Here is a 72089-nt window from a genome sequence, read left to right on the forward strand (position 1 = left end):
TGTAGAATCAGTTATTTGAAGTGTTATTTACATTATAAAATTGAATTGAATAGATTTGGGCCATTTGGAGTCGAATACTCGTGGCAAGAACGTGATTTCGGATTGATTTGGAGCCGGTTCAAGGTAAGTGGCTTGTCTAACCTTGTGTGGGGGAAACTCCCCTTAGGATTTGATATTATTGATGTTTGAAATGCCTTGTACGTAAGGTGACCAGTGTATACTTGTGCTAATTGTTGAAAAATCCGGTTTCCATTAAGTACTTAGAATTGTGTTTTTCCTTTCCGTTTATACTACTAGCAAGTTAAGCCTATTGTTAGCTTAGGGAAGCATGTCTAGTTGATTTAACTGCTTATTTTTTCTACTGCCCTATCTGAATTATGTGCATCATGCTAGGTTAGAAATACCTGCTTTACCTCGGTGTAAAATTTGATTGAATTGAGTATTCTTCTTGTTGCTGCTGTGTATTTACTTTGGGACTACGGGACGGTATCCCGGGAGATCCCCCCTGTATGTTTACTTTGGGACTACGAATTTGTATTCCGGGAGATCCCCCTGCACTTTTACATTGGAACTACAGGATTGCACCCGGTAGATTCCCCCGGTATTGAGTTTTTATATTTGGGACTACGGATGTGGTATTCCGGTAGATCCCCGCGCATTTATGAGTTGGACTACGGGACTGCACCCGGGAGATCCACTAGATATTTATATTTGGGGACTGTATCCTGGGAGATCCCCCGGTTGTTATCTCTGCGTTGAGCTGTATTTATTTTTCCGTGATTACTTTGTTTCTGTTAAAGTTGTTGTTGTTCTTCCATCCTGTGTTACTTTTTACTGTTGCACTCAAGTATACTGTCTTATTCTACACTATTATTATATCTTGTATTTCCCTTTAACCTTAGTAGGGCCCTGACCTTCCTCATCACTACCTGACCGAGGTTAGGCTTGGCACTTACTGAGTACCGCTGTGGTGTACTCATGCCCTTCTTGCACATGTTTTTCATGTGCAGATCCAGGTTCTTCGACTCAGTCCTACCATCCTTGAGGCAGAGTGATCTATCAGAGACTTCGAGGTACGTCTACCGCTTTCGCAGACCAAGGAGTCCCATTCCATTTTGGCTCATAGTATTAGGCCTTCTGTATTTACTTTTGTTTAGACACTCTGGAGTTAGAACACTGTAGTTATTCCATAGCTTGTGATTTCATGAGATTCTGGGTTTTGGGAAAATGTAGTTCATTGTAAGAGTTTGATTTGTATTATTTCTACAGTTTGGATAGTTTATTTCTGTTATTTCTTTTTCCGCAAATTGTTAGGCTTACCTAGTCGTAGAGACTAGGTGCCGTCACGACAATTCACGGAGGGCGAACTTGGGTCGTGACACATTTTCTCTCCAGATAGCAAGTGAAAAATACCTCTTTATGCCCATATGTCAATATATGTGAGAAGTCATGAATGACGTGATACCGTACGCCATGAGAAAAATGCATCTCTATGCCTGTATGTCATGTGCATGTCAAATACGATGCGACTCAGTAATAAAACCATATGCATACTCTCAGCGTATCAATTCAGTCAGTCCTCCCAATCACTCAGTCCTTACAGTCACTCAGTCCTCATAGACACTCAGTCCTAACAGTCACTCAATCCTCCCAATCACTCGGCACTCGCACTCAGTAGGCACCTGCGCTCACTGGGGGTGTGTATAGACTCCGGAGGGGCTCCTTTAGCCGAAGCTCTATAACAAGCCAATCCTGGAATAAATCAGTAAAACATGCTACGGCGTGCAACCCGATCCCATATACATATCTTCACCATCAGGTCCTCGGTCTCACTCAGTCATCAATCTCTCCAGCCTCTCGGGCTCTCAATGTCATGTAATATCAAACCAAAAGTAATGATGTGTTTTGTTTGTATCAATAAATAGTAACAGAGACTAAGATGTGATATGCATATGAATGCGTATGACTGAGTATATAATGCAATGAAAGCAGATAGCTCAACAGCAAAAATGACCTCAGTGGGTCCCAGTAGGATAAGCATGTAGCCTAGACATGGTTTCTAGCATGGATCACGGCTCAATAGCTCAAGTACTTAGAAATTTCATGGTTACAGGTAAGATCAGGTAACTATACAGTACTATAGAAACAATAGAGTCACAATTCACACAGTGCACGCCCACACACCCGTCACCTAGCATGTGCATCACCTCAACACCGATCACATAGCACATAATTCAGGGTTTGCTACCCTCAGCACTAAGTTTAGAAGACTTACTTACCTCGAGCAAGCTAATTCCAATACCGAGCAAGCCAAGCGGTGCTCTACAAATACCATCCGACGCGTTCCGACCTTCAAACGGCTCGAAACCCAATCCATATGGTGAAATTCACCACCAAAAATTGTCCAAATCTGAGCTCCCCAACTCAAAATATGACCAAATGAACAAATCTTCGATATTAAGTACTTTTGCCCAGCTGTTCTACCTCGTTTTACGTGCCAAACAATCCCAAAACTTGCTTTTGATGCCTCTAATGGATTCCTTGTGAAATTTCAGTCAAGATAGGCTTTTGTATCATTCCATTTGACCTTATAATGAAGGAGATATGTTGGTCTCAATATTTGGAGATAGTGCAGATTTTTAAATACGAAGTCAGTGGCAATTTCGTAATTAATCTGAAAAATCTAGCAGCCCAATTCTTAGTAAAATTACCATAAAATCCTCATATGATGTCCAAATTCGACGATTTTTTTTGCTACGGATCAGTAATTACGATGCGGATCTAATGGTTCAACCAAAATAGAAATCAGAGTTCGTTTATTCAATATGGTACCATTTATGCTTGAAGAACGACGTCGAAACATAAGAAAAACGAGCGCAACTCAACCCAATTCTATCCAAAACTCACCCGAGTCCCTCCGGACCCCGTACGCACATAACAACAAGTCCCATAACATAACACAAACTTACTCGAGGCCTCAAATCACGCATAACAACATTGAATCGATGAAACACGCCTCAAACCAAACTTAATGAACTTTCGACTTCCAAAAACTCGAGCCGAAACATATCAAATCAACTCGGAATGAACTCAAATTTTGCACACATGTCCTAATACATCATACGGAGCTACTCGTGCTCCCAAACTACCCAGCGAAGTGCAAATGCTTAAAACGACCGCTTGGGTCATTACAACTCGTCCTCGAGTCAACCAACAATTCACACTACCTTGAACACTTTATATTTACACAAATCGAGGTACACTACACCAATGACCATGGTCGGTAGCAACAATTCAACTTTAGCATTTGCAATCACATACACTTCCCTTCTCTTATGTCATACTTCACAAATATTGACAAGAAAGGCAACATCCTCATAATAACCCTAGCCTCAAAAATTAACTCAAAAGTCACAATGCTCTCATGGCTTGAACACCCAACATCATAGATAGAAGTCTAATAACGTCACCTATCCCTCGCGAAATCGTGTGCCCTTATAACCAGAATAAATGAGTAAGTTGAATCCACACATTCGAATCAAATGCTCAAATATATTTTAAGGACTCATATATATCAAAGAAAATCTCTCACTCTCACATCACATGCCTGCAATTGGCACCATAGACTTGCCCTTAATGTAAATCTGGCTCACTCGATCTAAAATCGATTAGGACTTTTCATGGTTGTAATGTGGGCTAAGGGACGGGAAGGATTTATTTAGGAATAGTGGCTAACCCTCATAAGCACTTTAACACATCACATAATCACTGTAAGCGCAAGTTCTTCAATCGCAATTTTAATTTCACAACTAAAATCATCCCAACAATGTTCCCTCTTTCTTTAAGCACTACTTTAACTCATATCCACTAGCAATAACAAGACAACAATTTATTTATCTATATATATTTTTTCTCTTTTGCAATTTCCACTAGTGGTGTATTCTTTTACAAAATAAGTGTATCTTTCTTCTTTTCATTGGTTCCACTCAAAAGTCACCCCACACTTAGTCCCTTCTTACTCATTTTTTAGCGCTCATCTCACAATTAAAGTGCTTTAAGAGGTAAAAGGATCAAAACAATATCAATTAAGAACAAAAAGGGTATAGGCTTGTAATGTGGGTGCCAAATAAAAGTCTATAGGCTCAAAAGGGTTAATTAGGGATAAATTTTATTCATGGTAAATAAGAAGCTATAAAAGATCAAAGAAAGCCTAAAATTCTTTTTCAAATCGAGCATCACCTAAAATTTCTTCGACTCACATACCGGGCAAGTTCTAGACTCAATCACAATGATATGGACTACACAAAAACTCACTTCACACGCGGCACATGACTCACTAAGGATGACCTCATTCGAACTTCAAGCAATGCAAGTATTCACGAAGCTACAAGATATTAAGCATTAAGCACAAAGTGAATAATCGTCAAGAGGATGAAACATAGGTGTCACAAAACATGCTATCCAATATATAAAGGCATCAAGATCAACTTCAAAATTTAGGGAAGATACTACACATGCCAAAGCCTAAATATGTTACTATCAAACAGGTCAAGGCGCCTAGGAATCTCATCTTTCTTCCTCCATTTATTTCCTAAATTCTAATCTACTCAAAAAATAAAAAAAAAAGTAAAAGGAAAAACTACTACCCAGTTCAAACTACATCCCATGGAAAAGAACCGAGGCACAAAGAAAAATCACGGTGAATTATTACTACCTAAAGGAAACTAAAAGACATATTTTTGGATCTTTGTTTAGACGTTAATCCCTCAAGAAAATTGTCTAGGATATCCGTCGTCAGGAAAAGTCCAATCTTTTTTTTTCTAAAATTTTTTTATTCACACAGTTAAAATAGCGTAGAAAGTCAACCAGGCAATCTCCTCACCCCACAGTTAAAATTGTGAATTGTCCCCAATGAACACCATAACTAATAAGAGGGTAAAAGAAACTCCCTGGTAGGCCAAAGGCCGAAGCACTAGTAGCTCATGGGGTACTCAGACTTCTTCTTGGCATGGTCTTCGTGCGGGTACCTCACACTTAGTTCCAACCATCTGGTTTGCTGTTGCATCCTTCCAATAGCTTTGTTTCCTATACTTATAATCCTACAAAATAAACTAACACTACAAAAATAATTAAAATAATAAAATAAACAAAAATAAAAGAAAGTTGGGTTGCCTCCCAACAAGCCCTTGATTTAACATTGCGGCACGACGTGAATCACTTTCTGCCTCCACTTCGAACTTATGAATTGGACCCCAAGTTTTGATTGTGCTCTATGATCATGCTCTTGGGCCGATAAAAATTGTTGCGAGCCAAAAATTAAATGATTCTTCATGCACTTTTTGGCTTTCAACCGAGGAGTGTCACCTTGCCTAGACGGCCTTGAAAATTTTAGAATATAGGACTCATCCACCTCTTCCTTTGACTCTTGCATTGGCTCATGCAGATCATTTTCTATACCTCCTTCCGAACACAATATCGAAAAATGATTGGAGTGAGGACCAATGCGCTCAAACTGAAAATTCTACTTGTTATCGACCTCCTCTTCTTGCCACAAACTCGAATCAATTAAAATAGTATATGTAAGGTCCTTAGTTGACTCCAGTACCACTTCTTCAACATCGACATCATCAAATTCTAGTTGGTTAGTTTGGTCATATTCTACTCTCAACTCCTCCATTATAATAGCAATTTCTGCAATCAATTCATACTCTTCTTGGCTACTATCCATAATGTAAGCTTGTTGCGCTTTACAAGGTTCAATTTGTTTGTTCACTTGATCCTCCAATTTGTGAATAGTTGCCTCTTGCCTTTGTATCTGCAGTGGTTTCTCATCATATTGTTCCACAAGGCACTTAACTTATCTTTGATCTCCTCCATGTCAGCTTCTCCAGGTTCTTTGTTCCTATTAACTTCACATGAAAATGTAGAACCATCACAATAAAGAGATGGGGGAGGATACGTAATACAAGCACAATCATAAAAGTGACCATCTTGACCGCCACAAACATCACATACATTCCACATATAAGATTGAGTTGGTGCATATAACTCGCACTCGGAAATATTTTGATAATATTGCCACGAGTGATTTCTTTCACAATATATATGAGGATCAACAGTAGAATTACCAACACCTAAACTCTCATAATTCCAAGATGTCATATTTCTCAAATCAACAAGTAGAATAAAATAAAATAAAAAAAACAACACAAAACAAAATAAAATAAAAGTTCAAACTTGAAACTTAGCAATATGTACACCTACTGCTACACCGTTAGTTTCCCAGCATCGGCACCAAAATCTATTCACGCCCAACTATGCCTTATAAAAAGGACTAAGCGGTTGTTGCAAATATAATCCGATTTACAAGTCCGGAGTCGAATCCCACAGAGAACTAAGGGTTAGCTACAGTCGTTCAATATTGCTAAGAATCACAAGTCCAAACAATTTCCTAATTATAGAAATTATAATATTTATTTCTAACTAATTAACTAACAACTATTAAAAAGCAGTAAAATTATCAACTAACAAAGATGAAATTTGAGACAAGACTAAGGAGGTCTAGAGTTATGACTTTCCCAATTGTCGGAATCCTTCCGGCTATGCCTTCTATAATTTTGCCTAAGTATTCTCTGCCGATCGTGAGTACTTCGGGTGTCATAATTCTCTTCCAAGAAACTACCACAATTTGCTAGACATATTTTTTCGAACCAAGCTAGCTGGTACTAGTTTACCGCTCACTAAGATTGCACCAAGGTTTCGTTATTCCTAATTCCACCTTTAAATCCTTCGTATTGATTCCTCACATACGTCAGGAGTAATTTTGTTCAATAACTACCTAAATATGTACCATTTTCCAAGCAATACATACTAAATAGGCACAGTCAATTGATGGCTATTCAATCAACAACAATAAACACGTAGTTGATCAAGTAGATAACTCCAACGGCTCAATTATATAAAAACATAACAAGAATTTTTCCTACAAAAGGTTCTATCCAAACTCTAGATAACAAATTAGCTATTCATAATAGTATGCATAACTATAATACTATAATTCATAACCAATAATGGAAATAGGAAGAATGAAGTGAAAAACTCGTAGAAGAATTCTCCGACTTGCTCCTAGTGTGTCCATGCCTCCTTAGGTCGAATCCCCTCCTTAGGTCGAATCTGCTCTAAAAATAACTCTCTCCTCTAAAAATGGTGTTTAATGACTACTTATATGTGTATGGAAAAGACCGGAACAGGCGAAGCATCTCGCTCTAGACTGCGCCTGGCGAGCTCAAACGCGCGAAACAATCTCGCGTTAGCCCTCGCGACGCGAGCTTAAACGCGAGAAAGTTGCCTCGCGTCGCCTGACTTCTCCAATTCGTTGCCTAACTTTTGCTTCAGCTTTCATTCTTGTTTCTCATCTTTCTCTTTCTCAATTCAGTAATCACCTTATCATTATATAATAATAAGCACATTGTTTTTGCGCATGAATTATACTTTAAATATTTACTTTGCTCCAATTTCATTTCCAATGTATCTACACGTCAAATAAACTCAATTAAGCATAAATATAGTATAGTTTAGCATTAAAGCACCAAAATGTAAGATAAATAATGCACTAAAAATATGTAATTATAGCCAAACATCACAGCCTTAACAAAATCAAATTCTTCCTTTGGTAATGAATGCATGATCGTATTCCTTGTCGAGCCTTATTAGCACATATTAGCATTAATATTGATGCAACCTACACGATCTGTAAGGAGAATGTGGAAGATATCCATCATATCTTTCTACACTGCCCAGCTACTAAGCGCTTTTGGAACAATACGCGCATTCCGACTCAAACGATTGATAATCACCCATTGGCTTATGAGTTTAAAAGAGATTTTCATTCAGAATACTAACCGTTCAACAGGTTGGGAGACCATATTCCCATTTTTCATCTAGAACATTTGGAAAAATAGGAATAACAACAATTTCAACAATCTTGATCTTGACCTTGAGGCCCAAAAAGTTATTCACCAAGCCTTGGAATTTAATTTCTTTACGGAAAAAAACCCTTTCAAAATTTATAAGATCAAGACTGAGATTAAGTGGGATAAACCACCAACTGGTACGGTTAAATTTAACATAGATGGTGCTTATTTAAAAAACACTATGGCAGCTGGTCTAGGTAGAGTTTTTAGAAATAGCAATGGAGACTGGACCGTTGGATTTCATAAATCAAGCCATGCAACATCTTCCACGCATGCTGAATTAATGGCTTTACAAGAAGGTTTGAAGATTGCAAGAGAGATGAATTTCCTCAAAATGAAAATTGAAACAGACTCTACGAAAATTATCAAGCTCATATATGAAGACAATCATTATCTTTCTAACATTACTCTTGAATACAGGTTGTTAATGCACCAGCTGAAGCTCCCAACTCTGAGACATAATTTCAGAGAAGGAAATGAAGTAGCACACCTACTAGCCAAGGAAGCTGTTAAAAACTTCTCCCCTACTAAGTATTGTTACCATGCTTGTCCACCCCTTTTTGTTGAGCCTGAAGTAAACAAGAACAAGCATGGAATATGTAATAGTACTAAGTTTCTTCCAACTACAGTTTGTAATTGTCTAGCCACTCTAGACAACAGTGATGTCGTGAGGGACTATGTTATGTCTATGTAACCTTTTGTTTATTAATATAATCACCGTTTTTGCGTTAAAAAAAAAACTTTTCTACAGCATACGTGGATAAATTTTTATGAATTCTCTATTATGCCAAAACTTATATCTCGTAGATCTTACTATTTAATTTGTTGTTATATGTTATAACGCCAATATTGTCACAGAAACTTAAAATAACCTTAAAAATGAGTTGTCTTTTAATCCGGGAAGAATCCCTTGCATGGCCAAGGAGAGAAGAATTGCAAGTGATCTTAATAATACTCCATCAATTATCATCTACTCTTATATTGATTTTAACATAGGTGATCCATGTAATATGAGAGGAAAAAATATTGATAACCTTTATCCTATCGGAGGAACAAGAATTTTTATTAAGAGGGGTTAAAATATAATGATGTAAATTTACAATGAAGCGAAGACGTGTCAATATCTACCACATATACATAATAAAATATTTTTTTACGTAGTTATAATAAATGGGTGTCAATGACACCACTTCCCCTGCAACTTATATTTAGGATTGATTCCAGTGTTGAAACATAGTCAGTAATTTTTTTCTTGTTTTACTTAATACAAACACAATTGATTAAGCTTTATTAACTCATTGTCCCATAATGTTTGCTCATAACATCATTTGGAAGTAACATCTACAGATATAATTAATGTCCCTTTGCAATTGGTCATTCATATCTTTTTTCAACACAAAATGCGCTAGGAAAGATAAGTATCTTTGGGAATATACATTAGCCAAGTTGATTTTATTATCACATAACAAAATACCATTTGCACATGATGTTCAAAGCATGTTTTAAGAAATACACCACTATTTAATAATAAATACACCACTCCTTAATAATAATAAGAGCTATAAATTTCTTCTTTTTAGTGAATAACCAGATCAAATGAGTGAAGGCGAAGTTAACTTTGAAGAAATATTAAAATAAAGGATTACTGTGGAATAAGGGACTCTTTGGTTCGAAAGATGATTATTTGGGATTAATAATTCGAGTATTATTATCTCATATTTAATATGAGTAAGTTAATCAGGGGATTGGCTCAGCTCAGCTCCAGTAATGTTAGCTCCAGTATATGTCAATAGCCCTTATGATGAATGCCATGTGGACAAGAAACTTTTAAAGGCTACATTCATTTAGTACCTATATTTTATTCATTTATTTATTAGCTGGGTATTATCTTTTTAATAAAAAAAGTAGGGTAATTCTATTTCCATACCTGCTTCACTCTTCTCCATTGTCAGCAGGTCATGTTGATAATTGTTGGTAATGTATCAAAAAACTTTTTATATGTGGTATTGGTCTAGAAGATTGTGTGACAAATGGCTCTATTAAGCCAAGCGGCTATGAATACCTACTATGTGGCATTTTGCATGAAGATATGTAGCCAAATGGCTAAGACATAAACAAGTGGCAATCATCTTTCATGCAATCAAACATTTGGCAATTTAAGAAGACCCCAAGTACCTCTATAAATAGCCTTCTTCTCCTCTGTATGACATCAACGAAAATTGGTCTTCGTTACACTTTCTTAGCAATCATTGCTTTCTTCTTTAGCTAATCATTTCTGTAATTATTATTCCCACTATTGACCAAATCATTACCTCTTGTTATTATTTCTTCTCTCTAGTTTATTCTAACTTGTTGGATTTATTATTTAATTTTGCTGATTCCCGTATTCTCTAAATAAATAGAGATGAGCTTGTTTAATCTAGAGAAACATTTCACATTGCTGAAATAGTAGCACGACTCAAGCCAATTTGTGTGTATGCTTACAAATAATATTATTGCAGTATTATCATCGTTATTTTCTGGTGTCATTTCCCTGCAGGTCACCCAACACTTGGTTTGTTTTTCTTCAACAATATAGTATATACACACTGATCTTCAAAATCCCAAAATAGAAAAGAAAAGAAAGAGCTTCACTATCGCTCTGTTTCAATCAAGAACAATCAAAATCACGTTTTCTTTTTATCCACATTACTAATTTTTCTAGCTAGTTTTCACCTAAAATTCAAGAAATTTTAATTTACTGAAGCTTAAAGAATACACCCATTTGTTTTTCCTTAGATCTAATGAGATGTTCTTTTCTTTGTTTAAAATATATTAATTGGTGTCGTTTAGTATTCTATGGAGAAAGTGTAATGTTTGTTTGCAATAAAAATGTAGCAGAGACGAGAGAGACGGAAAAATAAAAAATGAAAGCGGGGGCAGTAAACATTTCTTTGTTTTATTACCTTTTGGTTAAAAAATTATCACTTAATTAATGAACAAGCAAATCTAACCTTTAAAGTTTTTTTGTCCACGTGGCATTTATCAAGAGGACTATTGCCGGAGCTAGCCTTATTGGAGCAGAGCCTATCCATCATTATTTTGATATATAATTTGTACCCTGCCAGTTAATCTTCACGCCAAATATGAAATAAGTATAGAGCCCGTTTGGATGGGCTTATTCTAAGTAGCTTTTAAGTTAAAATAGCTTTTAAATTATAAGTTAGAATTTTTAATTTTTGGCTTTTAGCTTGTTTTTGTCATTTTAGCTTAAAAACAAGTGCTAAAAGCACTTTCTTTTTTTACTTTATTCAAATACTACAAAATAGATTAAAATCTATTTCGACTTAAAAACACTTAAATAAACCAATCCAAACGGGCTAATAATTTCAAATCCATATCGGGAATATAGTATTAAGCTAGTAACTAAACGATCCAAGTGACCTAATGCTTGAGTTACCAAGGCCCCGTTTGGCCATACATTTTAGCACCATTTTTTCAAATTTTTTTTGAAAACATTGTTTGTTCATAGATTAATGATCTATTTTTGAAAAATTTCTGAAATTATTTTTCAAGTTCCCAAAATCTAGTTCGTGAAACTTGTTCTCCCACTTACAAAACTTCAAAATTTTTCAAATAAAATGCATGTCCAAATATAATTTTAACTTATTTTTGAAAACTACTTAAAAAATTATTTTTTCAAATTTCAACTAAATCTATGTCTAAAACGCTAGCCAAATGTTACTCTTTTTTAAACAAAAAGAAAATGTTGTCAAACAAAAAATTGGATGATCTCAGCAGATTATTGGCCTTTCGTTCTTAAATACGGGCACCCAAATGGAGCGAAAGGACACAGTTCATTTTCCTGTCCCCTTCTCGCACACTCAAAAACCTTGGGTCCACTCTACTCTGTTTCTCGTTGCAACTCAATTGGGATTGTACCCGTACATTCTTTTCCCTTTACTTGAGCTCAACTGTGGTATCTGTTTCCAAGATTTTTCTCTGTTGTTCTTCTGCTTCCTGATTTCCCCATTCATTCTTGAAGCTGGGCTGGAATATAAGGTAGAATTCATGAATTTTAACTATTGATTGATAGATGATTTTCTTATTTATTTGTTTCGGAGCTGTAGGTGTTTTCTTGGTGGGGTTGTCCGATTGATATCTGTAAATTATTATGATTCATCTGAACCCTTTATGCATGGGAACTCAATTTATTGTAGATGTTACTCTCTATTTTAGGGTTAGTTGTTTAAGTAAAGTGGCTTTTGATAGTGGGTCGATGAATATGAAATTGGTGGGGTGAAATGAAAACAAGATTTAATCTTGGTTATGTATTTCGAATACTGAAAAAATAAAGTACCTAAAATGGTAATAGTTAGTGAAATAATAAGAGTTAGACAAATGGTTGAAGTAATTACATATCTAACAGTTCAATAGTGGAAGTCTTTGTAATACTTTGAACCATTCATGAACATTAAGGTTTACTCCTTTGCAACTTAGTAATTGGAACCTGGAAGGGACTATGGGGCAGGAGTTAGGTAGAATGTATATCAATACCAAGGAAATGCTGATTAAGTTTGAGTTGTTTGACATGTAGGTTTCCCTAAAAAAAAAAAAAAAGAGTTGTCAGAACCTTATGCTGAGAGAAATGCAGTCGTGATACTTAGCATCAAATTAGAACGCATGTTTGTGTAACAAGTGGCTATGAAAACTGTTGGAAAGCAAGTCTGGCTGATAGATGGAAAAAATAATTAATAAGATAAAATAAATAAATTTCACAAGATAAGACAAGGTAAGATTTACGTGGTTTGACAATTTTTGTCTACTCCACAATCACATAGGGAACAGTTTTTTTTGCTGAAGAGAAAAGAAGAGATTGTGATGAGATGATTTGCAAATGAGGGTCAGAGACCTATATATAGGTTTCAGAATATGCCGCTGATATAATCGATACACTAATAGGAATTATATTCAAAGATGAATTCTCTCGCCTGACAAGCTATTTCATATTTTTTCTTCTTCTTTGTAGACAATGCAAAGTTATCACTTGCCTAACTTTTCCACTTTTTTCTCTTTGTCCTTTTCATTTTTTCTTTTCTTTCTTTGTACATGGTTTGTTCCTATCAATTTCTCTCTCAAACCCATGTATCAAAGAAAAAAAATACAATTCTCTAGTGTGACACGCTTATATTATTAGTCCTAAAGCCAATTGAGACAATATATAACTTTAACTTATTAACACCAACTACTTTGGTCAGCATGTTGGCAGGGTTCTTCGATTCTTTGTACGTTCCTTCGCTTATCAACTCCCGGATAGGATGATACCTTAGCTAGATGTGCATCGATCTTGCATGAAGCACTGGATTCTCGGAACGATGAATTGCACTTTGACTATCACTGAGTTCATAGTAGTCCTGTTCTTTACCCAATATGTTAGGAAGTTCTTGAGCCAAATCATCTCTTTCCCAACTTTTGTGATTACGATACATACAAAAGGTGCTTAGCAGGTTCAATCATGACGGGAACACCAAAAATACCCCGCTAGGAAGTACCTTAATCTGCCTGAGGAGCTATAACTAAAGATAGATGAAGAAAGAAAGTACATGTCTAAAGTACTATATGCTTCAGCAGTAGGAAGTTTGATGTATGTTATGGTATTTACTAGGCTTGACATATAGCCCATGCAGTTGGAGTTATCAATAGATATATGTCAGGTCCAGAAAAAGAGCATTGGGAAGGTGTAAAATGGATTTTTGCGATACCTTAAAGGCATCTCAAGTAATGCACTTTGTTTTAAAACGACCAATATTATCTTACAAGAATTTTCTGATGCAAACTTAGGGGATGATCTGGAAAGGGAACAAAGACAAGTGTTTCTCAGTCAAGGGGGCTTACGAGCTTCTATGCAATCCTGGACAACAACAATGCTTCTATGCTTCTGGCCTTGGAGACTTTATTAGAGTTGTTAGAGTCCTTGTAAGAAGAATCTTGGACAGATGTAAATTGGTCTCTTCCTTTATTTGTAATTGTGATTTCCAACACAAGCTTTGTGTTGATGAATATACTGTTACCTTTATTAAACAAAAACTTAGGGGGTGATCTGGATAGGCAGAAAAGTACTACAGGCTATGCTTTCACCTTGGGTGGTACTGCTGGTAGTCCAGACTTCAAAAAGGTATTGTTCTATCTACCACTTAAGTAGAATACATGGCAATCTTAGAAGAAGAAAAAGAGATCATTTGACTCAAGAACTTTCTGAAATAGTTGGAAAAGAATAGGACGACTGTGAACTCTTCAGTAATAGTTAAAGTGCAATTCGTCTTGCCAAGAATTTAATATTTCACGCAAGATCAGAACACTTCCACCTGAGGATCATCATATCCTATAGTTGATAAGTGAAGGAACTCTTTCCCGCAGAGGTACAAGGATAAAATACTCCCGCCGACATGTTGACCAAAGTAGTCACTGTTGATAAGCTGAAGTTATGTATTGTCTCAATTGCCCTTCAAGACTAATATTGTGAAGGTATCACATTAGAGAATAGTAATTCTTTTTCTTTAATGTACATGTGATTGAAGGGCACAAATCCTGTACAAATTTAAAAGTAAGAAAAGAAAGAAAGAAATTGAAAAGAGAAAAAGGGCAAATACAATAGGCAAATGATGACTTTGCAATGTCTGCAAAGAAGAAAAAATAATATGAAGTAGTTTGTCAGGTGAGACTTTATCTCTAAATGTCATTCCTATGACATATGCGATAACATCAACGAGTATTCTAGAACCTATAAATATGTCTATGCCCCTCATTTACAGATCATCTCATCACAATTTATTCTTTTCTCTTCAATAATAAAACCTATTCTCTGTGTGGTCGCAGAGTAGGCAAAAATTGCCGAACCACGTAAGTCTTGTCCTGTTTTGTGGAATTTATTAATTTTCTCTTTTAATAATTTTTCTTCTATTAGCCTGACACGCTTCTCTTTGTAATAGTCTAAACCATTCATGAACATTACAATGAACATGGCTAAAACATTTACTAATATATAATTAAGTATATGTATAGGAGCTACCAAGCCGGATTTAGGTAGAATGTAGTGTACTGATTACGAACAAGAAGCAATACCAAGGAAATGGTGATTAAGTTTGAGTTCTTTGACATGGGCCTCCGTGAGAGTTGTTAGAACCTTATGGTCAATGTTATCAACGGCAAAAAGGGTTTGGGGCTTTAAGCGGCCATATATAGCGTGAACTTTAATGAAGAAAGGCTCAAATGGAGAAAATTACAAAAATGTGTGGGTAGTCCAACGGTAATAATAGTACACATGAATAACAAATATATGGTCAAATAAATTGAATAAAATTACGATAAAGTGAAATATCAATTGTATAGTATCGCCTCTTCAGGATTCGTTCATTGGCAAGGAAAAGTATGTCTTAGAGCCTTGATGACAACACTGAAGGGCATGCTAAGCGAAACGAAGCAGAGCGCTCAACATGTTTTGCCTCGCTTATGCACTTTAAGCATGCATTTGACAACACTGCTTATGCTGTGAGAAGATGAGTGTGATACGTAGCATCAAATTAAAACTCATGTTTGTGTAACAAGTGGTTTTCAAAACAAGAGAGAAAATGGAGGAATTGGCATATCTTGACTACAAGTAAAGAGGACAGTACGTTGCTGTACACTATGAAGAGGGTTAATTCTATGATGGTTGGGGTCCAAGGGTAATCATGTTGCAAAGAATTGTCTCCGGAATGTGCAAAAGAAACAGACTCTGTATCTTAGGCCTTTTGATTTTTTAAAAGCACCAGATAATGGGTGGTGCCAGAATTACCATACTGCCATGATGGTTTGACTTTTTCTCATGAAACTTCTTGGAATTTTTTTTTTTACAGGGGTAGGGGGGCTTAAGTTACTTGTCAAGCAAATGCACTAGTTGTTTTATACACTATAAGGGACCTTATCGATCAATATATATGTCTATAAATATGATGGATCGCTATTTTACATGATGAAAATTCCAAGTTCTGTGTGAATTTCTGTTGTATCATGTCCTTACATATTGCTACCTTTGCGTTATTTGAGGGCTCCAAGAAGTCTTTAGTCTCGGTTCCCCTACACCTGATCATTTTCGGATTATGAAGGATTTAATAACCATTCCCCAAAGGATTTAATAACCAAATTCTCGTATTTGATCCTTGATCTATGCATTAACTGTAAATGTAGGATATTGAACCTCTTAGTAAGCTAGTTTTGGAGGATTAGTTCGGTAAGTTCTCATCCTCATGGTATAATATGGAGCAGCTCCTACTAGTATAAATAACAGAGAGATGGTTATGTTTATGGGATCCACCACTGAGGATTTTAGCTTTGCGATCTTATGTTCGCTAGGAAATTAGTTAGTGTGACAGATTCTAATATTGGTGTCTAGAGTTATATTTTCACATTTGTCCATTTATTCATTTTGTTATTATCATTACTACCGTTGTTTTTGTCGTCATCGTCGTTGTTATTTAGATTTGCCTCATTAATGATAAGATCGATTAACTATTTGTCACGCTATGCTTTATGGTGCAGGGATGCTAGGAAAATCATTTGTTTCTCCTTTGCTGACCTTTAACTCCGCATCATGCTTCTCCTCTCCTGGTGTAAGTATAACTTCTGCCTTACATTTTTCTTTTCTTTTGCATTTTGGTAGAAACCATTGAGTGGTTAGTTTCGTTTCAAGGGTTAGAAATTGTGGTATTTAATCTCAATATCCCTGATGCTGGGGCTACTAGACTCCAAATATCTCCTTTGTGATTTTTATTTTTTATTTTTTATTTCTGTTTTATTTTATGTGACGATGCTTAATAGATACAGAGTATGAGATGTTACAATATCAGTTGAAAAGTGGATAGAGAAAACATCACACGAATTCTGAAAGTTGTATAGAGTAATAGTATGAATGGAACAATCAATGGTGTGGTCAATAAAGTGGATGAAAATTAGCGGGTAACCAGTGTTCAAATTCTAGCGAAGACAGAAAATGCTTGAGCTGATTGGAGGTAGCAGATATCCACGGGAATAATTGAGGTGCCCGGACACCACTGTTACAAAAGAAAAAGTATTAATGAAATGGTGTCAAATTATTTGAAACAATCAAATGGAAAAGGCGTCATATAAGTTAGAAAAGAGAATATTTTACTGTCGAACCTCTCTATAACGTCCTTATATAACAACCATTCACTATAAAAGCCAAGTTATTCTCAGAACCGATTTTTTAAGTTATATTTTACTTCTCTATAACAACTTTTTACCAATAACAACAACATCCATATTTATAGCAGAACGCTCTTTGTAAAATTACCCCTCTATAACAACCATATAGAATCTTTGAGATTACTAATAATAATGCTAAAAATATGCACACAATCTTTTCCATTTAACAAAGTTTCTATCTTGCATAAGATTTGAAGATTTGCACATGATATCTTTTCCATTGGACAAATTCCAATAAATATTTAGATAGAAAATTTATCCGTTAAGCTCTTAGATTGTCTTCAAGAGAAAGCTACTGGATACTTTTTTGCTGAAATTTGATACGAATCTTCGTCAATTCAAGCATTATATCGCTAATAATAGAATGAAATCTACGAAAAAGCTACAAGCCTACAATTACAAAATTCTTCCATTAATCTTGAAAAAATTTATTTTTTTAGGTAGCTTTAAAATGTCCTCCTTAGAGTTTAAATCTGTATGCTTTTAGTTATGAATTTATTAATAATATATTAGCTTTTTTCAATATTTAACTAGTGAATTATGCATATCTTTTGAGATTATAAATTTGAATAATTTTATTATCTTTTATATGTAATATTAAAAAAGGAAAAATACTTAATTTTTGGATAACTTTTATCTATGACAACCAAAAAATATTTAAACGCCAAATGTTGTTATAAGTTTATAACAATCATTCACTATAAAAGCCAATAAATATCGGAACAAATGAGGATGTCATAGAGAGGGTTGACTGTATTTCATTTTTTATGTATTGGTTAATAACTAATTTTATCTTTGTTATTCTCTTGGTACTTGTGTATCTGAGGACTCTATAAAATTGCGATGTTAAAAAATCTTCAGCTAGTCTATGATGGTGGAATGCCTATATCATCTCTGATGTTACAAAATCTAGGGGAAGGAAAGAGCAGTTCTCTGACATGCTTTTAGGTTCGGAAAAGGGTCAAACAAAGAAGAGTAGATATAGGACTTTCATATAGTTGACCCCCAACTAGTTTAAGAATGAGATATAATTGATTGATGGATCAATTGATGCTTTTAGTTTTGAAATCTCGGAGCTGCATACTCTTAAGTTGAAAGAATTCATAATCTTGCATTTTGAAACAAGTGTGCAGAGGCGGAGTCAGGATTTCAAGCTTGTGGGTTCGTAATTCTAATCGTTTTAAGTTATTGGGTTTTAAATTAAAAATTTATACATATTCAATAGATTTTTTAAGAGAAATACAGGGTTCGAACCAAAGTTACTGGGTTCGGCGGAACCCGTTGGCTACACTCTAGCTCCGCCCCTGCAAGTGTGTATCAGATTCTGCCTAAGCAAGATCCGTAGAAAGATGGTGAGGGTTAATTTAACTCCTGTGAGATGATGATTTTCCGAAGAATGGTTATTTGAGGATATTGATATAGCTGACCCAACTAGTTTGGGATTGAGGAATGGTTGTTTCATTTTTGTTTTTGATAGACAAAATCATTCATTTCTTCCGTGATGTTCAGTCTTCAATATCAGCCCAATACACTCTGGTGAAAGTAGCTTATAATACCTTTTTCTTACTTAACAGTGTGATTCCGGCTCGACAGCACCAAACAATATAGTAGGATATGTAAATTGCTCGAATAACATTACATCAAATGTCACCAAAGGATCTTGGACATCTGATTATTATTTCTCCAAGAAATGGAAGTTGCATTCAACAGCTACTGACAATATAGAATTAACTGAAGAAGAGAAGAAAACATGGAATGATAGCAGAGAAGCTCTGTCTGCATTCAAATTTAGCCCCGAGGAGGAAGACAAAATCTTAGGAAAAGCATTTGGCCAGATACATTCACCTTACTGGTATGAAGAACGGAAGAAAGAGGTTCCAAGACTCGAAGTTGTGAATGAGATATTGAATTATTTAAGGAGCTTAAGCCTTACTGATGATGATCTCACTAAACTTCTTAAGAAATTCCCAGAAGTTCTTGGATGTAGCCTTGAAGATGAAATGAAAAACAATGTGGAAATCTTGGCGAAACAATGGGGAATTGAAGGTAAAACTCTGACAAAAGTGCTTCTTCGAAATCCAAAAGTTTTAGGTTACAACGTCGATTGCAAAGGTGATTGTGTGGCTAAATGCACTCGTTGTTGGGCTCGCTTCTAACTGTATTCTTGTTGTTTCTTTCTCGTCCTTTTTACTTTATGTATAATGAATGTCTCACACAGAATCATTCTTCAAACCTTGTATCTAATTATAGATGATGAGGATAATGATTCAGCGGCAAAGCTGTTATCCCGCATCATAGGGTTCTAAGATTCGATTTTCACCAAATCTTTATGTTGTCGTAAACTTAAAAATATTAATTAAATATAATGAGCAATACACCATCCCCCGTTCCCCTGAAAAAGGGAAAAGGAAGAACTTCTAATTAAGTGCAGATGGATCTTTCTTGGCTACAAGGAACAAGTTTGTTAATTACTGTAGTCAGCTACTAGTATTCATTTCTGGTGATGTGGTTTCCAATTAACTATGGAGACAAAGTCTTTATGTCTCCACCAGGGGATCTTCATTACAATTGAGCTTTAAAGATACACTCAAGCACATATATTCCGTTCTAGCACTACTACGGGAATCATTAATTTTGTTTTGGTTACTAAGATGTTTAAGTTCGCTATTTATATTCTAAATAAATGCTTGTAGGTAGGGGTATTCATGTATCGGTTTTGATTGGTTTTTCACTAAAAAGAAACCAAATCAAGTAAGATGGTTTTTCAATCATTGGAACCAAATCAAACCAATTAAGTCGGGTTTTTATCGATTCGATTTATGTCGGTTTTTCGGATTTTTGGGATTTTTATCTGTCTACAAAACACATATCCGGCGATTACATTTTCAACATAACACTATCAAACCAATCGCTCTTTGAGAAATCTATCATTTATCAAGATACATTGATAATAATTGAATCAAATAGTGATGAATAATTTAAGGACTCAATTAAAAATAGATTATTTTTAACATGAAACAGATTCTCGTACTTAGCAAAAGAAAACTACAACTAGAATGTAAAGGCAAAAAATAGATTATTATAATAGCAAAAAACTAGACTAAAAGTGTAAACGATTAACATGTACCATAAAATTTTAGAAGCTTTGTATAAGAATATACATGTATATAGGTGTAATAACAAATTTAAATAGCTACTTCTATCGTCGGTTTGGATCGATTTCTTCGGTTATGTTTTGATTAAAACCAAAATTATACAAAATTTCTTTGGTTTTTAAAATTCAAAACCAAAACCAGACAAAAAAAGTATCAATTTTTTTGGCCGGTTTGGTTTGAGTTTTCGGGTTTTTATGAACACCCCTACTTGTAGGGGAAGTGCACAGTTAGCCACCAATTAGAGCTGTATGCACTCTTTAGCCACTGTTTAAAATGTATTTACTCTTTAGCTAGTGCTTTAATAAAATTTTACCCCTCCCAGACAACAATACCCCTCTGCTAGACATGATGTCCTTAACTTCATGAGTGTTGTGTAAATATTAAGCACAAAGTGTCATGAATTAGCACCTTCTGTTTTAAGCTTTAGGACATCTTATCCTTAACTTCATATGTGCAGTGTAAATGTTAAAGACATGGTGTCCTTAACTCATGAGTTTTGTATAAATATTAAGAAAACGGTATCTTTAGCTTCACGAGTGTTGTGTAAATATTAAGGACCAAGTGTCCTGTATTTGCACCTTCGGTTGTTAAACTTTAGTACATCATGTCCTTGACTTCATCAGTGCAGTGTAAATGTTAAGGACATGGTGTCCTTAACTTCACGCGTGTAATGTAAATGTTAAAGACATAATGTCCTTAACTTCATGAGTGTTGTGTAAATATTAAGGACATGGTGTCCTTAACTTCATGAGTATTTGTGTAAATATTAAGGACAAAGTGTCCTGTATTTGCACCCTCTGTTGTTAAGCTTTAGGACATCATGTCCTTAACTTCATGAGTGTTGTGTAAATATTAAGGGCAAAATGTCCTTAATATTTACACAACACTCATGAAGTAAAGGGCACTATGTCCTTAATATTTACACAGCATAATGAAGAAATGGTAAAACCGTCTTTTCGTATTAATTTTAATAGAGTAGTGGCTATTTTTGCTCAGCATTAAAAATGGTGGATAAAAATTAAATACCACATTAAAAAGTGGCTACCCCACGCCATTTAGGGTGTCAAATGGATTGGCTAATTTTGGCAAGTCAAAATGGATTGATTCCATAAATGGGCTGTTTGGTCTGATTTTGGGTAGGTCAAAATGGACTGAGTCAATAAATGGGCGGGTCGGACCCATAAATGGGCGGATTGGACTAATTAGGGCACAAAAGTTACTTGGGCTGAGATGAATTGGGCCAAGATGACCTAAAATTGTAAAAATTGTGTGGGGTAGCCACTATTTAAAGTGGTATTTACTTTTTATCCACCATTTTTAATGCTGAGCAAAACTAGCCACTAGCCTATTAAAATTAATATGAAAAGACTGAGTTACCCTTTCCTTCCCAAACAGAATTACAGTGGATTGTAAAGACTGGGTTGGCGGAGCTAGACTTGTTAATAATCAGGGAATTATTAACAAGATCATTTTCTAATCTGAGGAAATCTCTTTTCGAGAAGCTTGAAAAGGTCATAGGTATTCTTTCTAGGTTGCTATGTTGTCCAGTTCTTAGTCATAGTTTGTGGTTTAGGTATGCTTTTTTCTATGTAGGTTGCAGATGTAGTTGGTTGTGTAGTTTTAGATTATGGTGTTAAGACTCCACTCTCAATTACTGTCTGTTTCATTTAAAGGGAAGTCAATCTCAGTCATATGGTGGAAGTATATGTTCTTAACTGCCTCCTTGCATAAATTTGTGTAAACTGATGTTCTATGTGCTAATTATGCTTTGACCGCATGATTTGGTTTCAGTAAATTGATGTGCTAATCATGATTTTGCTTCAAAGCATAATATAACTTGCATACTACCTTGTGTGTGTGTGTGTTTTTTTTTTCTTTTCTTCTTCTTCTTCTTCTTCTTCAGTTTTACCATATTTTCTGAGGAGCCATTTTTATGTTTGGTTGCAGGAGAAGATTGTTCAATATGATAAACGCCTTTTGGTTAGGCATCATAAAAAAAAATTATAAAGAAGAAGGAAATCAAAAGTTAAGGATACTCGGTCCTGAACTTAGTATTACAAGTTCAAAAGTTAAGGACACTTGGTCCTGAACTTAAACTAACAAGCTCAAAAGTTAAGGACAATATGTCCTGAACTTACAGTTACAAGTTCAAAAGTTAAGGACAATAGGTCCTGAAGTCCTGAACTTAGACTAACAATCTCAAAAGTTAAGGACAATAGGTCCTGAACTTAGGCTAAGAAGCCCAAAAGTTAAGGACAATAGGTCCTGAACTTAGACTAACAAGCTCAAAAGTTAAGAACAATAGGTTCTGAACTTAGGCTAAGAAGCCCAAAAGTTAAGGACAATAGGTCCTGAACTTAGACTAACAAGCTCAAAAGTTAAGGACACTTGGTCCTGAACTTACAGTTACAAGTTCAAAAGTTAAGGACAATAGGTCCTGAACTTAGACTAACAAGCTCAAAAGTTAAGGACACTTGGTCTTGAACTTACAGTTACAAGTTCAAAAGTTAAGGACAATAGGTCCTTAACTTTGATTTCCAAGTTCAAAAGTTAAGGACAGACAGTCCTTAACTTACAATTACACGTTCAAAAGTTAAGGACAAGCAGTCCTTAACTTACAGTTACAAGTTCAAAAGTTAAGGACAATAGGTCCTTAACTTTGATTTCCAAGTTCAAAAGTTAAGGACGACCAGTTCTTAACTTACAGTTACATGTTCAAAATTTAAGCACAAGCAGTGCTTAACTTACAGTTACAAGTTCAAAAGTTAAGGACAATAGGTCCCTAACTTTGACTTACAAGTTCAAAAGTTAAGGACGCTTGGTCTTGAAGTTTGAGTTCCAAGTTCAAAAGTTAAGGACATGTAGCCTTGAAGTGCTGAACTTAGAGTTCCAAGTTCAAAAGTTAAGGACATGTAGTCCTGAAGTCCTGAACTTAGAGTTACAGGTTAAAAAGTTAAAGACATGTAGTCTTGAAGTTCTGAACTTAGAGTTTCAAGTTCAAAAGTTAAGGACATGTAGTTTTGAAGTCCTGAAGTTAAGGACATAAGCAGAAGGGTATTTTCGTCCGGGCAGTTAAAGTTCATTAAACCAGTGGCTAAAGACTAAAGACATTTAAAATACTGGCTTTATAATAAAGACAGGAGCCTCTAACTCTTATCAAACTTTAATTTATGTGTGTTATTTTCTTATAAATTGTTTAATTATCAAATAGTAACTTTTTTTTTGTTGTTGTTATAGTCTTATATAAAATATCAAACAAAGTTACTCGTGGATTAATGTGGTCTAAAAATCACCCCAACTTTAGATGGGCTTGTTAAAATGGGATGAGTCCAACAAATGAGCCGATCAATGACTGGCCCTTTGGAATTTGGATAGATTGAGCGAGTTAAACGGGTTTGGGCTCAAAGTACCGCCTAAATGCTTGATTTAGGGGTGGGGTAATTTTTAAAAATAGTCAGATTTATAACTGATCGTTCAAAAATAGCCCAATTTCAAAAGTAATCGAAATTTAGCCACTTTTTACGTAAAGATAAATCTGAGCGAAAACACTGTTCAAAACCCGAAAAATACTCCAGTATATTATGCTGAAGTTCCAGCATAAGTATACTTGAACTTCAGCATATTATACTGGAGTTCCAGGATAGTATGCTGGAACTCCAGCATAATATGATGGAGTTCCGGCATAAATACACTAGAACTCCAGCATAATATACTGGAGTTCCAGCAAGTATAATGGTCCAGTATAATATACTGGAGTTTGGAGTACCAGTGCTCCAGTCTCCAGTATATTATACTGGAGCCAGCAAAGTATACCGGTCCAGCATAATATGCTGGAGTTCATACACAAGTGCAACGAACTCCAGTATATTATGCTGGACCGGTCTCTATTGCAACAAAACGGTGGCTATTTTTCATTGACTTGGTAAGCGCTGACTATTTTTGATTGACCAGTCCGATAACTGGCTATACCGTGAAATTTGGTGCTAATGCTCGTTTAGTGACTCGCGATGTATCTTTCATCCTTTTGGAGCCTCCCAGTTAGGGTGGATATGATTGGTTCTGCACAAGTTGCAAAAAAGGTGCAGAGCTAAGTTTTGCTTTCTTATTTTTACCCAGGTGAAAAAACTATTATGGATTACAACATAAACATAATGGTTACGGTATGCTAATAATAAATACAATAACAATAGATCCGGTAGTTTCAGACAGTATTAACGAAAAACCGAGAAATCCTTCAAAATCATATCTCAATACCACCCAGAAGTTGTCACCTTACGGTTTTCAAGGGTCTATTTAGCTACTATTTCCACAAAAAAATAAATAAATCCAACATAATATTTCCCTTAAATTAAACATCAAACTACTAGTACAAGATTCAAAACATCGGAAACGAAAATAGAAAAGTTGTGGCACCGAAGGATATCTTGTACTATTCCCTAATATTTACCCGTAGAACGGTACTGTTAAATTTATTGCGTGGTTTATAGACAAGCCTACTGATTTGTTCCCAAAATGACAAAAAATTAAATGAAAAAAAGACTTAGCGTTGAAATCGAAGGAAACGGCAAGCCTGGTTCCGGGAGCAATGCTTTCGGAGACAGCGATAAGAACAGTACTAGACAAAAGTTGTATTATTTAGCTTGAGAATAGCATGTAGCATAAGTTTTGCCCGAGATTTCGTGTGTTACAATGGTTGTTGAAGCCACTATTTATAGCTATACCTAGGGAACAAGATACTAGGATCAAGTCCCTCTTAAATGACAATAAAAGGGACCATTGGTGAATATGTAACGGCAGGCCATGAATGCCAAAATTCTCTAAAACGGATACATATTTAATACTGAGGAATATTATTCATTAAATGCCATCTGGTGACAAACATTCAATTGCTTCCTTTGATCGCGTTCCCTTCGTGATCTACTCGGTACCAACCGAAGTTGTTGTCCTCGGTCTTGGTTTCCACTCGATTTATCTTCCGTCTGCCTCCAGTTCCACATGCCACGCAATCATTCGAACATTTAATATAAACCAATTTTACCCTATACAGATAGTCAACTACTTTTCAGTGGTACATCTTTGTGTTATTGGGAAGTTGGTGAAGATTCTTTTCTTGGCGAAAAATTTTCTGAACCCTTCTGAACAGTTTCAGCGCACGTCTCCTCGCATTTAGTATCCCGAATACGTGTTACCCCACGATTTAGCAATATTTTTGCCGGTTCTCGAGGTAATCATGACCACGATTTTAGCCGTCTATACCTTTACTTATACGCTTCATTCTTCTTCTTTCACTTCTAACAACTCATAAGCTTTCTTAACCTCTTTGTACTTAACTTTTCTTTTGCTTTTATATCTCCGTGATCTTCTTCAAAAAGCTCTATCATCTCCTTATTATTATGGCTTCCCCCTACTAAATCTTCAAAAAGCTCTAGTTTTCTCTTCGGTGGGGGCCTGAAGAAGAGCAAAGATAAGGAAGTTAATGCTGATACTGATCCCACGGTGAGCACCATTATACCTAAACATCTGAACACTTCCTACGCGACTTCCAAGAGAAGTTCCCCATTTCAAACCCTCGAACTTGGGCTGTTGAAAAATATCCTTCTTCTATTCTTTCTTCCAGTATTCCTGCTGTGCAGGAGGATTGTGACTGCCATGCGCTGAATATCATTGCTCCCGACCTGCTGGAGCGGGTGACCTTAACTAAGAAGGGTTTTACGTACGTTTATACGTACCCCTTCACTTTGGGCCCATTCTCATTGAGCGGCGGACTTGATCCCGTGATATTGGAATTCTGCCACCGGTATCAGGTCTGCTTGACACAAGTAGGCCCTTCCATGTGGCGAATAGTGGCTAGTTTGCACCGGCTGTGCTTGAAAACGGGGGAGACCCTCACCCTAGCTAGCACATATGATGAACATCTACTCTCCCAAAATCTTTCTTAGGGAGTAACAAATTTCAGCAAGCGTAACCATCATGCTTTGCTTACCAGTATGGATGATGACAATGACTGTGGATGGATGGAGCGGTTTATCGTCATTACTACCAAGGATATCATCTCGGCCACAACTACATCTTTCCCCTAATCCTTGAATCGTTCACGTAAGTACAAAGACTACCCCTTTCTACGAAAAAGGCCGTTCCATATCATTGTTAACCCTTTTCTTTTGTTATTTTAGCTACTCATTGGACACCACCTAGGGTTGAAGGCCTGGACCGACATGTTTAGAAGATTCTGGACATTATTACACCAGATACCCGTCTGTGGAAGGAGTTGGCCCCCAGATACGGTGGAAGGTCAAGAACCACGGTAAATCGACTCTTCCTTCATTCCGCCTTATTTGTACATAAGAAAAACTGCTAACCCTACCTTTTTGTTTGATTCAGGGCCCGCAGGGTTCTGTTTCCTGCCCTGACGAGGATGTTTTGGTCGATCCCGCAGAAACTGCGAGGTGGTTGCAGGAGGTTCTCACTCGGACCGGTGCCCTCGGGTCTGCTTCCAGTGCAGGTGCTTCCTCTCGGAGTACCACGTGTCATGCAATCATTCGAGCATTTAATATAGGGAAAAAGGCCATTATTGCCCCTGTACTATTGGCATTTAAGCACGTTTCTCCCTCGTTATACTATACGTTCAATCCTCACCCTACCGTTAACAAAGTAAGCAAAAATACCCCTAACCCTAGCGCCTCATCGATGTGGCAGCTGACCCCCTATCTTTTTTCCAAGTCAGCTGCCAACTCAGACTTCCACTAACCTTTAATCCCAAACCCAACGACCAAATCAGATAATCCTTAAATTTATCTTGTGTTATTTTTTATTTTTAAGATAAAGGGAATTTTGTGGGTCCCACTTAATTTTAAACTTTTTAACTCTTTCTCTTTCTTCTTCTTTTCTCCTCTGTTTCCGGCGTTATCATCTTCTCTGTCGAATTCAAAATTCAACCAATCAACTTTGATTTCTATAGCAAATTCAGATCCTTTTGTTTTTATCATGTCTATAAAGGTGAGGGGAAAATGTGGGTATATCTAGAATTAATCATTATTTTTTGCTGTGAAGCTAAATTGACAAAGAATCTGAAAGAAAAAAATCAAGTTTACTTAGACATCGAGTTTCTCGGCGTTTTCACTATGTCAACTTCGAAATCTGAGCTTCATAGAATATTTGAAGGTTTTCTGTGTGATTTGAAGCTAGAATTGAGGGGCTAAGTTGTTCCTAATGCTTGGTTGCTGTTGGGAAACGAATCGGAGCAAGAAAAAACCACCATTATTGAGCAGCTTTTAAGTATTGAAGTGGGTTTGAATTGAACTCCAATTTTTGTATTTGAAATCAGCTGTGTGTTGTTAAGTATACTTGGTATTGAGTAGAAGAACTTATTTTTGAAGTTTGAGAGCATTTGGACTGGTTTGGTTCAGATTGAATCGAGTTGTGGAGCTGAAAATTGAGGAGAAGTGAGGGGTCTTTAAAATTAGGGTGGATAATTCGCCCAGTTGGCGTTAAAGAAGCAGAAGAACTGATGTTGAAAAAAGAAGAAAGAGAAAAGTAAAAGAAAAAAGGAAAAAGGAATTAAAATAATTTTTTGGGTAGTGAATTTACAAAAATGCTGACATGTACTATTACGTGGCAATTTATTTGAGGGTCCTAGGTGCCACAGTGTCAAAACGTTAGGGTTAGGGGTATTTTTGCTTACTTTGTTAACGGTAGGGTGAGGATTGAACGTATAGTATAACGAGGGAGAAACGTGCTTAAATGCCAATAGTACAGGGGCAATAATGGCCTTTTTCCCTTTAATATAAACCAATTTTACCCTATACACCTAATTTATATGACACATTTTTCTTATTGGTCGGTTAAAAAAAATATTTATATATTTGGAAACAACTTAAATGCTAAACTTTTTATTTGACTCATTTTACCCTTATTGAGAAGCTTTTACAGTCACACACATGTCATGATCCGACAAAGTTTTTATGCCTTAAGCTTTTAAGATCACAAGTTTTAAAATTTTCTCTTATTTCTTAAACTTTATGTCGAGTTAACTACCTCGTATAAATTGATGCATAGAAGTAATAAGTTCATAGTGGTTTATACACTCGTAATTCTTGTTCTTTCTATGTCGAACACATTTGGATAAGGATATCAAGAAAGGAACAAAAGATAGAAATCGGGATATAAAGGGAAATGAATCAAACAAAGCAAAAAAGCATCAATAAACTTTATTCCCAAAATACATATATATATATATATATATGTATGTATGTTATCGACCTCACAACAAAAGAGTCAATAAACAAATACAAAAGCATGCATACTCATGCAGCAATATATCTCTCATCATTTTATTCCCTCTGACCCAAATATTAAAGGATAAAACATAAGCATATATGTTTAAGAAAATGCACTCTTTAATTCTCACACAAATTATTAGTGTCTAATTGATTAAGGGCATTTAGGCCTGTTGCCATGAGTCTTAAGTCTAGCATAGCAGGGGCAAGCTTCCTTGTTACCATAAGTGCCAGGTGGAACACAATGACATCTTGCACAACACGACTTGCATGCCCTTTTGCACACATTCTTCCTTGATGACTTCTTGCATCTCCTTGCACATGCATACCCACAATCTGTTTAATTTCATCAATTACAAAGTAATATTAATTAGTTTAACAAATATAGGTACAAAGGCGGATTCAACATCTAAATTTAATAAGTCAATATATTGGGAAGTATTATATCTTTTGGTTTAATCATCTGGTATCTAGAACTTACTTGTCCGACTAATTCGGATTAGCATTGTCCCACTAAGGGGTAAAGTATGCTCCCTATCAAGAATGTGAACCCAGACCTCTAGTTGAGGTGAAGGGATCCCAACCATCTCACTATGCCTCTTGAGCCAAAGGCGGACCCAGAATTGTAACGCGACGGGGGCACCGGTATTCTGCTCAACCAGTATCCCTTAAAGGCTTTTAGTGTTCAGGGTGCCAAGTAATTTATATATGTGTGTACATATATATATATTTATATATATATATATATATATATATATATATATATATATATATACACAAGATCTCTGCCGAAGTTTACGGGGTCCTGTGACCCCTCAAGTTTATACCTAAGTCCGCCTCTATCTTGAGTTGAGGGTGCATATGAAGAATTGTATTATTGCAACAATTGGACACGGAATTTTCGAACATATGCGACTATAGGGCCTAACGTACATGGCTCACTCATTCGCTATATCATATCTATGTAATTGATGAGTGACCAGAGAACTTTTTAAAAGTTCATGTAAGAAAATTTTGTAGAGAGATTTTGTAGTTCTTACTGATCTTCCTGATTGAGTGATGATGAATTTTCTTGAAAAGAGCCCCTTCATTTCCTGCTTTCTCTATCTGCATAATAAAAATTGTTACTTACTTATCAACGTTTGCATATGCTATATAATACATTTCCTTTTTTAAAAAAAAGCAACTTGGTGCACAAAGTATCCCGCATTCACACAGGGTCCGGAAAAGAATAGATGAATCTATTTTCTAATAATGATAGATGAATCTATACAAATTTATGTATGCAGTAACGTAATCATAATCTCAAGAAGTTTTGCTACCGTTTTACGTGCATGAAAAAATCAATTCGTAGAAAAAGAAAAAACCCACCGTATTGGACTTTTGTGGTAGAAACACTACAGCCCACACTAGCTTAGATTTGTCTTTGATCCAAAGTTGCTTACACCGAAGAGATCAACTGAATTCGTATCTCGCAAGTGATATACGAAATAAAAGAGGATCCTACTTCAATTCCGGTAGAAATGCAGGGTAAGACTGCGTAAATAGACCCTTGTGGTCCGGCCCTTCCCTGAACCCCGCGCATAGCCAAGAGTTTAGTGTACCGGGTTGCCTTTTTATGAGGTGCAGCAAAATGTTACTTAAATTACAAGTATATGCTATCAAAAGCGTTTTTACATGATCAATGTACTTTTTTTGGGACATAACAGGTCAGGTACATATTTTAATTTGCAGGTTAGCAAGGAATGTTTTCTTCATTTGAAGGAAGGACAACTTTTATAATCGGGGTTCTGAAGAAAATTGTCATAAATTTACTACATTTATACCTGTGCAGCAGTATCTTTGCCATTGTTAAAGGAAACAGCCTCAGCGAAAACCTAAAATTAAAATACAAGTTTAGGTTAGGCTAGTTCGAAACATAGAAATTGCATCACAACTAAACAAAAGTGCATATGTTATATACATCAAACTAAAAATTACCTGTAAGAGGAGTATGACAATGAAAACTAATGTGAAAGTCTTCATGTTTTTCTTGAGAAGAATATATATGCCAGATGCTTTCTTGGTTTAGAATTATATGATTGAAATGAAGAAGCTGGCCTTTTTATAGACATTCAAGTGCAATTTGGCAAGACATTTATTGAGCCTTTTGAAAGTTGATCACATGAAGATATGGTTAAAACAAAATCACAGGCATTGAGTTGAGTGCTTTTTCTTGGAAAACTTTTTTGATGATCAGATTTTCAACTCTTGTTTGGAAGTTTTCTCTCACTTTAGGTATAGCTTTTAGCTTTAGTGTGAGTTACACAGCTGTGGATTCCTTTGCTGGATAGAAAATAAATGGTCCCCTTAATAAAAGGGCAAGCTAGATCATAATACTTGATGACCCCATGTTGTGAATAAGGAAGCTGCAGGCTAGCTGGGAAAGAGAAATTGTACAGTTTGCCAGTTAGCATATTGCTATATCTTCTCAAGAAAAGAACATGAATAATTTAATGTGCATGCATGACTCTTTGTTGTTTAGTACCACTTGCAAGGCTGGCCATTTTGTCATATACTCCCCCTTCGTTTCAATTTATGCAACGTAGTTTGACTTGACATAAAATTTAAGCTTTTATTTGGTCATAAAATTTTCGGAGCATTTTTTTTTCAAGTTTTGTTTGATTACTTTTCTCAAATTATTTTTTGACAGATTTTGAAAACAAAAATTTCAAATCGAAAAAACAACTCTCGAGTAGTTTTTGAAGTTTTCTACTCACAAAACTTCAAATTCTTTTCAATTAAAATGCATGTCCAAAAACAATTTTAACTTTCAAATACCACTTTTCATCTCATCTTCAAAAACTTATTCTTTCAAGTTTCAACTATATCTATGTCCAAACGCTAGCTAAGAAAAAAAATGAAACTTATGAAATTTATTGTCTTAAACATGCTATAATATTTGCGTATGTATAAGACATTTGAAACTTGTAGTTTTAAACGTTCTGAAAATAATTTGTATGACTATAAAAACTTTTGATAAAATAATAAAATAAAAAGTTTAGAATTAAACTGTTTTTAAATAAAAAAATACATTATTCTTTCCGAAACGAACTAATAAAAAAGAACCAAAAGAGTATTATTATTACATTATTTTTTTAATGTGTCCATGACGATCACAAACTTACAATATGTTAAAAAGGAGAAGTCACTAGGCGAAACACTAAAATTAACGACAATGACAGCAACAGCAAAAAGGAAGGTAAAGTACTTTCTCTCGTAAACAAAAAATGAAAAACAAAATTCTTAGAAAGTTTATTTGCTATTGGGGTCGGAAGAAATTAGTTCCTCTATGCTAACAACAGTTTTTGTTGGGCTAAACCAATCCAAAATTACTCTTAACATGGTGTGATATTGTACGCTACTTTGAGTCAAGTCCGTCGGTTTTCCCTAAAAAATCTCACATCATTAAGAGATCCCTACACTTTATACGTAGGCTTCAAATCTTTTCAGCTACCATACTTTGTTCGCACTCAATAATCTTTCCGCCGGACTAAGTTCCACGTGGCTCACTACCATAATCCACAGGTCTTCCCCTCGAACCAAATTCCACGTGGCCTATTACCACGATCAATGGGTTAATTTTTGAGATTCATTACGTGCCATCCACATCGTTAGAACATTTTTGGCAACCAAAGCCAGCAACTAACTTCTTCTTGAGTGTGCGTTTTCAGGCTCGTAAGCGTAAGAAAAACGAGCCCCACACCATCACTCCGCCATCGCCATACTCGTACCACCGAACCTAAGCACTGATATCAAGTATTCGGAAGATCGTGGCTTAACTAAAATACAATTACAACAATGCCAATAGAGAAAAAAAAAATAACACAAGGATTTAACGAGGCTCAACTAAGTCTACGAATGAGAGGAAAATCACAATACAATCTATAGAATCCCCAACTACAACCCTTATATATAGATCACAAGTAGTCCTAAACCTCTAAGAGAAATTTTTTCCTAATCCTATAAGGACAATCAGTTTTCCGTTTCCAAGTCTATTAGAACACTGGATTTCCCAAACCTATAACGATTATGAGTTTCTTAAAGTATTAGGAAATCTAATATAACTAGGATTCATAAAATTCAAGATATAATCAATAAATATTGGGGTGTGCGAACAAAGTACCACACTGGTAGTTGAAAAGATCGGAAGCTTGCATATAAGGTCTAAGGATCTCTTAATGGTATGATGCCTTTTCGAGAAAATCGTACAAGCTTGGCCTAAAGCTGATAATATCACACCATGTTAAAAGTATCTTTGGACTGATTTAGCCCAACAACTGGTATTAAAGCTGGCTACACATAATCTAGAGTTCAGTTGTTTTCATCATCTTTAATAAAGTATGAAGTAAAGAAATTCGATGAGGTATCTAGTTTTAGTCTCTCGAAGATTATGATGAAATTGTCCTGGTGTTACAAGGGTTATGAAAAGCAATGATGATGATTTTTCTGAAGATGTGAAAGAGTTAGAGAAGGAAGACCTTAAGGAGAGGGCTTTAAGTACGATCTTCTTGAGCATTACATATAGCGTTCTTCAGGAAATTACTGAAGAATCTTCTACATCAACAACAGAAGCTGGAAGATCTGTATTCTAAGAAATTGCTGACAAACCACCTCCACCTGAAATATAAGTTGTATAATCTCTATATAAATAAAGGTACACCTATAAAACTTACATTGATAAGTTTAATTCAATTATAATGGACCTGAAAAACAAAGATTCCAAAAGTGAGAGTGAGGATCAGGCCTTGATTGTGTTATGTTCTTTTCCACTATCTTACAATACTTTTGATGATACGTTGTTATATGTGAAAGACAATATATCACTAGAAGATGTTAGTAATGAACTAAATATAAAGAGTTGAAAAACGAGCTTTTCTAACAGTAGAATTGAGGGCGAGGGTCTTTTAAGTAGGGAAAGAATATAATAGAAAGACTTTAATAGGAAATAGTCTAACGCCAGATAGAAGTATAGAGCAAGGAAGCAGAACTGCTATCAGTACGGAGAGTAGCGTCACTATAGGAGAGATTATCCTAAGTTAAAAGAGAAAAAGGGTAAGCGAAAATAAATAATTCTGCAAATATTATTGACACTGGCAACAATTATGATGATACGACTTTGTAGGAGAAGTATGTGCCTTGAGTTCTAGTCATAAGCAGAACTCACATGTTCTTTATTCTGGTACAACTTTTCACATGTGTTCACACAAGAATTGGTTCGCAACTAAATAATTTATTACTTGTAAAGGGGATTGGTAACATCAAATTGAGAATGTTTGATAGAATTATCATAAATATTGAGTGTTGTCACATTCCTCAAATAAAAAGGATTATGATTTCTCTCTCGACTTTGGATGAGAAAGGCTTTAGATTCCATTTTGAGAACGAAACACTTAGAGTGTATAAAGGCTCATGGTACTCATGAAGGGTAAGCTGCATTCTAGACTATATATCTTTAGGCTAGTGTATTTGAGGGGATGCTGTTGTAGCTTCTAGAAAGAGTGATTTGAATTAGTCTCAGTTGTGGCACTTGCGACTTAGTCATATGAGTAACAAGGGATTGTCTTTGTTGAGCAAGCAGAATTTGCTGGATGGGTACAAAAATTAAGCTTTAAAGTTTTGTGAGCATTCTGTATTTGGTAAACATACAAAGCTGAAGTTCAGTAAGAAGGCAGAGCACAAGACCGCAAACAAGTTAGACTATATACATTCAGACGTGTAGGTTCCAAACAGAGTTTCCTCAAAGAGTGCTGCTAGTATTTTATGACTTTGATTGATAATTACACAAAAATTGTTTGGGTGTAATTTCTAAAAATAAAAGATGAGGCATTTTCCAAAAATTATTAAATAGAAGACGATGGTTAAGAGTCAGATATAAAAAAAATGTTAAGCATCTTCGGATTGGCAATGAGTTGGAATTTTTAATTTAGAATTTAATAATTTCTGCAGTAGATAGGCAAAAGTGAGACACCGCATATATGTTGAAACACCACAACAAAATAATATTTTAGAGCATATGAATAGAAAGCTTTGTGATAGAGCGCGAATCATGCTTTCAGGCTCATGTGTTAGCAAAGATTTTTGGTCTGAAGCAATCAATACAATTTTCTTTGGATCAACATATCTACATCCATAACTACTGAGTTTAAAACTCCTTTTAAGGTATGGTTTGGATCGCCTGCTAATTATTTAAATTTGAGAATATTTGATTGTCCTGCTTATGATCATGTGAAGGATAAAAAACTTGAGTCGAGGCAAAGAAATGCATATTACTAGGGTATGCAATTGGAGCGAACAATTATAGGTTGTGGTGCATGGATCAAAAGACTCCAAAACATTCAGTGAATCTGCCTTGCCGCACTGTCAGAGGGAGAAGGCAATAGCAGAAATAGATTATGGTTTCAGTGACCACATAAAGCAATAAATTGAATCTCCACCAGCTTATCCTAGTAGTTCAGAAGTAGCGAAAGTGGATGAGGTGAAAAATATTAATTAAGATGATAATGTTGATGCACCTGTGCAATATAAACCATATAGTATTGCAATATGCAGAGATAAGAGAGGGATCAACTGACCACAAGGATTTGCAAACGTAATTGATGAAAATCTTCTTAGATATGCAAATCTACTGGAATTTGATTTGTCAGTTGCAGAGATCGTTGATGTGCTTACTTGTAATAGTTATCTAGAAGCTATTTCGAGTGCAAAAGCAGATCGATGAAATGGTGCTATGGCTGAAGTGATTGAGTCTCCTAACAAGATTAGATATTACCTAGACTTGGTTGATATATGCATTAATAGATAGAGCTTGTTAATGAAGAGAATCAAGCCAAGAGGAAGATTTGCTAATTGTGTCTTGAAATTTTTTTGAATCCTAGTTGTATTAGATTTTCTTGTTTCTAGGAAATTTATAATCCCTATAGGTTTGGGAAATATATTGTTCTACTAGATTTGGGAAAGAAAAACTTACTGTGCTTGTAAGATTAGAAAAATCTTTCTCTTATAGGTTTAAGACTACTTGGGATCTATATATAGGAGTTGTAGTTGGGGATTCTATAGATTGTATTGTGTTTTTCTTTTCATTCATAGTGAAAAACTCTCTCTGCTCCCGCCCCAAGGACTAGGCTTAGACGAACCTCGTTAAATTCTTGTGTTATTTTTTTTCTATTTGCACTATGTGTTATTTTGCGCTAGTTAACCTACAATCTTTTGCAATAGGGTTCTTAATTATAAAGCCATTTAATTTGTTTCTCAAAGATGAAATAAACAACTTTAGTCGAGTTACATAGGATGTGTGTATCCCTTATGCTTTATTCTAGTCGATTATGATTTCACGCGACCAGGAGTGTAGTTACATGTAACAAAGGGGTTTTGATCAATCTTTTTTGTCGAAAAATTACAGCACGCAAAATAGAGTAACACTAGTTCTTTTTAATATATATATATAAATTGTTGAATTTTCTTTGATGAATATTGAGGTTTTGATGATCAACAAAGTTTGTTCAGATGCAATGTTCGAAGAACCAGGTCCTCAATATAGCTGCTTAATTGCTCTACGAACCAACTCCTCCGGGTAAAGGACCAGCTCCTAATGGTTGATGATTGTACGTCTTTGCAAGTCAGTAACTTTATCTCAAAGTTACCCCGGTTCGAGTTTGTGGAAGAAGGGTGCTACACACGATAAGGGTTGTTGCCCAAGAAAATACAAATAAATAAGTGAGAGACAAAAGTCTCAAGACTTGAGGAGTCCTTGGAACAGTAGGAGTCCTATCAAACGAGAAGCCGAATACGCATAGGACTCCTAGAAAATATTGGAGTCCAGGCATTTGAATACTATCCATCTGGACCGCTGAGGATACCCTTTCACACATCAACTGAAGAGCTACATTTACACACTCTAGACGAGTACCAGTGTTGTGTTCTTCTTGACTCAGTCTAGTGAATGTGTTTTAGAAAATAGAGTTATAATCAAAGTGTCACAAACAATTAGTGAGTTGGAGTAAGTGTTTGCTTTACAAGATAGAGTAACTTGCAAATCAAATAGTCATACTAGGAGTACTGGAGAGTATTAAATTACAATCTTGCAACCGATACATTTTGGCTCATTGTTCTAGTGGAGTTGAAGTTGAAAATCCTACACAGTAGGTTGTGATTTTTGCACCTTTTGAGCCGGGTGATTTTCCACGTAAAATCGCTGTGTTTACTTTACCACTTATTTTACTTCACGTTTAAGGAATACGGTAAAGAACCAAGTTCTTTAGTAATTCATAAGGACACTCAAATTAACAATTGGTATCAAAGTAGGTTCTCTCTCACACACGACTAACACCTAGTGAGATCTTGAAAGCAAAATGAGTGCTCCACCTGGAATTACTTAAGGACAATCAACTACCAGACCTCCCCTGTCCAAGGGAAAATATTTGTCACGACTCGGAATCCCATCCTCGGGGTCATGATGGCATCCAACATTTTGTTTCTAGGCAAGCCGACGTGAAATAGAAAATTTACTAAATTTAACAATTTATAACAAGATATTAACAATGAAAATGAGATAAGTCTGAAGTATAGTAAAATAATACTGAACAACAAAGTCTAAACATAACCCAGAAGCTGGTGTCACAAGTACATGAACATCTAGAGTGATACAAACATGGTCTGAATAAAATACACTATTTTGAAACTCAGAAAAACAGTAAAGATAGGAAGGAAGGGGACTTCAGGGCGGCATACGTCGTGCATCTGTACCTCAAGTCTTCGTCAGCGACTAAATCCGAGCAATAGCTACAGAATGACGCTAGGACCCACTCCGGTATCTGCACAAGAAGTGAAAAGTGTAGTACGAGTACAACCGATTCCATGTATAATATCATTGCTGATCCTAACCTCGACGAAGTAGTGACGAGGCTAAAGCGGGCGACTTACAATAACTTGTACGCAGTAATAATAATAATAATAGGGAAGGAAAAATAGGAAATGGAAATAAAGTAGTTAATTTGTGGAAATGAACTCGAACCTTACTGTCAGAAAGCCCAAAATAACAAGTGTCGTAATATAATATAAAAAAATGCTGAAACCGACACCACAATGACAACAAGTACAACACATACAATCCGTTGCGGCATGCAACCCGATCCCACCGTATCAGTCTTTATCAATATCAAGTACCACATATATAATCCGTTGCTGCGCACAACCCGATCCCACCGTATCATATTATCAACATCAATTATCTGTATACAACCCGATCCCATCATATCAACACTTATCCATATCAAGCATCTTCCCTTAATCCACCATTTCAATTCATCATCTTTCAATTTTCATTGTGGTATGCAACCCGATCCCCAATAAATTTCGGATAACATATACAATCCACTAACTCTATTTACAAAAAATTCTGCATCAAGAGTAAGAGTGCAAGTCAAAAAAGGACCACGTAATAATCAAAGGATACAACAATTGTTACAAAAATAATAGGACAAGTAAAAAATGTGACAAATAAGGTGTGCAAGTAAAACAGTTAAGGCAAGTAGCAAATAAGCACAAAGTCATGGAAGGGACGAACAATCCAGTAGAAGAATAATTAAATGACAAATAATATTACGACATAGAAATCAAATAAAACATGTAACAATTAAGTCATGGAATAAGATAATTCATGAAATAATGAGAAAACATGGAAACAAATATCATGACAACATATATACACTCTCACCTCACATATATGCCGTTTTCTCACATAATCCATACAACACATAGTTCAAAAATTTCTAATTCCCTCAAGTCAAGGTTAGATCCAACACTACCTCGCTCCGCAATCAAATCAAAGCTCAACCGGAGCCTTTCCTCTAAAATTCGCCTCCAAACCAATCGAATCTAACCAAATATAGTTCAAACAATTCAAAATAAGCTTTAAAAACTACCCACGAGTGAAAAAGATTAAATCTTTAATAATTTTGGAAAAGTCAACAAAAGTCAATCCCAGTCCCGCTTGGTGAAAACCCGAGGTTCAGACCAAAACCCGATTACCCATGCACCACTGAGCGCGGTTATGTGATTTGTTTCGAAATCTAACCTCAATTCAAGGTCTAATTCTCAATTTTACAAAAATCCCTAATTCTATCCAAATCCCTTATTTCTACCATAGAAATCCTAAATTTGATTTTCAATCTCATTAAATGTAGTGGGTAATTGAAAGAAAATGGATTAAAGTCACTTACCAATGGGTTGGGAAGAAAAGTCTTTAGGAAAATCACCTCTAGAGAGTTTAGGGTTGAGAAATGGTGAAAAATGAGTTAAGTCTTGTTTCCCCCCTCTTTTACCCAGCTGCAGATGTCGCAATTGCGAACATCTCAAATGCTTGATAGGGGTCGCAAATGCGAACCCTACCTTAGAGCCACATAAGTCGCAGCTCTTGCAAATGCGAACTCCCAACCTTCACAAACGAGGACCATTCCTTTGCAAATGCGAAGATAACTCAAGAACATACTGAGTCGCAAATGCGACTCTGAGATTGCAAATGTGACCTTTGACATTTCACAAATGCGAACATCCTCCTCGCAAATGTGAGGCTACCCAGTCCAGTCCATGCCTGCAAAGGAAAAGCGAGGGTTGCAATTACGAGCCAGACGCGAGGTTTGCAGCAGAACACCAGCAACAAAAGTGCACCAGCTATTCCAACCTCAACCAAACTCATCCGAAACACGTCTGAAACTCACCCGAGCCCCTCGAACCCCAAACCAAACATGCACACAAGTGTAATAATGTCATACGAACTTTCTCACACAATCAAAACACCAAAATAATACCTAGAACTACGAATCACACATCAAAATGCTTGAAATTTTCAATGAAACTTTAGAACTTTAAAATTTACTACCGAGCGTCCGAATCATGTCAAATCAGCTCTGTTTTGAACCAAATTTTGCAGAAAGGTCAATAATAGAAAAATGAACCTGGACTAGTCCCGAAATTGAAATCTGAATCTGGTGGCTATAAAGTGAACTTACAGTCAAATTCAAAATTCTTTAAACCTTTAAATTAATAGTCTTCATCAAATCACGCCAAATCAAGTTAGGGACTTCCGAATTTACATCTGGGCATATGTCCAAGTCCCAAATCACGATATAGACCCATCGGGAATACTGTTCCGGGTCCGTTTACATAAAACTTTGATTGTAGTCAACTCAAATCATTTTTAAGGCAAAATTCAAACTCATCACAGTCATCACATTCTCCACCTCTAAAACAAACATTCATCCTCGAACAGACATAGAAAGGTACCTGAACTAGTGAAAAGGTGTGGGTATCTACTCAGCATGTTAGACTCGGACTCCCACATAGCTGCCTTGAATGGCTGACCTCTCCACTGCACTCAACTTCCGGACCTGTTGGGCTAGAATGGACATCGACTCCTCTTGACAAGTCAAATCATTGTCCAATTGGATTGAGCTGAAATCTAATACATGGGATGGCTCACTGTGATACTTCTAGAGCATGGACACGTGGAACACCAGATGGACTGCTGGTATGCTAGGTGGTAATGCAAGCTTGTAGGCCACGTCACCCACTATCTCAAGAATCTCAAATGGTCTGACATACCTAGGGCTCAACTTGCCATTCTTTCCAAACCTCATCACAGCCTTCATGGGTGAAACCCGGAGCAAAACCCTCTCTCCAATCATGAATGCAACATCACGAACTCTACGATTGGCATAAGTCTTCCGTCTAGAGTCGAGACTAAGCTATGCGAAGTCGATCCTGAATGATCTTGACCTTTTCCAAGGCATCCTAAGCCAAATCCGTGACCAACAACCGAGCCTCTCCCGACTCAAACCAACCAATTGGCGAATGACACCGCCTCTTATATGATGCCTCATAGGGATCCATCTGAATACTCGATTGGTAGCTGTTGTTGTAGGCAAACTCCGCAAGTGGCAAGAACTTATACCAAGAACCCCCGAAATCCATAACGAAGGCATGAAGCATATCCTGCAATATTTAAATGGTACACTCGGACTGCCCGTCAGTTTGGAGGTGTAATGCTGTACTCAACTCAACCCATGTGCATAACTCACGTTGTATGGCCCTGCAGAAGTGCGAGGTGAACTGCGTACCCTGATCAGAAATGATGGTTACTGGCACACCGTGAATACGAGCAATCTCATAGATATAGATCTCAACTAACCGCTCGGAAGAATAGGTAACTGCTACTAGAATGAAATATGCCAACTTGGTCAACCTGTCCACAATGATCCATACCGCGTCGAATTCCTTCTAAGTTCGTGGGAGCCCAACAACAAAATCCATGGTAATACGCTCCCACTTCCACTCAGGAATCTCATGCTTCTGAAGCAAACCACCAGGACTCTGATGCTCGTACATTACTTGCTGACAATTCAAACATCGAGCCACATATGCAACTATATCCTTCTTCATGCTCCTCCACCAATAATGCTGCCTCAAATCCCGATACATCTTAGTAGCACTCAGATGAATGGAATACCACAAACTATGGACCTTCTCAAGAATCAATTCACGAAGCCCATCCATATTGAGCACATCCGACTCTACATCTGCAACACCCTATAATCTCCAATAGTAACCTGCTTGGCACCACCGTGCCACACCGTGTCCGTAAGGAAAAGCAAATGGGCGTCATCATACTGACGCTATATGATGCCCTCATACAAAGAAGATCGAGAGACGATGCAATCTAACCCGACGAGGCTCCAAATATCTAACCTCATGAACTGATTGGACAAAGCCTGAACATCTAATTCTAGCAGCCTCTCACCAATTGGAATATACGCAAGGTTACCCATACTCACATCCTTTCTACTAAAGGCATCGTCCACCATATTGGCCTTCCCGGGATGATATAAAATGGTGATATCATAGTCTTTCAACATCTCCAACCACCTCCGATGGCTCAAGTTGAGATCTTTTTGCTTGAACAAATACTATAGACTCCGATTATCCGTGAATACCTCACACAACAAGCCGTAGAGATAATGCCTCCAAATCTTCAGTGCATGAACAATGGCTGCCAACTCTAAGTCATGAACATGGTAATTCTTCTCACGAACCTTCAATTGCAGCGATGCATATGTAATCACCTTTCTATCCTACATCAATACTGCACCGACCAATACGCAATGCATCACAATACACCGTGTAGGATCTTAAACCTGTGGGCAATACCGACACTATAGCTATAGTCAAGGCAGTCTTGAGCTCCTGAAAGCTCAACTCACACTCATTCGACCACCTGAATGGAGCACCCTTCTAGGTCAATCTAGTCAATGGGGCTGTTATAGATGAAAAGCCCTCCATGAATTGGCGATAATAACCAGCTAAACCCAGGAAACTTCGAATCTATGTATCTAAAGTAGGTCTAGGCCAGTTCTGAACCGCCTTAATCTTCTTAGGATCCACTTTTATTCTCTCGGCCGATACAACATGCCCCAAGAAGGCGAATAAGTCCAACCAAAACTCACACTTTGAAAACTTGGCATATAACTGACTATCTCTCAGGGTCTGAAATACAACTCGAAGATGCTGATCATGCTCCTCTCGACCGAGGGAGTAGATCAAGATATCATCAATGAATACAATCACAAAAGAATCCAAATAGGGCTTAAACACCTGATTCATCAAATATGTAAATCCTGCTGGGTAATTTGTCAACCCAAATGACATCACTAAGAACTCATAATTCCCATATCGAGTCCGAAAAGCAGTCTTAGGGACATCCGATGCCTTAATCTTCAACTGATGATAGCCACACCTCAAATCAATGTTCGAAATACTTTGCCACCCTGAAGCTGATCAAATAAGTCATCAATCCTCAGCAACAAATATTTGTTCTTGATAATGAGTTTGTTCAACTATCGATAGTCTATACACATCCTCATCGAACCATCTTTCCTCTTCACGAACAACACGGGCACACACCAAGGCGAGACACTAGGTCTAATGAATCCCTTATCAAGCAGATCTTGCAATTGCTTATTTAGTTCCTTCAACTTAGGCGGGACCATACGGTATGGTGGAATAGAAATAAGCTGAGTGCCCGGAGCCAAGTCAATATAGAAGTCAATATCTCTGTCGGGTAGCATCGTCGGCAGATCTACAGGAAACACCTCTGGAAACTCATGCAAAACAGGTATCGAATCCATGGAAGGAACCTCTACACTAGAATCGCGAATATAGGCCAAGTAAGCTAGACATCTCTTTTCGACCATACGCCGAGCCTTCACAAAAGAAATAACCATGCTGGTAGAATAACCAGGAGTTCCTCACCACTCTATTCGAGGTAACCTCGACATGGCTAAGGTCACCGTCTTGGCGTGACAGTCCAATATAGCATGATCAGGTGAAAACCAATCCATACCCAAAATAACATCAAAGTCTACGATATCAAGAAGTAGGAGATCTACACTTGAACCAAGACTCCCAATAGTAATCACACACGAGCGATAAACACGGTCTACAACAATAGAATCTCCCATAGGCATGAACAGATATACAGGATCACTCAAAGAATCACGAGGCACAACCATATATGAAGCAAAATAGGAAGATACGTAGGAATAAGTAAAGCCCGAATCAAATAAAATTGAAGCATCTCTATGGCAAATTGGAATAATACATGCAATAACGGCGTTAGATGACTCGGCCTCAGGTCTAGCTGGGAATGCATAGAAATGGGGCTGGGCCCCACCACCCTGATCTCCGCCTCTCGGACGACCTCTAGATGGCTGGCCTCCACCTCTAACGGCCTGACCTCCACCTCTAATAGACTAACCTCCACTTTTGGTGGCCTGACCTCCGCCTCTAGATGGCTGAGCGGGTGGTGATGCAACCGGTGCTGGAACCATGGTACGAGAACTCTATTGTGGCATTTTGCTCAACAATCTAGGATAGTATCTCCTTATGTGACCTGTATCCCGACTCTCGAAACACCCTTCCAGCTTCTGTGGCTGCTGAAGATGAGACTGACCTGAACGGGCCGGATAACCACTGTGGTAGCTCTGGATTGAAGGCGCACTAATAGGAGCTAATGGTGCACTGTAGGCTAGCTGCCCAAGATGAGATACATAAGGACCACGACTATCCGAAGCACTGTGGGATGCCTAAAGCGCTGACTGAAATGGCCTAGGAGGATGGCTTCTACCAAAAGTACCCCTGCTTCTAGATGAGGCACCACTGAAACCACCGGAATGATAAGGCCTCCTATCAGACTCCGTCCTCCTCTCCTGACCATAAAATATCTCGATCCATCTAGTAATCTCTACGGCCCTCTGGAAAGAAATATCATCTTCGATTTTCTTGGCCATCTATAGCCTGATAGTGAAAGTGAGTCCATTAGTGAATCTCCTCACTCTTTCCCTCTTAGTAGGGATCAAGATAATGGCATGGCGAGCTAGGTCCACAAATCGAGTCTCATATTGGGTGACAGTCATGCCACCCCGGTAAGGTGCTAAAACTACCTGCGATACTCCTCTCTCAGAGTGAAAATAATGAACTTCTCTTAAAATAGTTGTGAAGTTTGATCCCCAGTAAGTGAAAGCGAACCAGCTGGTCTAGTCAACACATAATCTCTTCACCATCTCTTGCCAGAATCGGTCAGCTGGAACACAGCAAAGTCTACCCTATTGGTCTCAACAATACCCATGCTGCGCAACACCTCGTGGCAACAATCCAAGTAATCTTAGGGGTCCTCAGAAGGTGCACCATTGAAATGAACAAGAAAGAGCTTGGTAAGCTTATCCAGCCTCATCAATGCCTCAAAACACATAGTGGGCCTATCCGCGACTTGTGCTGTAATAACCGGCTGAACTACCCTAACTGGCTAGGCTGCTGGAGTCTGATATAGGGGATCCATCTGCTCCAGAGTATGAGTAACGGGAGTCTGTGCTCCTCCCCAGCCTAAGAGATGGCTGGTGCCACCGCAAATGCATCGGTCTGGGCCACACTCTCCATAAGGGCTACCAAGTGGACTAGAGCATCCTGTAGCATTGGAGTGGCTATGAATCCCTCCGAGACCTTAGCTGGTCCGACTGGTACGGTCAGTGCTGGGATCTCCTCCTCATGATATATCTAAGGCTCCACTGCGGGTGCTGGTGCTTGGGCTCTAGTTTGAGCTCTGCCTTTCCCTCGGCTTCTGGCATGACCTCTGCCTCTGCCTTTGACCTGGTAGTGGATATAATAGGGGGCTCCGGCTCCTGCCCGGCTGTAGATATTGTGCGTGTTCTCACCATCTGCAAGAGAGAAAGAAGGAATGGTTCAAACATCAATGATAGATCAAAATCGCACAATAGGGAAAGAAAGAAGTGGAATTTTTCCTAAAACTCTATGGCCTCTAGAAGATAAGTACAAACGTCTCCGTACCGATCCTCCAAACTCTACTAAGCTTGCTCATGACTCATGAGACCTAGCCAACCTAGTGCTCTGATATCAACTTGTCACGATCCGAAATCCTATCCTCGGAGTCATGATGGCGCCTAACATCTACTTGCTAGGCAAGCCGACGTGAAATAGAAAATTTACTGATTTTAACAACTTATAACAAGATATTAACAATGAAAACAAGATAAGTCTGAAGTGTAGTAAAGGATACTAAACATCGAAGTCTGAACATATCCTAGAAGCTGGTGTCACGAGTGCATGAACATTTAGACTGCTAGAAACATAGTTTGAATAATATACACTATGTTGAAATCGAGGATAACAGTAAAGATAGGAGGGAAGGGGACTTCAGGGCTACGGACACCGTGCAGCTGTATCTCAAGTCTCTATCAGTGATTGAATTCGAGCAAAGGGTACCGAACGCCGCTAGAACCCACTTCGGTATCTCACAAGAAGTGCAAAGTGTAGTATGAGTACAACTGACCCCATATATAGTTGCTGAGCCTAACCTCAACGAAGTAGTGACGAGGCTAAAGCGGGCCACTTACAATAACCTGTAAGCAGTCATAATAATAATAATAACAGGGAAGGAAAAGCGAGAAATGATAATAAAGCGGTTAATTTATGGAATTGAACTCGAACCTCACTATTAGATAGCCCGGAATAACAAGTATCGTAAGCTCATATAAAAAAGTAGAAACCAACACCACAATGACAACAAGTACAACGCACACAATCCGTTGCGGCACACAACCCAATCCCACCATATCATTTTTTATCAATATCAAGTACCACATATACAATCCATTGCGACGCACAACCCAATCCCACCATATCATCATTTATCAACATCAAGTATTCATATACAATCTGTTACGGCGCGCAACCCGATCCCACCATATCATCACTTATCAACATCAATTATCCTCCCTTATACCACTATTTCATTTCATCATCTTTCAATTTCCGTTGCGGCGTGCAATTCGATCTACAATAACTTTTGGATAACATAGACAATGTAATAACTCAATTTACAAGAATTTCTATATTCAAGAGTAAGAGTGCAAGGAAGTAAACCAAGTTATAATCAAATGATGTAACAATTATTAAAAAAATAATAGGACAAGTAAATCATGTGACAATATGGTGTGCAAATAAAACAATTAAGGGAAGTAGGAAATACGAACAGAGTCATGAAAAGGATGAAAAATCCAATACAAGAATAGTTAAATGACAAATAACAATCACGGCATAGAAATCAAATAAAGCATGTAACAATTAAGGCATGGAATAAGATAATTCATGAAATAACGAGAAAACATGGAAACAAATATCTTGACGGTGTATATGCACTCGTCACCTCACATATACGCCATTTTCTCACATAATCCACACAACACATAGTTTAAAAATTCCTAATTCCCTCAAGTCAAGGTTAGATCCAACACTTACCTTGCTCCGCAATTAAATCAAAGCTCACCGAGGCCTTTCCTCCAAAATTCTCCTCCAAACCAATCAAATATAACCTAATATAGTCAAACAATTCAAAATAAGCTTTAGAAACTATCCACGAGTGAAAAAGATTAAATCTTTAATGATTTTAAAAAAAGTCAACAAAAGTCAACCCCATTCTCGCTTGATCAAAACCCGATGTTTGGACCAAAACTTGATTACCCATTCACCCCCAAGACCTGTTATGTGATTTTTTTCGAAATCCGACCTCAATTCGAGGTCTAAATTTCAAATTTACAAAAATCTCCAATTCTTCCCAAATCCCTAATTTCTATCATGGAAATCCTAAATTTGATGTTAAAATCGCATGAAATGTAATGTGTAATTGAAAGTAAATGTATTAAAGTCACTTACCAATGAATTTGGGAAGAAACATCTCTTGGAAAATTGCCTCTAGAGTGTTTATGGTTGAGAAATGGTAAGAAATGAGCTAAGCCCCGTTTCCCCCCTCTTTTACCCAACCGCAGATGTAGCAATTGTGAACTTTGCAAATGCAAGACAAGGGTCACAAATGCGACATTTGGCTCGCAAATGCAAAATCCCAACCTTCGCAATGCGGACAATTCCTTTGCAAATGTAAAGATAACTCAAGAACACACTGAGTCGCAAATATGACTCTAAGATCGCAAATGCGACTCTGAGATTGCAAATGCGACTCTGAGATTGCAAATGCGACCTCTAACATTTTGCAAATGCGAACATCCTCCTCGCAAATGCAAGGCTACCCAGTCCAGTCCATGCTCACAAATGCGAAAACTTATTCACAATAGCGAAGCTCACAATTGTGAGCAAGAACTCGCAAATGCGAGATATGCAGTAGAACACCAGCAACAAAAGTGGACCAGCTATCCCACCTCAACCAAACTCACCCGAGCCCCTCGGGGTACAAACCAAACATTCACACAAGTGTAATAATTTCATAAGAACTCGCTCGTGCGATTAAAGCACCAAATAACACCTAGAACTACGAATCGGACATCAAAATGCATGAAATTTTCAAAGAAACTTACAAACTTTCAAATTTACAACCGAGCGTCTGAATCATGTCAAATTAGCTCCGTTTGAACTAAATTTTGCAGACAAGTCAATAATAGTAAAATGAACCTACACCAAGTCCCAAAACATAAGTTCCAACCCGGTAGCTATAAAGTCAACCTACGATCAAGCTTCGAATTTTTTTAAACCTTTAAATTACTAGTCTTCATGAAATCACGTCAAATTAAGTTAGGGACTTTCGAATTCAATTTCAAACATACGTCTAAGTCCCAAATCACGTTACTGACCCGCCGAGACCGTCAAAATAATGATTCGGGTATGTTTACACAAAATATTGACCGTAGTCAACTCAAATTATGGTTAAGGCAAAAATTCACATTTTCTTTAATTTTTCGCACAATGACTTTTCGGAACAAGATACGGATTGTGCACGCAAACTGAAGAATGCTAGACAGAGCTAATCGAGATCTCAGAACACGAAAATAAAGGCTAAAACTCAAAATGTCCTATCGGGTCATCATAATATTATAGTTGGTGAAAAACAAGAATGGAAGACTTCCTGACAGCTGAAGACTATGAACTATGGACCATAGTGAACCAAGGTCCATTGAATCCTACTAAACAAAATGCGCAATATGAAACAGTCCCTAAGGACCCCTATGAATATGTGGTAGCAGATTTCAGAATAATAGAGAAGAATGCAAAGACTAAGAAAATCCTTATATGTGGACTTGGTCCTGATGAGTACAATAGAATATCTGCTTTCTCTAATGCAAACGAGATATGGGATTCACCCCAAACTTCTCATGAAATAAAAAACCAAGTGAAGAGATCAAGAATAGAACCCCTTATGAGAAACTATGAGCTCTTCTCCATGAAGAAGTCTGAGCCCATCCAGGAGATGATGACTAGGTTTACCATAATAACTAATGAACCGAAGTCACGTGGAAAGGTGTTTACCTTAGAAGATTTGGTTAGCAATGTTCTAAGGGACCTTCCAGCTTCATGGGAATCAAAGGTTACAGCGATTCAGGAAGCCAATGAGCTTGACAAGATTTCACTTGATGAGTTGATTGAAAACTTACAGACTCATGAAATGAGAAATATAGAATTGCGTAAGGAAGAACCAAAGAGGGATAAGACCTTAGTACTTAAAAGCGTTTAAGGAAGATGAATGACAGTGATGATCCTAACCTAGCAATGTTTGCTAAGTTCAAGAGGTTCATGAAGAACTCTAAAAATGCATCTAAGAGAGACCAGAGGTAAGCCTAAGTAGATTCACAAAAGCTAATTATGATGGGCACTACAAGTGCAGCAATCTAGACCACATGGTCAAGGATTGCCCAATGTGGGAAATTGAGAGGAGGAAAGAACAAGCTAAAAAGGAGAAATGGGAGAAAATGAGAGAAAAATGTTCCAACAAAGGAAAAATCCTAGGTAAAGGATTCACTGAAGCAATGAAGCAAGCTTTCTTGGCAGCATATGAGGACAATGGAAGTGATAAAGAGGAAGAAGGAGGATGAGACCGTAAGTCTCTACGCTATAATTGATGAACATCAAGCAGTAGAGACAGAGCGTCCAGTACAACTTGGAATGCACATTAGAAGACCTCCTCTATTTGATGGACATCGCTATGACGAATGGAAGATGCGTATCAAATGTTCCTTCCGGCCACTGACTTTGACCTATAGGTAATTGTTAGTGTCCTCTGGCATGATGCGTATTCATGATGGCACTAATTACGATTGAAGAAATCCAAACACGAGAAGAAGTGATAGGAATGATGGCCATGAGTGATTCAAAAACTGAAGATGAAACAAATTAGGTAAGTATCTCTAATTTGAAAGAAAATAATCATGATATGTCTAAAAAACAACTGATGGCCATAATTGTGACCATGATGAGTGAAATGGACAAAATGAGTGTTGGAAATGATCAGTTAATACGCAACCTTTCATGTGTCAAACTTGATCCCAAAGAACTTGAATTTGACAAAGCTAATCTAGAAGAACAGGTCAAAGACCTTAAGAACTAGGTTCTTGAGTTCACTTCTAAAAATGAGAAGTCACCTAATACATTGTAAGAGAAAAATGAGTGATATGCAGGATAAGCTTAAAAATGAATTAAAAAAGGCTAAAGGTAATCTTTGTGATGCTGAATGTAGGAATAAAGTCCTTCAAGAAAATCTAAAAAGGACAAATTATGAACTATCTTGACTAAGCAAATGTCATAGATTCTCATATGCCTTGAATTGGCTGAATGATAAGTGCAACTCTAACTAATAAGGAATTAGCTACAGGAAACCTGTTCCCAAGTTTGATCCAAAGTATGTAGGAATTTTTGATAACAAAATATGCATTCATTGTGGAAAGGTAGGACACATTAGAGATACTTGTCCTACCTTAATTCATTGTCAGTTTAAAAACACCTTTGGTCTCGCTAAAAATGTGAAGAAGGAAGAGGAACTAAAGCCAAGCATTTTGTCCATACTAAGTAGATTGAGGTTAACAATAAAATAGCTATTAATCCTATTCCCTTTTGGGCAAAAAGAGATTTGATTCATCCTTTTTCAAATAAAAAGGGATCCAAGCTTGTCTGGGTTCCTAAGACTAACTTGTGATTTTTGGTGCAGACTAAAGTGAGACGGAATAGTTGATGCTCAAGATATTTGACTGGAGAAAAGAAAAACTTCCTCCCACTGACAACCTTCTAAGAAAGGGGTGTGTCATTTGGAAATAGGAAAAGGTCCAGATAATAGGTATTAGTAAGGTTAGTAAGTCACCCTCTCATGCTATAGAAGATGTTTATTATGTCATAGGCCTTAAACACAATCTTCTTAGCATATCTCAAATGTGTGATAAAGGAAATAAAGTAAAATTCAATTCCATAATCTGCATTGTCACTAAGCTTGATAGTGATGAAGTTGTGTTAATAGGTAAGAGACATAACAATGTTTACAAGATATCCATTATGTCTCTTTCTCAGAGTGAGCATACATACTTAAGGGTAGTGGAGGATAATCCACTGCTGTGGCATAGAAGACTGGGTTATGCTAGTCTTTCTCAACTCAACAAGTTGGCAGCAAAGGACTTGGTCCTTAGTTTACAAAAAGTTGAGTTCTCCTCAGACAAGGTTTGTGATGCCTGTGTTAGAGGGAAACATGTAAGGTCACCTTTTAAATCTAAAAAAGTTGTCAATACGTCCAAACCTCTGGAACTCCTTCACATGGACCTATGTGGACCAATGAGAGTGGGGAGCAAAAGAGGTAAGAAGTATGTTTTTGTCATTGTAGATAAGTTTTCTAGGTATACACGGACTCTATTTTTGGAATCTAAAGATGAAACATTTGATGTTTTCTGTGTGTGTGTAAGAATGATCCAACAAAAACTAGGTTGTAATGTATAAGTATAAGAACAGACCATAGAACTGAGTTTGAAAATTCCAAATTCCTTGAGTTCTGTAACACACATGATATTGATAATAATTTCTCTGCACCTAGAACTTCACAACAAAATGGTCTTGTAGAAAGAAAGAATACATCCATAGAAGACACGGGGAGGACCATGCTGATTCCTAGTGGACTACCTAAGAGATTCTAGGCTGAGGTAGTCAATACTGCCTATTACTTGCTGAATAGATGCATGGTCAGACCTATTCTTGAGAAAACTCCCTATGAGTTACTTCGAGAGAGAAAGCCCAACATCACTCACCTGAGAGCATTTGGGTGCAAATGTTTTGTGCGCAATAATGGCAAAAAATCTCTGTATAAGTTTGATAACAAAAGTGATGTGGGAATTTTCTTGGGTTACTCTCCACATAGTAAGGCCTACAAAGTTTTTAATAAAAATACTATGTTTGTAGAAGAAAACGTTTATGTTATTTTGATGAATCTAACAAATTGGCTGAGAAAGGTCTGCAGGATGAAGATTATGACATAGGACTCACTGGTGAAGGAGCTCCTAAGGAACCTGAACCTCAACCTGAAGATGGATCCGAAGATCACAAGGAAGTTGATAGTGATCATGAGACACAAGAAGAAGAAAGAACTAATCTGACTGCTAACCATGCCGATGAAGCTATACCTGTTGAACATGTTCCTTTGGGTCACTCCTTGGGTGAACCATCTCTGGGAATGCAGATTAGGCCATGAAAACATCAAAGTTCACATCCTCTAAAGAACATCATCTCTGATCCTAATGCAGGAGTGCAAACCAGGGCATCTCTGAGAACTCTATGTGCACTCACAATTTTCCTCTCACAGGTTGAACCTAAGAACATCAAGGAAGCTCTAACGTACCCAGATTGGATTATAGCCATGCAAGAAGAGCTAAATCAATTTGAAAGAAGCAATGTCTGGCACTTCATATAAAGACCCAAGAACAGAACTGTCATACGTACCAGATGGGTGCTTAGAAACAAGCTAGATAAACAAGAAAATATCACAAGGAACAAGGCCAGACTGGTGGGTTCAAGGATACAATCAAGAGGAAGGCATTGACTATGATGAGACATTTACACCTGTAGACAGAACGGAGGCTATAAGAATGCTAATAGCTTTTGCACACATGGAGTTCACCTTGTATCAGATGGATGTAAAGAGTGCATTCTTGAATGGTTATCCAAAGGAGAAAGTGTTTGTTAAACAACCTCTTGGGTTTGAAAGAGAAGTATTTCCTAACTATGTGTTCAAGTTAGTCAAAACCCTGTATGGATGGAAATAGACTCCAAGAGCGTGGTATGAAAGACTATCAAAATTCCTCTTAACCAACAACTTTGTAAGAGGAAAGGTTTACAACACTCTGTTTCTGAGGAGCAAAGGTAAGAATGTTCTGATTGTTCAAGTATATGCGGATGACATTATCTTTGGGGCTAATGAAGCAATATGCAAGGTATTTGCTGAGATGATGGGAATGAGTTTGAAATGAGCATGATGGGTGAATTGAACTTCTTTATGGGGTTTCAAATCAAGCAAACACCTACTGGAACCATGATACATCAGCAAAACTACATCAAGGAATTGCTAAAGAAATTCAATATGGACTCCTCTAAGTCCATTGACACTCTCATTGCCATTACAACAAAGCTGGACCTTGATGAAGAAGGGAAAAGTATTGAAAAAAAGCTATATAGAGGAATTGTTGGGTCACTGTTGTATCTCACAGCAAGCAGACCTGCCATTGTATTCAGCATGGGACTGTGCGCAAGATTTCAGGAAAATCCCTAAGTGTCTCATCTGAAGGCTGTCAAGAGGATACTAAGATATCTTAAAGGGACTCCTGATCTGTGCCTATGGTATCCTAGAGGGTATAACTTTGATCTAGTTAGTTATGTGATGTTGACTATGCACGTTTTCATGTTGATAGGAAAAACACTTCAGGAACAACACATTTTCTAGGTTTAGGTCTGGCGTCTTGGAGAACAAAGAAGCAGAACTCAGTGGCTTTATCCACAACTGAAGCTAAATATGTGGCAGCAACATCTTGTTATGCTCAGTTGCTGTGGATAAGACAACAGTTAAGGAACTATGGTATTTTTGTTGATTGTGTTCCTATCTTCTGTGACAACACTAGTGCCATAAACGTTGCTAAAAATCCATGTCAGCACAATTGAACCAAGCACATTGACATTAGACACCACTTTCTCAGAGACTTGTTGAAAAAGGGAATATCTCAATTAACTTCTATAAAACTGAAGACCAAATTGCAAATATTTTTACTAAAGCTCTGAGTATAGATCACTTCGAAAGGAATAGACTAGAACTAGGTCTAATCAATACTTCCAACTAGTTGAACCCCAATGATTGGCAAGAAAAAGTATAATTAGATGTAGATAGTTAAGTACAATGTGTTTGATTCAGCCTCGTGCTTGTATTACACACACACACTTGCCTAGAAAAATCTAGCTAATAACTATGTTGTATGATACTCATGTGCAGTGCTGAAGCTTTATTGCTGAATGAGTAAGGAGTTACTATGGAGTTTGTTCTTTGACTCAGGTATGTGCCATCTTGTCTTAATTCACTGGGACTTAATATCTTAAATTACTGCTATGATCAGACTTTCTAATCCTGTTAGCATCACTTCTAGTTGTCATCTAGTCAAAGAGTAAGGAAGAATCCTAGAGCAATTAGAGTTAAATTACTCCTGAAATCCTAACTGTCAAAGTAACTGTTATTAGAGTCCGGTTAGAACTCAGATTTGGTTACTCTCTCTCTTCTAGTCTAATCAGGAGTAACTTCTTTAAAAGCCCCTTATGATCAGTTTCTCAGACCCGATTGTTTCTCTCAAACCCTAAGCAAGAATCAAGAAATAATTCTCCCTTTTCCTTTCATCGATTTTCCTCTCTTATCACCATGCCTAAATCCTGCCAAACCTTCTCTAAAGCTAAATCATCATCCAAAATTGAAGACAAATCCAAGAACTTGAAGCCCAAATCAAAGAAAAGTGTCAAACTATCAAGTGAACCTGCACCTACACCCGCTCTTTTTACATCGATATCCTCCACTGTACCTACACCATCATCCTTTTTTCCTACTGCTCTCACTATCCCCACCTACACCGGGCATTCACTTTCAAAACCAACCACCCATGCATCAGTGCCTACTTCGAAAAACACCTCTAAGCCAACCAAGATCAAGACTACTCCAAGAAAATCTGTCAAGTGTGACAAGGTAGTACCCGACACTGCTGCTAAAGTAGACACAATGGTTAAGGAAGTGTGAGGCCCCGTGAAAATTTCCACTCAAAACCCGAACCCTTCGAGCTGACCTATGCATTTAAAAATCAAGAATCAAAGTTTTCCAGTAAAGTGCAAATGTGCGGTTTAGAATGCGGTCTCATACCAGGTATGCGGACCGCATTTCTGCCGCAGAGTGAGTCAGTGTGTTAGCTAATTTGATGTTAAAGATGCGGTCCATTATGCGATCGCATAACCAATATGCGGACCGCATAGTCGTCGTATAATTTCCTTGGGATCTTGTGAAGGTCAGTTCTGCGGTGCATAATGTGACCGCAGAGCGTGTATGCGGATCGCATTTCCGTCACATACCCAAACAGAGTGTTCAGATTTTGGGAACCTTTTTGCGGTCCAATCTGCGGCCCGCATTTCCATTATGCGATCGCAAATGCGATCGCAGATCCGACTCGGGGCTCCAATTTTCTAATTTTTAACCCGACCCCCCTATCATTATATTCGGTATTATAGCTCATTCTGAGCATTGTTCTGAGCATTTTTAGAGTGAGAGAGAGGAGTCTTAGAGAGGGAAAGTCCTCCCCATCAAATTACTCCATGAAACCTTGTTGAATCCTTGAAGATAATCAAGCAAGGGCAACTGGACTTTTCATCCCAAGAGGTAAGGCTTCATCACCTCAGTATTATTTCTACACTCAGCTATAAGGGGTCATTAGTAAGGTAATTCATGGGTATAAGAATTAATTCCTTGCATGCATATCAAAACTTAGGGTATTGGAAGCTAGTAAACTAAAAAGGGAGCAATTGGGGTATAAAAGGATAGAAATTTCTCTCAAAAGGGGCCTAAGATCATAATGCACCTTTAGTGTTTGATATTATGCACGAACCAAGCTAGAATCTCAACTTCGTCTCTGATTCTCAGATTAATTTATAATTCTTACAAAATAGATCGAAGCGATAAGAGTTCCGGAAATTTGTAAAGAGTAAGGGAAGCTATATTGAGGTATATATGGCTAAAACGCCCTTTTATTAAAAATTGAGCATTGTGGGCGTTTACGAAAGTGTGGTAAGCTTTGAATTGGTTAATGTATTGATTGTTATTGCGCATTAATTGATTTGCAATCATCTACACATATACGTGAAGGATGTGCCTCAATGTGATGTAATGTACCATTCTTGAAAATTTAGAGAAGTATGAAGAATACAATTATGTATCGAAATGCTTAGGCTAATAGGCCAAGATTGAAACTAAGAATTATTCATGCTAGCTGTGTGCTCACTTACCTGTGCTTGCAACTTAAACTACTCTTGTATATGTCTATGATCACCACTTGCAAGATGAATATTGAAAACGAAAAACGATGTGATAATGGTGGCCCTAAGTGTCAAGGAATTGATATGATACATGTGAAATAAAGAATCGTATGTGATGACTAATGAGAAAGGAACAACGCCTAGATAAGGCGACCTAGCCGATCGGGTCGTGATCGGACACCATGCCGCACACATGGTGGTAATGTGCTGATATTGAGCTCCGGATAGAGGAAATGGAATAGTGATTGAGATACATGCCTCAAATAAGGCAACCTAGCCGGTCGGGTCGTGATCGGACTTCGCTCAAGATAGCGGTGGTATTGAGAACAGTGATGAACGTAGGAAAGGAATGCCCCAAACTAAGTTATGGGAATTATGTGGATGATTTTATGATTTGCATATCTGATTCACCTATGTGATTTACTTGCCATTTCTTGGTAGTTCTTTCTAGTAAAATGGTGTTTAGTTATACATACTAGTACTATTCCATGGTACTAACGTCCCTTTTGCTGGGGGCGCTACATTTTCTTAATTGAATGAAGGTGGCTCCATCGCAGATAGTGCCGATTGTGTGTAGCAGAGCATTCTCCTTCCCAGAGATCTTGGTGAGCCCCTTTCTCCTTCAAGGGGCCATATTGCACATCTTCTTATTTTGGACTTTCACTTTTGAGGTAGAGCCGGGGCCTTGTTGCCGGCGTTGTCACATTTATTTTTGTATCCTTAGAGGCTTCGTAGACATGTATGTGGGTTATGCGTGGGCATTGAATGGGCGTGCTATCCATGTTGTAAATCTAAACTTACGTTGCCTATGAATTGTAACTCTATGGGAACCTTGGAAACTAACTTATCTACAGTTAATGTGGTGATCTAAAATGAACTAAAAATGTTGAATATACTATCTGCCTTTATTGAATAAATGAAAGCATGGTCCCCTTATTCGTATTGAGTTGGGTAGATAGTGTTTGGTAAGGCTTGCTCAGTTGGGGTCACTCGATTGAGCGCCAGTCGCGCCTCCCGAGGTTGGGGCGTGATAGGAAGCTGTGGTTCAGGGGGAATCAGTACCAGTTACTACAATTCAGGTACAAATGTTCTGGTATTCGCTATTGATGTTGCACCTTTAGATACTGTCCCACCCACAAGTGATAAAACACAAGTGGAGGAACCCATTGTAGAAGAGAATGTAGCAACTCTTGAGAAAGGGGTAGATACCACTACTGTGATGCTTGTAGTTGAGGGGGAAGGGAGTAAAGAACCAGTAAAGAAAGAGGCATCTGATGGTCTTTTTTTCAGTTGGAGGGAAGATGAGAATGATAATGGGGGTGAAAAAGAAGGAGTTATGGGTAGTTACGGGGGACATTGCTAATGAAGAGATAAAATGTGAGAATGAGGGAAATGTGAAGACAAGGAGAGTGAGACAGAAGATAGGATAGATGAAAAAGTGGATATCTCTGTAGAAGAAGAAAAGAACAATGAAGATGAAGGTGATTTTGAGAGTGAATGTGAGGATCAAGAAAAGTCAAGTGAGAGTGAAGGAGAGGATGAAAAAGTGAGGAAGAGAATGAGAATACGAGTGAGGAATCTGAAGGCTCTGTGACTATTGGGAATGCTGTCATATCCCCTTCAAAAGAAGAAAGTGGAGAGAAAAGGACTGAAGAACCTAGGCCCTTATTCACTTCTTTCACTGGAGATGAGGAGGTCAGCAGTCATGAAGATAACTTGCCCTTGTCTGAAGTAGGGAAGAAACCCAGAAAGACTCCTATGAAAACAACAAATTCTGCAGTCCCTGTAAGGAAAGAAGTGGCTCCTCCTTCCAGAACTCCTCTCACAAGGAGTAAAAGAAAGGTTGTTGATAAACAAATCATTAAGGAGTCCAGAGGTGCCAAGAAGCAAAGGAGGCAAGTTTCAATTGTGGAACTTGTTGTTGAGTTAGATGGAGAAGATGAGTCCGATTCTGCTTTGCTAGAAAAGTCATCAACACAAAAAGAGAAAGGTTGTGAAAGCTACAAAAACTGCTACACCAGTTGCAAGGGTCAGTAGAGGAAAGAAGAGAAAGAGTGTGCCAACTATGGTTGATAAACTCATAGAGTTCAGGAGCAGAAAAGTGCTGGAAGATTCTTGCAAACACTGATGAAAAAGAGATGGCTCAACTGGTTGAAAAACTTGAGCTATAGGGATGGAAACACATATTTGTCAAGGTTTTACCTTCTGTATGTGTTCCTTCTGTGGTGGAGTTCTATGCAAACTTCCAATTTGATGGAAAGGTGGTCAAGAGTAAGGTAATGGGGATTGAGATGGAGTTTTATGCTAAGGAGATGGGGATGCTTCTGAATATTTCTTCATTAGGTTTTGACAATTACTTGAAGAAAAAGTGACCGGCCATAGACAATGATGTGGACACAGGAATTGTGGTCACAAGAAAGTTCTCCCAAAAGTTTGAACTGGATGCTCCCCGGAAGGTGTACATATGACCCCCTTCCACAAGCTGTTGTTTCACTTTATCAATTCCTACATTCTGTAGAGGCCTGAGAGAAGGCATGAGGCTACCCTATTGGACATGGCTGTAACGGAACTTCTTGACACTGGTAGACCTATCAATCCCCTAGCTTGATGATTCAACATATAGCAAGAGCTGCAGACACTTCCAAGACTAAGCATGCTATGCCTTATGGCTTCATTTTGACTGAGCTGTTTGACATGCTCAACATTGCCTTGCTTGAGCTTAAGTATGGAAATCACAATGATGTCTTGGATGCTATTACCCTCAAGCAGTGTGGCTATGAGGAGATCAAGGCTAGAGGACCAATAGGATCTGCTATTCTACCCGGTTGCAATAGAGATCACTAAGAGGTTGGAGTTGGATATTGAGGAGAATGCCAAGCATCGAGAAGACAATGATGAGTTGTGAAAAGAAATTAGGCAGCTTAGGGAAGAGCTCAGAAGGGATAGGGAAGCTCATTCCCAACAAATTTCCACTATTGTGAAAGCATTGACCCCCTCTACTTTTCACCCATGAACCTGTTCCTTCCCAGTGTCCTTAGTTCTTTTGTTATCCCAGCGATGCTTTAGTTTTTTTTGTCTTTTTTTATCATAGTCTGAGTAGGTTGCAACATGTTTAGTTTATTTTGTTCTAATGGTTTAAGACAAGGCCATGGGCTTATTTTGGCTCTACTAAATGACTTCTCTTATAATGTTTTAATGCTTCGTACAATGTTAGATCATTACCCTAGTCTGTTTGCTTTGATAATTCTTGAGCTTGTGTTGTAGCTTGTAAGGCCTTGAATCTTACATTAACTGTGCTTAATATGTCTAACATCTTTTTGTTATTTTTCGATGATGCCAAAATGGGGAAGATAGAGTGGGGGTGTTGTTTATATGTTTGTGTGAATGTGTGTGTATGTGGTGTAATGTTGGTGTGATGATCATGACTTGTTGTGATTACCTGGTTCTCATATGTACAAAGGTTTTCATCATCAAAAAACGGGAATTTGTTGAGTATTGAGATGTTACACCCCATATTTTCATACGTACAATTGCGTCGTAAGCAAACTAATGCATGAACAAAAATGAGATCATCTTTGGAAGTATATGAAGTAAGTTATCATGCTACCTCAGAGGTTACAAATATTGAATATCATGAACAACAAGTAAAAGAGTGTTGGAAGGTTCAGAAGCTAAAGGAATTGAAGAAAATAATATTTTGTCGAAAGTTGACAAGTTTAGAATGTTATAACCCGTACCTTTGGGGTGAGACTAGGGTTATTAACATTATAAGAGAGTTATGATATGAATTATTTTAGTTTTATGATAGTCATGCATTATGTTTTGATTTCAGACGAGTTGTGGAACAAAAGTCGATGAAAGTCATCACATGTTACGTTCATAAGTTTTACTGAAATTTGGGCAAAATATAACTGCAATTTTCTCCCAATATACTTTGATTTATGGGGTGTTCCACTCGTCGAATTGAAGATCTATAAGTCTATTTTCTAATGCATTAAGTTTGTCAATACGACATCGTAGTAGAGAGATATATGTATTTTTGCGAGACTGCGCAGACTGCTAGGTGACAAGTAGGTGTGTCACCTACTTGGTTAAATGAGAGGATTATATATGTCCAAAAATGGGCCAGTTCGGGTCGTCCAAAGAGACCTTTTCAAGGACCATTTCCTTCATATAATACACTGATAATAGGGCACAAAAACCAGTCCTAAACCCCTGCAAACATCCTCCCAAAAATTGCCCACAAACCCTAATTGATTTCTCTCCTTTTCAAGTTCTAGTTGGAGGTAAAACCTACAGTTTGAAGAACCAAGATAGGAGCTGAGTTATTAAACATATCAGGTAAGTTTAATTCTCTTTTTAATCCATTTTTTCTGCTGGAGATGTATGGAATATCGTTCTCTAATTGTAAGAACTCACGGGACGGTGATCGGAAGTCGTGAGTTCGAGTTATTCACTTGTAGCGGACTATTTTGTGGACTGTTTTGTGTTACAGTTGGATTACGTGTTTTTCTACTATTTTATTGAGTGTTAGAGGATAAAGGGTGTGGATAAACACCACATAAATTCAGGGTGGTGGGCTGGTCGTTCGTCGTAACATTTTCGGGCTATTTGACACTACTACGGTGGTCGTTTTGTGTATGAAGAGACTGAAGTGTGTTGGGCTGTTTTGTAGTATTTTGTGGTGTATATGAGGTTGGAAAATAATGTATATATGTTTTTATTGTTGTTTTGTTGTATGTTGAATTTTGAGGAAGTAAGGATTATAGGGGAGATGCTTCCCGTTTTAATACAAAATAAGCTTGTCGTTCGTTGTGCGATAGTGGTACCTATCGTAACTTAATGATAGTGTTATTATCATTATTTTAGATTAATGTTTGAAGAGGCAAGTTCAACTTGGTGATTGGAAAGATCGTGATGTGGTATGTTAAGGTTAAACCTTTCTTCATTTTGGCATGATCCCGTAGCTACATGAATTTGATAACGAGGCATAAAGAGAAGTTCGTATTCCTGAACTTATGTACATTATCCTAGTCCCATAAGTTACAATATTCTACCTTATCGGGACTTTATATTCAGTTAAGTATTGTCTTTTCCAGTCAAGAGAGCAGAGGGTCTGTCTATATATATACAATATTACAGTATTTTCACCATCATTGAGCTATAATCGGTGGTCAGGCCCCTATTGGGCAACCTCCGATCAGATAATAAGTTATATATCGAGCTAAGTATCGCCGAGCGCCTATGAGCGAGCCTAGAATGGCCAAGATACCTAGCCTAGTATGGCCGAGTTCCTACGAGCGAGCCTTCTACGACCAAGTAGTTACACGTACCGGGCCTTATAGGGCTGAACATTTCTTTCACTTACTATATTGAGAGAGTTGAGTCAGTATCAGCAGGTAAGTATATCTCTAGATCATCTTTAAATCCCAGTTACTTTCAGTTATTATATTATTAGTTCACTTTCAACTTTCAATTAGTTTATTTCCTTACATACTCGGTACATTATTTCGTACTGACGTCCCTTTTCTAGGGATGCTGCATTTCATGCGTGCAAGTTCAGATAAACAGACGGGTAGACTTCCTCAGTAGGTGTTGCCCGAGTTTAGCTTGATAGGTAGGCTCCATGTCCTTCGGCGTTGCCGGGTCTAGGATTTTGTGTACATATTATATATATTTGTATTTATGTTATGGATAGGTTGGGCCCCAGTTTTGATCATAGTACATCCATCAGTAGAGGATTGTAGACATATCCTATCAGTTAATGTAGTATGTTGGGCTTGTAGGCCTTGTATGTATATTTTATTTGTTTTTCAGCTGTAGTAATTATGACGGCCTTGTCGGCATTGTACTCCCATTATATTGATGTTTAGTCAAAGCTAGTTTCCGTTTAGTTATATTTTTTGCTTCGCAAATTGTCTTGTAATGTGACCGAATGGCCAAAGTATGACATTGTATGTTCAGAGTCCCTCAGTTGCAAGTTGGTACGCTAACGTAAGTGAGGCACCGGGTGCCGGTCTCACCTCACTGGTTCGTGGCGTGAAAAACTTGGTATCCAAGCAGTTCTATCCTAGGGAGTGGACAAGCCGTGTTTAGTAGGGTCTTGTTTATGGATGTGGTGTGCACCACATTATATAAGTAGGGAACTATAGGGCATTTAGGAGTTTGTTTACCCTTCTTTCAAATCTAAATCGTGCTATAGAACTGAGTCATACGAAATTTGAGTTAAACTTACATGTTAATGTTTGCACATATAGATGACGATGACTAGGAAGACTACGGCTAGCTAGAGGAGAGATACAACAACAGGGTACCCCCAGTAGATGGGGCCAGTCTGAGGCTCAGGGTGAGACCCCTACTCAGCCATTACCAGCTCCTCCACTAGCAGAGGAGATTCTTGGGGATACCGCACATCCAGTTCCCCCTTCACTTTCATCAGATCGAGACTTGAGGAGTACAATGCATTTGTTGGCACAATTGGTAGCTACCCAGCAACAGGCCAGGGCATCAGCTAGTGCAGGATCTTCTGAGGGGTCTGGGAGCTCAAGGGTCCGAGAGTTTATTTATGTGAGTCCCCTAGAGTTCACGTGGACAGATGGGAGGGAGGACCTGCAGATTTTATACATCAGCTTCACAAGATCTTTTGGGTTATGCATGCCAAGGAGAAAGGGGCAGTTGAGCTAACAGCTTTTTGTCTCCGACATATAGCCATCCTTTGGTACGAGGGATGGGAGAGGTCCAAGGGACGTGATGCACGTCCAGCTATTTGGGATACTTTTTCAAATGCCTTCCTTGACCAGTACTTATCGTGGGAGATCTGACAGGATCGAGTCGATCAATTTCTATCCCTCAGGTAGGGAAATATGAGTGTTCGAGAGTATAGTTTCCATTTTGACTCATTGGCCAGATATGCTCCATCTATAGTTGCTACTATGCGGGACATGATCCACAGGTTTGTAGTAGGGTTGGCCCCAGAGTTGACCTAGGCATGTGCCACTGCTGCATTGTAGGATAGTATGGATATCTCCTGGATTTAGGCGTTCGCCTAGAATATAGAAAGGGGTAGGCATTGATAACAGGGTACAAAGAGGACTAAGCAAGGGCAACATAAGAGGATGAGATTTGCCAGGTCTCAAGAGCACTCTTAGGGTAGTTATAGGCCCCAGTACTTTGGACAGCCACCTAGGAGTCCATCATCTCAGTTACAGGGTTAATAGTATGATCGCTATACTCAGTCAGGACCAAGTGAGAGCTCACGAGCATCGGGTTTTCAGCGACAACGAGGTTAAAGGCAAACATGGTCATTTTCGTTGCGGTGTGACATTTGTTGTAGAGGACACTTGGGCAAATGCTGAGCAGGTTCCGATGCTTTTTATACATGTGGGCGTCCGGGGTATATAATGCGAGATTGCCCAAATAGAGATTCTGGGGGTATGACATAAACAACGAGTTCAATAACAGGATCATCTATGTCCGTGCATACTTCAGGGCGCGAGTCTCAGTCTTCGGCTAGTAGAGGTCGAGGCAGAGGTAGAGGTTCCAGTTCAGGTGGTAAGCAGAACCGTATCTATGCTTTAGCGGGTCGACAGGACCATGAGTCTTCACCAGACATTGTGACAGGTATATCGAACATTTGCTCTCACGATGCTTATGCCTTGATAGACCCAGGATCTACTTTATCGTATATTACCCCACTTGTTGCGAGGAAGTTAGGTATAGTGCCTGATATACTAAGTGATCCTTTTACGGTATCTACACCGGTCAGAGAAACGTTGATTGCTAGATGGGTTTACCGAGGTTGTACGGTGATAGTTTGTAGTTATCAGACCTCAGCTGACCTAGTTGATCTAGAGATGATGGATTTTGATGCTATCATGGGCATGGACTGGTTGGCAGCTTGCTATACCACAGTTGATTGCCGAGCAAATACAGCCAAATTTCATTTTCGGGGTGGGCCAGTCCTTAAATGGGTAGGTAATACAGTGACACCTAGAGGTAGGTTTATTTCCTATCTAAAGGCGAGGAAAATTATCGCAAAAGGGTGCATATATCATATTGTGGATTTAGAGATGCAGATGTTGAGATACCTACACTTAAGTCTATTATAATAGTCAAAGGGTACGCAGATGTGTTTCCAGATGAGCTTCCAGGTATTCCTCTAGAGCAAGAGATTGGTTTAAGCATCAATTTGCTTCCGGAACTCAACAAATATCCATCCCTCCGTATAGAATGGCACCTGCCGAATTGGAGGAGTTGAAGGAGCAGTTAAGAGATTTGCTGGAGAAAGGTTTCATCAGGGCCAGTACCTCACTTTAGGCTGCACTGGTCTTGTTTGTGCGGAAGAAAGACGGCTCGTTGAGGATGTGTATCGATTATAGGAAGCTGAAAAAAATAACTATTATGAATAAGTATCCACTTCCAAGGATAGATGACTTGTTTGAACAATAGCAGGGGGCTAGATTCTTTTCAAAGATAGATTTGAGGTCGGGGTACCACTAGGTCAAAGTTCGGGAGAAAGATATTCCGAAGATAACCTTCGAGACCCGATATGGCCACTTCGAGTTCCTTGTCATGTCCTTCGGGTTGAGACATGCACCCCCCGTATTTATATGGTGTTCATGTTGATGTATTTACAGATCATAAAAGCCTGCAATATATCTTCAAGAAAAAAGAGTTGAATTTGCAACAGAGGTGATGGCTAGAGTTATTGAAAGATTACGATGTTAACATTCTCCAACATCCAGGGAAAGCTAATGTTGTAGCAAATACCTTAATTCACCGATCTATGGGTAGCTTAGCACATGTAGAGACTGAGAAAAGACAATTAGCTAGAGAGATTCATCAATTGGCTTGTTTGGGGGTTTGGTTAGTAGATTCTGACGATGGTGGAGTTGTACTCCAAAACACTGCAAAATCATCTCTCATAGCTGAAGTCAAGGAAAGGAAGTACGAGGACCCAGAGTTGGTCGAGTTGAGAGAGCGAGTTCCGTAGCAGAAGAAGCCGTTGTTAGAGCTTAATGGAGATGGGGTTCTCAGATACATGGGTCGTCTGTGTGTTCCAGATGTGTCAGGGCTATGATACAAGATTATGTCAGAGGAACATTATTCGTGGTACTCCATTCATCCTAGGTCGACGAAGATGTATCATGACATTTAGGATGTGCACTGGTGGAACGATATGAAGAAGAACAGTGCTGAGTTTGTCGCCCAATTTCCTAGTTGCCAGCAGGTGAAGGTAGACCTCTAGAAGCCCAGAGGGCTAATGCAGACTATAGAGATCCCGCCGTTGAAAGAGAGGCGATAAACATAGACTTTCTCATGGGTTTGCCTCGTTCTTATTGTATGTTTGATTCTCTATGGGCGATAGTCGACAGGCTCACAAAATCATCCCATTTCATACCGCTCGAATCTACATATACAACCGAAGATTATGCGAAGTTATATATTAAGGAGATATTACGGCTACACGGAATACCGGTATATATTATAACGGACCGTGGGGGCCTAGTTTACAGCACATTGCTGGAGGTCATTTCAGAGAGGTCTAGTGACTCAGGTGAATCTCAACACAACTTTTCATCCACACACTGATGGACAAGTCGAGCGCACAATTCAGATGCTCGAGGATATATTACGAGCATGTGTGTTGGATTTTAAAAGAAGTTGGGATGAACATCTACCTCTTATCGAGTTTGCATATAATAACAGTTACCACTCCAGTATCCAGCTGGCTCCGTACGAGGCTTTGTATGGGCGTAAGTTTAGATCTCCTATAGGGTGGTTTGATGTTGGAGAATTTAGGTTACATGGGTCAGACTTGGTTCAGCAGGCCATAGAGAAGGTAAAGCTTATCCAGGAGGGACTGTTGACAACTCAGAGTCATGAGAAGTCATATTCTGATGTGTGGAAACGAGACTTAGAGTTCGGGGTTGATGACTGGATGTTCTTAAAGTATCTCCTATGAAGGGCGTGAAGAGGTTTGGCAAGAAAGGCGAGCTTATCCAACAGTATATTGGGTCTTACAGGATTATTTAGAGAGTGGGACAAGTAGCTTATGAGTTAGAATTGCCCTCTGAATTGGAGTCTGTCCATCCGGTTTTTCACGTATCTATGCTACGGAAGTGCATTGGCAATCCTACCCGAGTGGTGCCCACTGATGTGCAGATTATGGAGGACTTATTATACGAGGAAGTTTTGATGACGTCCAAATCCACTACTAAAAAGTAATAGACACGGTCGCATGCAATATAATTTACCCAACTATGAGTCGGGGTCGAATCCCACAGAGAACAATGTGTAGGCGATTAGGAATGTAAGAAAATTATCGCTTATCGTGCAGTGCCAAACAATAAGAATTTGGTTTTGAAAATGTTTTATACCTAAATGTGGAAATGTAAACTAACCTAGAAAGCAAGTAAAATGATCAATGGCTACAAGTATGGTTGCATCGGGAACTACACTCAAGTAACGATCCAATGTATTTCATGATTTTACAAATATGAGCGAGTTTATGTTAATTAGACACGGATAATAATTCTTAATTAGCTTCTTCCGAAGACTAACAAGACTTCCTAATTGAATTATCCCTAAAACAATTAGAAGATTAAGCACACCCGGAATGGCTACAAGTAGTTCAATCCTATCCCTAGGTAGAATCTATAAAATGAGGGTTAACGCCTCAAGTTCTTGTTAATTAATCTTTTCCAACCCCAAATTATCTTTTCCAAAATTAATTCGGAGTTAATGGGCGAGTCCTAGGGTTAGCTAATCCCTTTGGAAACATTAAAGAACAAGAATAATTAAAATAACAATAACTCACTTCATAAATAAATATAATCATTCAATACATAAGCACAACAAGGTATTTAATCCACTTTAAACATGAATATTTCCATAAACAAGATTTAAGTGTTGAATAAAATACTACACACTTAGATATACAATACAAAGCAAGGAAATGAAGAAAACAACATAAATGGGTAAGAAATTCTCAACCAAAAGCTTCAATCTTCAAGACCAAAGTGTGTGTGCAAAGCCCTAGCTTCCAAAACTTGTTCTCTCTAGCCCTAAGAACTGAAAATAAGCCAAAGATATGCCAAAGATATCTAAAATATCTGTTTGGACGAGTATAAAAATGGTTTGGGGATAAAAAATGTGAAATTCCAGAATTGCCCAGGCCTGAAGCTCGTTCTTCGCAATTGCGAACAAAAGTTCGCAATTCCCAACCTTGGCTAGACTGCTCATGTTCGGATTTGCGATGGGACCTTCGCATTTGCGAAGGTTGACTGTTTCAGTTGTCTTCGCATTTGCGAAGACTGACTTTCTCAGTTGACTTCGAATTTGCGAAGTGTCCTTCGCAATTGCGAACACTGCCCGCTTTGACATACTTTGCATTTCCCAAGCATCTTGTCGCAATTGCGACCTATCTGGGCATTGCCCAGATTTTTCTTCTTTTAAGCTTCTTTTTGACTTGTTTTCACTTGGTTTCTTCACCATTACTTCTAAATCACATACACCCTGTAAAATAGAAGTAAATGACATTAAACACACGATTTTATCCCTCAAACATAGTAAAAATATAGGTTTAAAGATAAGATAAGTTAGTAAAATACCAACTTATCAAACCCCCAAACTTAAACTATTGCTTGTCTCAAGCAATGAAAGCGTCAAAATCTCCTCCCAAGTGGCTAACTCAACAATATATCCATAACATGCCAAGCCAAAAAGATCTACAATAAGCACAACAACATGACTTCGATTGGTACCAACAATTACTCCCAAGCATATGAATTATCAAGCACTTCTCATGAATTTCATTATACTTTAAGTGCTCAAATACTAATACAAATCAAAGTAGCAATCAAGTCATGACACTAAAGCTTCAAAATTTGCCTCTCTATCACACTCAACTTTCTTTGGTCATTCCTTTCAATTAAAAATGAGATTAAATTCACAACTCAAATTTCACGTGCCCTCACATTTAAGAGAGGATCCCACACTCATAAATCTTAATTCAAAACAACAATGGGATATCAAATGGAAAGAATAAACTCTCTCTCAAAAAGATGTTCAAATGCATACAAGTAGTACCATAGGCTTGCCCTTCATGTATTCCTCCACTAATGTAGACAACTCGGTTCAAAATCAATTAGGACTTAAAGGGTTGTAGTTTAGGATTTTGGTTAAGGTAGGGCACAATTTTTGGTTAAAGTGACTCAAAACCTCCCCAAGCACTACACAATTTACAATTAAAGTCCACTTCGTTCAAAAATATTTTCCATCCTTTCTTCACTTTTCATTCCACACCTAGTCTTCCCTTTATTCACGACTTTTTATCATTTTATTCTATATACTTCTTTTTTTTTTCAAAGTCAAGGAAGGTTTCATATATTTTTTTTTCTACCTTCCACCTTTTCAAACAACTTCCATATCACCACTTTTCCAACCTTCACCCCCAAACTTAGGCTTTTAGCCTATGTTTGCACTTTCAAAGTACTTAGGGAGGTACGGTGCTACAAGCTAGATCAATTAAGAACAAAGGATTTAAGCTTGTAATATGGTTGCCAAAGAATAAGGTTAAAGGCTCAAAATGGGTTGACTAGGGAACATATTCAAGGGTAGGAATTTTAAGGCATACTAGCGGTCCAAGGAAGGCCTATATCATTTTTCAAACCAAGTTAGTGTCGACGCCCCCTTTTTCTTCCAAAACGGAGTTCGGAATCGGGTATACGACATTCGGGAGGACAACTCTATTCCCTTGCGAGAATTGGGTTTTTTAGTTTGAAGAGTCGCCACCTAATGATTATAGTGCATTAGGACACTTTAAGGAAGAATTTGAGATGAAGAACCAGAGTTTAGGTAAGGGCTAAAAATTATCTCGAGGGGAAGGTGTTAGGCACCCCTCAAGATCCACTAGTGTGGTTCCCGGCCATGCTACAATCTTGACTTTGAATGCAAACAAACAAGTAAACAAGCAAGCATTGCAAATACGAGAAAACTATTACAAATAAGGAGCACAAAAAAATGCTGAATTTTAGGGAAGGAGCAGTTCAGTTAAAAGTGCAAGTAGGAAGAAGTCAAGTACTTAGTGCGAACAATCTGAAAATTATGTGAAAAACAGAAGTCGAAAGTGCAACAGCTTTTTAAGATTCAGAAAATTGTTAAACTAATAAAGAGGGAGGGGGGGGGGTCCTAGGTTTATATATTACATGGATCATTTGCACAACACTGTTACTCAATTGTACGCATAGTGTTATCGTGTAATCATCATCTCCATGTCTACCCTTTCCCACCCCGTTAAAGTATTGGAGCGCGGAATGGTATCGTTTGCCTATTGCATGCTATTACCCGTCCCAAGCTATCAGTCCCGGGGCATTTGGACTTCTAATCCTAAAAGGGGAGAAAGGGATGGGGGCCTTTATGGAGTTTAAAGGACAAAAATTCTAATCGACATTCAAAAAAACAGACAAACAGGTAAAGGCTCACATAAACCCCGTAAATCAGATAATATATAGTTTAGTATGCCTTTACACATACTGGTTTGGTCTTTAAAATTAAAAATTAAGCAACGAGCGGACTGGTTCGATACGTACGTTTAGACAGGAAGCCCACATTAGGCAACTTGGATCCAATTGTCAGAACTTAAGGTATTTTAAGCGAGTGATTTAGAAAGTACTGGTTCTAGAAAAGTAGTCTAATGCCGGAAAGTACAGACTGCAGTCAGTTTAGAAATATGTTTTATGAGAATCATGAGTATAAACCATAAAAGGAGTTCCGGAGTCAGAAATACTTAAGGAAAGAGTAAACTGCAGAACTGTTTTAAAGACAATTTCAGGAAGACCAAAACTTAGTTGGAAAATGTTTAGGCAGAATTTTAGAAAGAAACCATTTCAGAAGAGGTGCTGATTTGAAGAACTCAAATGTATACNCACAGTTTTAACAGAGGAGGGTTTCTATTGGGTATTAGACTGGTACCCTTGAGCGGACAACTCAAGAGGGAAAGGCACGGAACCATCGACTGCACCGCTGATCGACTAGTTTTACCGCAAATATGCCTTTGCCAAATTTAGGGGGTGATAGTATTGGAAGTGCGCAACTACTCATTATAAGCGTTGCTATAGTATTTGTTTGGCACGAGTGGAATATGTTGTTGAAGATGCAGTTTACAAGAATGAAACATATTGACATGTATTTTCACGTTCATACAATAAAGTTTACAATGATTGCTCAAAAAAAAATTACAACAGTGTTGACGGAAAGCAGTAATTAAAGAAAAAGAAACAAAAGAAACAAGTAAGTTTCAAATAAAGGTATTAAACAAAAGCAATAAAGAAATCAATAAAGCCACATATAACATGTAATGGTAAAAGCCTAAAGAATTCCTCAGCAGAGTCGCCATGCTGTCGACGCCCCCTTTTTCTTCCAAAACGGAGTTCGGAATCGGGTATACGACATTCGGGAGGACAACTCTATTCCCTTGCGAGAATTGGGTTTTTTAGTTTGAGGAGTCGCCACGTAATGATTATAGTGCATTAGGACACTTTAAGGAAGAATTTGAGATGAAGAACCAGAGTTTGGGTAAGGGCTAGAAATTATCTCGAGGGGAAGGTGTTAGGCACCCCTCAAGATCCACTAGTGTGGTTCCCGGCCATGCTACAATTGTGACTTTTAATGCAAACAAACAAGTAAACAACCAAGCATTGCAAATACGAGAAAACTATTACAAATAAGGAGCACAAAAGGTTAAAAAGTGCTGAATTTTAGGGAAGGAGCAGTTTAGTTAAAAGTGCAAGTAGGAAGAAGTCAAGTACTTAGTGCGAACAATCTGAAAATTATGTGAAAAATAGAAGTCGAAAGTGCAATAGCTTTTTAAGATTCAGAAATTGTTAAACTAATAAAGAGGGGGGGGGGGGGGTCCTAGGTTTATATATTACATGGATCATTTGCACAACACTGTTACTCAATTGTACGCATAGTGTTATCGTGTAATCATCATCTCCATGTCTACCCTTTCCCACCCCGTTAAAGTATTGGAGCGCGGAATGGTATCGTTTGCCTATTGCATGCTATTACCCGTCCCAAGCTATCAGTCCCGGGGCATTTGGACTTCTAATCCTAAAAGGGGAAGAAAGGGATGGGGGCCTTTATGGAGTTTAAAGGACAAAAATTCTAATCGACATTCAAAAAACAGACAAACAGGTAAGGCTCACATAAACCCCGTAAATCAAATAACATCTAGTTTAGCATGCCTTTACACATACTGGTTTGGTCTTTAAAATTAAAAATTAAGCAGCGAGCGAACTGGTTCGATACATACGTTTAGAAAGGAAGCCCGCATTAGGCAACTTGGATCCAATTGTTAGAACTTAAGGTATTTTAAGCGAGTGATTTAGAAAGTACTGGTTCTAGAAAAGTAGTCTAATGCCGGAAAGTACGGACTGCAGTCAGTTTAGAAATAAGTTTTAAGAGAATCATGAGTATAAACCATAAAAGGATTTTCGGAGTCAGAAATACTTAAGGAAAGAGTAAACTGCAGAACTGTTTTAAAGACAATTTCAGGAAGACCAAAACTTAGTTGGAAAATGTTTAGGCAAAATTTTAGAAAGAAACCATTTCAGAAGAGGTGCTGATTTGACGGACTGAAATGTATACTTATTCAAAAGAGTTTTTGTCAAAAGATTGAGGCTGAAAACATTAAGACATTAGAGACCAGTTAACAGATTGTTATCGCTTAAGAAGAAATGGACGAACATGATGCGGAATCCTATGATATCTATATCTGATTTAAAAAGTCTGTTAAGAACTGGTAAGAAGAGGTAATTATTTAATTACCCTACAGTTTGCCTATATGCATTCCCTATAGGCGTGATTTCTATATGCACTGATTACATGAACGTTAAGGTCCTATAGGCAGGATTTCTAGATGACTTATATCATAATTAAACGTTAAACCCTATAGGCATGGTATCTAGGTGACTTGAATCAGAAACATCGAACCATCATATGTGCAGTATTTCTAGTAGAAAAATTAAAGTCCTAAAGTCATGATACCTAACCTTTATTGATGCAAGAAAGTAAAACCCCTCCCACACCCTTTTACTAGATTCCCCGAGTTCTATACAAGTTATTACAACCCAATGAATCAACTATAATAATAAAAATACATCAAAACTAACAGCTAGATCCAAGCAGCCTAATTCAATCCTAATGTCCAATAATATGTATTTAACCAATTCCGGGGTCCAGATCTCCAAAGCCTTCTCATTATCTAGGGTGTTTCAATGTTTCAAGGAACCTCAGGGATTCCAGGCATTGCTTACACCCAGGAAGCCCCTGACCACTTGCTAGATGAACAAGTTAGGAGTAGACCTTTTGATGGTCAGACAAAGGTCTGAATAGTGATTAGGACACTATCAGACCTAAGTCAAGGCTCAAGCATATAATGGGGAGAATGGGAAGTGGGAATTGATTGAGTTAAGGAG

General features: G+C 37.8%; 2 protein-coding genes across 3 annotated transcripts; one reads left to right on the forward strand and one right to left on the reverse strand.

The window, feature by feature from the left end:
- The first annotated feature begins 11793 nt into the window (after positions 1 to 11793).
- LOC109241738 lies at positions 11794 to 19537 on the forward strand. Of its 2 annotated transcripts, XM_019408510.1 has the most exons (4): positions 11794 to 12014; positions 13211 to 14477; positions 16530 to 16600; positions 18788 to 19537. In XM_019408510.1, the coding sequence occupies exons 3-4, from the start codon at positions 16532 to 16534 to the stop codon at positions 19367 to 19369; spliced, it is 651 nt and encodes a 216-aa protein (XP_019264055.1). In that variant the 5' UTR covers positions 11794 to 12014; positions 13211 to 14477; positions 16530 to 16531; the 3' UTR covers positions 19370 to 19537. The 2 variants fall into 2 exon arrangements, with proteins under 2 accessions (XP_019264055.1, XP_019264054.1); XM_019408509.1 differs by lacking the exon at positions 13211 to 14477 and having other exon boundaries at positions 11795 to 12014.
- Positions 19538 to 28552: 9015 nt separating this feature from the next.
- Positions 28553 to 30975, reverse strand: LOC109241739 (gibberellin-regulated protein 9-like). The gene is made up of 4 exons (XM_019408511.1): positions 30625 to 30975; positions 30471 to 30521; positions 29685 to 29751; positions 28553 to 28980 (listed from the first exon to the last, which is right to left on the reverse strand). Exons 1-4 carry the CDS (start codon positions 30667 to 30669, stop codon positions 28799 to 28801), a joined length of 345 nt encoding a protein of 114 aa, XP_019264056.1. The 5' UTR covers positions 30670 to 30975; the 3' UTR covers positions 28553 to 28798.
- Between the last annotated feature and the right edge of the window lie 41114 nt (positions 30976 to 72089).

The sequence above is a fragment of the Nicotiana attenuata genome, unplaced genomic scaffold (assembly GCF_001879085.1).
Source record: "Nicotiana attenuata strain UT unplaced genomic scaffold, NIATTr2, whole genome shotgun sequence".
Classification (NCBI taxonomy): domain Eukaryota; kingdom Viridiplantae; phylum Streptophyta; class Magnoliopsida; order Solanales; family Solanaceae; genus Nicotiana; species Nicotiana attenuata.

What these genes read in the sequence shown, in the direction of transcription:
- LOC109241738 (XM_019408510.1), top strand. Translation starts at nt 16,532, where the DNA reads ATGCTAGGAAAATCATTTGTTTCTCCTTTGCTGACCTTTAACTCCGCA. An exon ending in CATGCTTCTCCTCTCCTGGT is followed by an intron (nt 16,601 to 18,787) that starts GTAAGTATAACT and finishes CTTACTTAACAG; the next exon opens with TGTGATTCCGGCTCGACAGC.
- LOC109241739 (XM_019408511.1), bottom strand. Translation starts at nt 30,669, where the DNA reads ATGAAGACTTTCACATTAGTTTTCATTGTCATACTCCTCTTACAG. An exon ending in TTGTCATACTCCTCTTACAG is followed by an intron (nt 30,522 to 30,624) that starts GTAATTTTTAGT and finishes TTTTAATTTTAG; the next exon opens with GTTTTCGCTGAGGCTGTTTC. An exon ending in TCACTCAATCAGGAAGATCA is followed by an intron (nt 28,981 to 29,684) that starts GTAAGAACTACA and finishes GAAATTAAACAG; the next exon opens with ATTGTGGGTATGCATGTGCA.